The 55,576-nt window shown below is 41.0% G+C and overlaps 4 protein-coding genes across 11 annotated transcripts; 3 read left to right on the top strand and 1 right to left on the bottom strand.

Annotated features, from left to right (window-relative positions):
• The first annotated feature begins 317 nt into the window (after nucleotides 1-317).
• LOC114003020 (nucleoside diphosphate kinase-like) lies at nucleotides 318-4,156 on the top strand. Its single transcript, XM_027749514.2, has 5 exons — nucleotides 318-418; nucleotides 861-993; nucleotides 1,525-1,626; nucleotides 2,326-2,438; nucleotides 2,781-4,156. The coding sequence occupies exons 2-5, from the start codon at nucleotides 865-867 to the stop codon at nucleotides 2,896-2,898; spliced, it is 462 nt and encodes a 153-aa protein (XP_027605315.1). The 5' UTR covers nucleotides 318-418; nucleotides 861-864; the 3' UTR covers nucleotides 2,899-4,156.
• A 1,186-nt stretch (nucleotides 4,157-5,342) lies between these two features.
• Nucleotides 5,343-7,994, top strand: LOC114003019 (nucleoside diphosphate kinase). Its single transcript, XM_027749513.2, has 5 exons — nucleotides 5,343-5,442; nucleotides 5,680-5,812; nucleotides 6,373-6,474; nucleotides 7,207-7,319; nucleotides 7,758-7,994. The coding sequence occupies exons 2-5, from the start codon at nucleotides 5,684-5,686 to the stop codon at nucleotides 7,873-7,875; spliced, it is 462 nt and encodes a 153-aa protein (XP_027605314.1). The 5' UTR covers nucleotides 5,343-5,442; nucleotides 5,680-5,683; the 3' UTR covers nucleotides 7,876-7,994.
• A 618-nt stretch (nucleotides 7,995-8,612) lies between these two features.
• On the bottom strand, nucleotides 8,613-43,852 carry MBTD1 (mbt domain containing 1). 7 transcript variants are annotated; one of them, XM_027749521.2, is made up of 18 exons: nucleotides 43,705-43,852; nucleotides 42,323-42,371; nucleotides 41,790-41,978; nucleotides 36,105-36,306; nucleotides 34,809-34,948; nucleotides 33,627-33,741; nucleotides 33,453-33,538; nucleotides 27,889-28,006; nucleotides 27,111-27,245; nucleotides 26,563-26,651; nucleotides 25,026-25,260; nucleotides 24,616-24,671; nucleotides 24,232-24,336; nucleotides 23,268-23,415; nucleotides 20,672-20,754; nucleotides 20,121-20,355; nucleotides 19,385-19,462; nucleotides 8,613-12,511 (listed from the first exon to the last, which is right to left on the bottom strand). In XM_027749521.2, exons 4-18 carry the CDS (start codon nucleotides 36,256-36,258, stop codon nucleotides 12,393-12,395), a joined length of 1,896 nt encoding a protein of 631 aa, XP_027605322.1. In that variant the 5' UTR covers nucleotides 36,259-36,306; nucleotides 41,790-41,978; nucleotides 42,323-42,371; nucleotides 43,705-43,852; the 3' UTR covers nucleotides 8,613-12,392. The 7 variants fall into 7 exon arrangements, 6 of the variants coding, with proteins under 6 accessions (XP_027605322.1, XP_027605321.1, XP_027605323.1 ...); XR_005566869.1 differs by lacking the exon at nucleotides 43,705-43,852 and having other exon boundaries at nucleotides 8,613-10,047; nucleotides 11,451-12,511; nucleotides 41,790-43,518; XM_027749520.2 differs by lacking the exon at nucleotides 42,323-42,371.
• Nucleotides 43,853-44,443: 591 nt separating this feature from the next.
• Nucleotides 44,444-55,277, top strand: UTP18 (UTP18 small subunit processome component). Of its 2 annotated transcripts, none has more exons than XR_005566857.1 (14): nucleotides 44,444-44,755; nucleotides 44,856-44,983; nucleotides 45,100-45,195; nucleotides 45,857-45,936; nucleotides 46,168-46,253; nucleotides 46,891-47,016; nucleotides 47,866-48,040; nucleotides 48,379-48,479; nucleotides 49,244-49,334; nucleotides 49,652-49,775; nucleotides 50,669-50,843; nucleotides 51,638-51,780; nucleotides 52,378-53,182; nucleotides 53,719-55,277. XR_005566857.1 is itself a non-coding variant. In XM_027749846.2 (14 exons), exons 1-13 carry the CDS (start codon nucleotides 44,444-44,446, stop codon nucleotides 52,400-52,402), a joined length of 1,662 nt encoding a protein of 553 aa, XP_027605647.2. In that variant the 3' UTR covers nucleotides 52,403-52,437; nucleotides 53,057-55,277. The 2 variants fall into 2 exon arrangements, 1 of the variants encoding a protein (XP_027605647.2); XM_027749846.2 differs by having other exon boundaries at nucleotides 52,378-52,437; nucleotides 53,057-55,277.
• The last annotated feature ends 299 nt before the right edge of the window (nucleotides 55,278-55,576 follow it).

Genomic DNA, 55,576 nt, shown 5'->3' with positions numbered 1-55,576 from the left:
CAGAAACTTAGAGCAGAACAGTATGATGAGATTTTTATTAAGGTAATATTATATGCCTTTCGTTATATAAAAAACGGGATCCAAAGGATGGGATGAAAAGCTGGAAGGGCTCAGCCTGACCTCCCCGGCTTAAGGAAAAGAGACACCCGGCGGGTGTCGGTGTGACCCGGCCGGGGCGGGCAGGGAACAGGAGACCCCAAAAGCCCTCGGTGGGTGCGGGGGGGGCCCGACGCGGGTGGGGGGCTATGGGGGGGGGGGGAGCAGCGTCCTCTGCAGGCGGGAGGCCGCGCTGTCCCCATGGCAACCGCGGGGGCGGGGGGGCTCAGCGCTAAGCCGGGCCGGTCCCCGCGCAGACAGAGCGGTGGCAAAGCCACCAGCGGGTGACACGGGCTGCCGGAGCCGCCGGGACCGCCAGCGGGTGAGACGGGGAGGGGGGCAGCGGGAGGGTGTCCCCGGCCCCCGGGCAGAGCCCCCGGCCCCCCATCCCCGCAGAGCTTCCCCGCAGCCCCCGCGCGGGTCCCGCGCTCCTCACCTGCCCAGGTGTGCGGGGCGCGGAGCCCTCCGGCCGCGCTGGGGTCTCCAGACGAAAACTCTGCGCGTGTGGATTTATTTATTGCACGGCGCTGGGAGGTGGATCCGTGACGGGCTTTGCCTTCCATTCCGTTCAGAGCTTTACTGATTTTAGTGTTCGCGAATTGTTTCTGTACTCGGAAAACTGCTTTAAACTCGCTCCCGCAGCGCTTGTGAAAACCCGTGTGCAGTGACCACCGACCCTCAGATGCAGCCGATGTTACAGGAGATACAGGGCTGGGATTGCCCATCCTGGGATAACGACTTTCCTTCCCTCTCTCCCTCCTCAGGACGATGGCTTCCATCGAGGAGCGCACCTTCATCGCCATCAAGCCCGACGGCGTCCAGAGGGGGCTGGTCGGGGAGATCATCAAGCGCTTCGAGCAGAAAGGATTCAAACTGGTGGCCATGAAATTAATACATGTAAGCTCTCCTTAACTGGTATGTCTCCCCTTTCTTTCATACCACCTGTAGCCTTGAAATAGAGCAGCGTGCTGGACCAGCAAATGTAGTCTGCAGAATATTTAAACCTGAAATTTTGAGAAGTCTTATTTTGGGTGTTTTTGGAAAAGTTCCAGTTCCCAGCTCTGGCTAAATGCTTTAGGCATGCTAAGCATGCTAATTTTAGTAACCTGATGTCCTTAGTCCGAAGAGAATATTTCAGGTGCATCCCATGCCTAATAAATATCTCTGAACATCTTCCACAAATCCCAGGTCACATAAACCATCTGTACTGGTTACAGACACTTTTCTAAGCTCAGTTGTGGTTAAAGCAAACAGTTCAAATTCATATGGACCAGAAGTGCTCCTAGGAAGATGCTAGAAATTCTGAATTTTGAAGTGCGTGCAAGTTTCCGGATTACCAGTGCTCTGAGCTTAATCTCTGTGATTTCACTATGCTCTTAAGTTCTTACAGTGAGCTTTTTTTGTTTGTCTGGCTGGTTTTGAACACAGGCCTCTGAAGACCTTCTGAGAGAACACTACATTGACCTCAAGGACCGGCCCTTCTACGATGGGCTGGTGCAGTACATGCACTCGGGACCTGTTGTGGCCATGGTGAGTTCCTGACAGTGAAGCTCAGCTCAGAAAAACACTGCTTGTCTTACCTGCAATGAGATTGTGTTACCTATTGAATTCTAGTTTACTTTTAAAAGGACCTAAAAACCCAGATTCAAATACTATAATTAAGATGTGCTGTTAACACTTTTTTTTTTTTAATCTTTTCTCATAATCTTTCTCTCATTCCAGTAAATATATTGAGGAAGAGGGATAAAAGGGGAACCAAAGATGGACCTTGAAAAACAGTAAACCTGCACAAAAGCCCCCTCAATACAAAATGCCATGTATTAGGCAAGCTGAAAAAGGATGGTGAAATGTTTTTATTATATTCCTAAGTTAGAGTAACTTTGAAATTTTTTTTCGATCTAATTTCATTGGAAGGGACTTCCTCCTTTTCTTCTTGATAGTGTATTTGAAAAATAGGTGAGGTTTGGCTCTTCCATGAGTAAAGATGTTTAAAGTATTGAGATTTAAAATGGTTCTCTCCCCATTCTGGGTAAGAAGGGGGATTGTGCAGAAGAAGAGAACATCAGCAGATGTTCATGAATCTGACAGAAAAATTAGGGATAAAATAAGTCTCACTAAAACAAATATTCAGATGGTGACTTGTGCCATGATGGGCAGCCCTGTGTCCTTGTGGAAATTGTCTGTTGCTAAGATTTAATAATCTCAATGGATTTTTTTTTTCCTTCTAAGGTGTGGGAAGGTCTTAACGTGATTAAGACTGGAAGGGTGATGCTGGGAGAAACTAATCCATTTGATTCCAAGCCTGGCACTATCCGTGGTGACTTCTGTGTTCAAGTGGGAAGGTATGTTCTAAAACTCTTGATATCATCCAAAGACACTAAATATCAAGTGTTATATCATGATATATGGAGGAACTGTGCTCCATCCTTCTCTATCTTACTCATGGAGCTGCCATTCCCTGGGCTCAAGTAATTTTGTGCTCTAAGGATGGAAATTGAGTTGTGGTTGTCCCCATTTTGACAAAAATGAGGAGCAAAGCTGGGACTGCCTGTGCTGTGCCTGCTCCTGCTTTACAGATGCTTAAAGCTCCTCTCCATAATGGAAACCACTTCAAAACAAGAGCCTTGCTTTGTTTCGAGTTTGAGGATTCTCTTACTCTTCTATCCACCTTTTTGTTTTCCTAGGAACATCATTCATGGAAGTGATTCTGTGGAAAGTGCTGAGACAGAGATCAATTTATGGTTCACTCCCGAAGAACTGGTTGATTACCGAAGCTGTGCTCATGAGTGGATCTATGACTAACACTGAGCCTGCATCTTCTGATATCCCTACTGCCCGGGAGCAGCTGCCAGCCTCTAGCTATTCCAAAGCCCTGGTAGAAACCTCAGGAATCTGTGAGATTGCTCTGTTGTGAACGTTAAATAGAGCCAGTGTTTGCTGCTGCTTTGATTTAAAGGCTGTCCAGTCATAGATGGAATTGTACTTTTAAAAAGCTGCTTCTGGGGTTGAGAGATATGAGATCAAGACACAGAGCATATTTTCCTGGAACACTTTATAGTCATAGAGAGTATTTTGGTAAATAGAAAAAAAAATTTTGGTCAAAAAATATCCAATAATTCCGTGTGCAAATGGCTTGGTGTTAGAAGTTAACTTTGTTCCAACGTTAAAGGACAACTGGTGGTTTGTGAGTATGTTGCTAAGATGTCCAAATGCTGAGGACTGAATTTGATATCAAGTGTGCCCCATGCCCAAAACAGCTACAGAAAAAAAGCCCATTTCCCCCCCCAAAATGCTCTGTGCCCGTACACAGAGCTCAACTCTGATTAACATGACAACTGTCCTCCACGCTAACACTGTTTTAACTTGCTTTTTTCCCCCCACATGGGATTTATTTAGCATTTTAAGGAAAGATTAACCGGTCAGGCTTTATGAAATGCCCTTTTATGTGAAAAGAAGATTAATGTGAGGATGGATGAGGGAGATCTACCTTCAGCCACTTCACAGCAGCAGCCCTCTGGCATTGCACAGAGCAATAAGTGATGTTTGCTTTGCTGGCTGAACAGCTGATAATTTAGGGTTTGATAATTCAGGTTTGTTCTCATTTGTGTCCTTTCCATAGTAGTTGGAACTACAAAGCAAACTGTCCTTGGATGAAGTGTTTTAGAAGTGTTTTGTATTAATTTAATGATGTAAAGAAGTACAGTCATAATAATGCTGAAGGTATTTCAGTAGAGCCCTCTGCTTCTATCAGAGAGAAACATCAGCCTCTTGCAGAACTTCTAGCAGCAAAAGTTGTACTGGATGAGGAACAAGTTGGGATTGATATTATGTATTTATTTACCTGCAACATTATATTCACTAAGAGCAAGTGTTTCATGGAATTAGTTGTTTGATTCCCATGATTTTTTTCCCTGTAGTGAGACTCAAATAATGAACTGTGCAATGTATGTTGAACTGAATGCTTATGATACTTTATAGAGATATTGAACTCCTAAAAAAGAGATGGTACAAAATGAAACATTTGCTATTTCTTAAGTGAAATAAAAGGATATTTTAATTATATTGTCTTATATCAATGAGTATGTGGAGATGGAACAAATTTCCTAAGCATGTAGGTGAGGCTGTGAGTTCCTCTTCTGAAATTATTCACTGTTACAGAAGGTAAATACTGAAGTTAAATGTTGGAGGAAAGGGAGTACGTGACAAACCTGGGCATGAGATGAGTAATCTCCAGTTCCATTTTTGCTTGAAAGGTTACTTGAGATTTCTTTTTCTTGATTTGATTACTACAAAATGGAGAAACGTGGGTTATCTGGGGATGTGGGGGTTGTCAGAAAGCTGCTGATTAGTATTTTTAATGTGATGAGACTGGGAGGAGGTGGAGGACAGCAACATTCCTGCATGGCTGAGGTGCCCGAGCAGGTCCAGTGTCAGTGTCCCATCAATAAGAGACTGCACAAGGACTGCAAAGGGCTTTTCATTAATATCCCCTCTGCAGTGACTGTGTATGATTATATCTCGCTCAGGAAGAGAAAAGGTGTTTTGTAAACTAGTAAAGGGCAACTTATCATAATGTTTAATAACAAAAAGTAACAACCCTTCCTGCTTCTTGCTAGGACACAGTACTGGGACCGTGTCGTTTTATACCTGTGTTTTTCAGCTTCATCTTCCTGGATCCCAGCAAAATCACCGATAACTTCCCTGGGTTACAGATCCCACACCACTTTCCTGTGAGAAATATGCTTTCAAGGCGTGCTGGGCTGGCTGCACCATCCGCCGCCAGACCGCGGGAACACCTGAAAACGGCAGCGCCAGCACCAATAAGTAAAAAAAAGATTTAGTTAAACATCCGCAATCGCTTCAGTGTGCCAGAGCCTTAAAGCCCCCGCTGCTGCAGCTGTAAACTAATAACCCTCGGGCGGCTTTCGAGGAGGCGAAGGCGACAGGTGCGGTGGGGACAGCCCGGCCAAGGGACAGCCCGGCCAAGGGACAGCCCGGCCAAGGGACAGCCCGGCCAAGAGCCCCCCCGGCTCGGCGGCGGCCGAGGGAGCGCAGCGTTGGGGCACAGCACCAGCGGCACCGGGAGCCACCGTCCTGTCCCATCCCGTCCCATCCCGTCCCGTCCCGGTCCGCGCTGGCGGCCGCGGGCGAGCGCGCTCCCGGACGCGCTCCCGGGCGCGCTCCCAAGCGCTCCCCGCGCCCCGCCGGGCCCGCCCCGAAGCGCCGCCGCTCTCCCGGCGGCTCCTCCTCTGCGCGGGGCGGGGGATCCGCCGCCCTCCCTCCTTCTCCTCCTCCTCCTTCTCCTCCTCTTCCTTGGGCGGCAGCGGCTGCGGGAGCTGCGGAGAGGTGAGGCCGGGCCGGGCCGGGCCCCGCGCTCGGGGAGCCCGCGGGGGGCGGGCGGAGGGGCCGCCCGGGTGCGGGCGCGGCGGAGGGCGGCGGTGCGGTGGGTCGATGCCGGGGCCGGGGGGACACAGCGGGGCCGGGGGGGCTCATCCATCGCGGTGCCACGTGGGCGCGGCGGGCGGGGCGGCGCGGCCATGGCGGGCGACCTTGAGGCCGATGGTCGCCCCGCTCCGCCCGCAGGGCCATGGCTGGGAACGCCGAGCGCACCTTCATCGCCATCAAGCCCGACGGCGTCCAGCGGGGGCTGGTCGGGGAGATCATCAAGCGCTTCGAGCAGAAAGGGTTCCGGCTCGTGGCCATGAAGTTCGTGCACGTGAGTCCCCGCATTCCCCCCAAACGCCTTCCCTTGCCTGCCAGAGAGGGGCTTGGGCACGCACAGGTCATCTTGGGCACACACAGATAACCTTCCTTTGCGGCTTTTTCCGCGTCAGAATGGGAATCTGATAGCGGACGTGCATCAGGCTCCTTTTCCTGCCCAGCACCGGGTCTTCCCCCTGTCCAAAGGAAGCACGTTTTGCCCAAATGGTTCGGTGCAGCCCGACTGGGAGCTGAACCGACCTTGACTGAAAGGTTGTGTTGGGTAACAGCACCCAGGCAGCCCGTGCTCTGCTTATCGCTGAGGGTCACTGCAATGCAAAGAAATAATATTGACAGCTCGCAACACTGACACTGCCACAGAGGACAAATGGGCCGTGCACTCCTTTAATTTTACATTAGGAGCTTGCATTGATACCCACAACAGCACTGCAGGGCTGTTGATAACATTAATGACTGGTGAGTCCAGTCACTAGTGCCATAGCCTTGCAGCAGCAACACCTCTTGTGATATGACATTCAAAAGCTGATATTTGATGTTACATCTGCCCTTTTAAAGGCCTCTGAAGACCTTCTCAAACAACATTACATTGACCTGAAAGACCGCCCCTTCTTCCCTGGTTTGGTTAAATACATGAACTCTGGACCTATTGTGGCCATGGTAAGTGGCTTGATTTTAGTTAAAGATGACTTGCTTGAATAAATTTGTCTTGGTTTGTAAATTATTTAAAATAGTCAGAGATACTGTTACAGAAACAGTTTTTCAAACTACCCAGTTCAGATAGCGGCAAAAGAAAACAAAAAAATTAAAATTAAGACAGTCAAGAAATTACTATATATTACTAAGAAGGAAAGTGCATGTATAAAACATGTATTAAAATGCTTAACACGTATTAAGCAAAATTCCTGAGAGCAAATCTTCTGCACCAAAAATCTTCTGTATTAGGCAAAAAAGGGTGAGGCTCTCTGACACAGAAACCCATTTTCTGTGTCATTCTTTCTTGCACTCCCCTCAAAACAATGTACTTGGTCCAGTAGCATCTCCTGACTCTGTACCTAACTAGGAGTGCCTGCAGCTCATCAGGGTGTCCTTATCCTACCCAAACAGAAAGGTTTTGGAGTTGGCCTTATGCATTATTTAAGTCTGAGGCTTGGAAAAGTATCTCCTTCACCGGAGTAACAATGTTGATGGTCCTTTTTACAAACACTTCCAATTCATATGTTTTTTCCCTAGTCACTCCTACAGGCCTAAGAGAGAGGATCTAGGCAAGGTTAATTTTTTTTAGTGGTAGAGGCCCTGTTTCTTTGGAAAGTATGTTATTAGCAAAGATTAATCTTTGGTATTTTGTATGAGCATGGATTAACAGAAGTGGTTTTGTCTTTTTGCCTTAAGGTATGGGAAGGACTCAATGTGGTTAAAACTGGGAGAGTAATGCTGGGGGAAACCAACCCTGCAGACTCGAAGCCTGGTACCATCCGTGGTGACTTCTGCATTCAAGTGGGAAGGTTTGTACTCAGTTCATTAATTGAGATCAAAACCAACTACTACTCCATGTTTAACAGCCAACATAAAATCTGATGGTAGTCTTTTATATCTGGAAAGCCAGAATTAGTGGTGGATACCCTCATCTGATGGTATTTCATTTGCAGGTCACAATCCATAACTGCTACTTAAGAAAATGGTACAAAAGTGACTCTGTCTGAAATCCAGCTCCTCCTCAGAGCAGCACGTAAGCTCAGGCAGGGGCTGGTGTAGAACAGTAGCTCTCATGACCCTGCTAGGCCTAATTAGGTCTCAGAGTGAAGCTGGTGTAACACTGGCCTGGAAATAAAAGTAATAGTCTCGCAGCTCTAGATGCTTCATCCAAGTTTCTGCATGTGGAGAATGATGAGGTCGCTGAAAGTGTATTTTTTATAGAGAACAATGTTTGTCTCCTTCCACAGGAACATCATCCACGGCAGCGACTCCGTGGAGAGCGCGCAGAAGGAGATCAACCTGTGGTTCAAACCCGCAGAGCTCATCGACTTCAAGCCTTGTGCACACGACTGGATCTATGAGTGATGAGTTTCCACAAGGATTTGTGCCTTCTAATGCACCATCTCATTCCAGCTGCTGACCTGGGAGCAACCACGGTTATCTTAGTGCTCAAAGTGACTGTCAAATAAATGGGTGTGAACTAACTCCTTGTGGTGCTTTCACTTCCAACAGACCCCGTGTTCAAACAGCCATGCAAGTAACTTTAGACATGCAGTATTTCCCTCCTGTAGAAGGAACAGTTAACAAGAAATGCCGTGCACTGGCACATCAGAATAAAAATGCAGGGAGTTGTGTCCCTTGCACAGTTGCTTTGAAAGCTCCTGAAATCATGGCAGTGGCAAAGCCAGTTTGCAGAGAGCTGACAGGAGGCTGGAGCTGCTTCCAGCACAGCCGAACTGAGCTAGGGGAAAAAAACGGGATACTACACAATTTCCTTCCTTACACAACTGTTAATACCAAATGAAATGAGACCAAGTGCAAAGCTTGCTCTCTATTAAATGCTTATGTAATGCCACCATCTCATATTAAAACCCTTAGCTTGTGCTCAGCATCTTACATGGTTCAATTGTGGTCAGACCAACATACCCAGTTACTTAAAATATCTTTTACAAATCATATTTTTTTAATCTGCATTCTCGAGAGAAGCTGGAGTGCATTTATGTATATGCCAAATAGTGCCTTTTAAACAAAACAATCACTATTCAGAAAAGGACTTTTTTATCATTTTTATTTTGTGTAAAAAAGGCAAATTTAGTGAATTATTTTCATCTTGTACACAAAGTTATAATTTTAATGCTTTTCACATCCATGCTGAAAATCTGCAGTCTCGTAAAAATGAAAGTAACATTAATTTCTCCAAAAGCATTTTCTTCACTGAGTTATGTACATTGCATGAGAAAGCTTTAAATACTCTCTCATTGACCACACAAATTACCAAGAAAATAAAAAGATTAAATTTGTACAGATATTGATCTATATATCAAATACATACAGAAATGATGTAAAAACCCCATTTGTTTAATCTTGATTCCCGCCCCAACATTTTCCCAGGGGCCAAAGCTGATGCCTTTTTTGTATAAATGGCTGTGGCTTTTCGTTTTAAATATGAAAAAAATCAAAAGGAAGAAAAAATTCAGCTGAAATCACAGTTTTTTAAAATCCCTTCCCAATAAAGGATTGTTACCAAATATATTAGCACCATCGTACAAATATTGACGGGAGGGTATTCACATCACATAAAACAACAATAAAAAAACCAAACAAACACTGAAACCCGTGTTAGTATCCGTAGAACAAGGAATCAATAACTGCTGTAGCTTTCCTCAGACGCAGCAAGGAACAGGTTAGAGAGTTGTGTGTAAAATAACATAAAAATCAAAGACCAGCAGAGAGATTTTGAGCAATTAAAAAGGGGCAGCGGCCAAGTAAAGGGACAGGACTTGTGCCACCTCATGGTCATAAAAACCTGCTGTGCCAAATGCCAAAACCAGTCCGACCCCACTGAAGGTTTCAGGTGTCCAACACTTGCTGCTCTCTTAGCCAAGCACCACAGCTTAAAGCCAAGACAACAGTGCCCAGAGCCACGGGAATGCTTTGCAAACCCAGGGAGCTGCCACACGGACACCCCTGGCACGCTGGCACTGCCGAGACCCCTCCAGCCCTGGCAGAACTCCACTCGGGTCTTCCTTGAGCCTCCCCTGAACAAGGGACTTCAGCAGCTCCTTGTGTGGTTTGCTTAGGACAGATGTCACTGTACTCGATAATTACACAATTCAGGCATATTTTGAGTTCAGAAACACAAAAGACATTTCACCAACTCCTGAAGTCACACAGGTACCCAAGAACACACGTCGCCTCACAGACTTTAGTGTTTGATGAATAAAAGAATATTATAAAGACTGACAGACTTCAAAACAGATTCTTAACATTTCTTCAACACAGGAAGTGTTAAGGACTAATTTTCCCTCTTGACATTTGACGACTGTAACTCCGAAATCAGGGATGAGCCTGGGCAATACTCAGGAACCCAAGGTTTAGTGACCTGGCAATACACCTCACTCACTCCAGCCTGACCTTCCACATTATGAAACAAATTAATGCAATAGTTTTTCTACTGAAGTCAGAAGCTGCTGGTGAGAGAAGAAAGCAAGACTTGTGAGAACCTTGTTCCAGCTGACTGGGACAATCTGCAAGTTGCTGCATTAAAAAAAAAAAAAATGAATAAATCAATAGTGCTTTACTTACCAAACCAAATCAATGCTTGCAGAGCTGGATTAATTTGAGAACATGGAGGGGGGGTGGGGTGGGGAACCAAACCATAACCAAGGCTCAAAGTGTCATTACAATGGTCTCTAATCCTACTTCTCCAATCCAGGCTATTCAAAGGAAACATCACAGGCAGGTCAGAATCTGAAATAAGGTATTTGAAGTCTACCAGGCCCAACAAAGTCCTTTTTATGGCTATTTTAGAGAGCTATAATGTCTTTACCACCTGAAGTTATAGACACTTCTAATCTGATTACCAGATCCTGTCAGTAGAAGAAGCTGTTGTTAAAAAGGGGTCGCTATTTAAGAAATTTTACCAGTAAGGGAGAAAAGAATTCCAGACATTCCTACACTATACAGGACATGTTTTACTTCCAGTAGTAAATACAAAACTTTACATAATTAACCCCTCTTGCATAGAATGAGGTAAACCTGTGCATATCACCAATACTATGTACCCAAAGTTAGAGCAATATTTTAGAAAATAATCAAATTGCTGGTTTTCAACTTTCTATGCACTTTTTTTTTTTTTTAAGCTCAAACAACAATATACAAAAATGGTCTCCTGGGGCTCTGTGGGTTGATATCCTTAAAGCATTTCTTAGGCTGTAGGAACACAGATGTTAATAACTTTGATGGATTTTTTTTTTTTAAGCCCTAATTTATGGTCTAGAGTCAGATATCATTGTACTGCTCTGAAGGGGACCTGCGAAGACCCAGAAGCACTTATAGAACATATGCAGTTAATTCCTGAGAGTTTAGTTAATGAACCTTACTGGTAAAAGCTAAAGCTCTTGATGCACATTTTCCTAGTCACAGCTCTGCAGGGCTGTTTAACCACTTCACTCATCAACTCCACGAATGAGGTCATTTACAAAAATGTTGAAAGGTTAAAAATATGGAAAGAAAATCCAAATTATTAAGAGCTCCTGCAAAAACACCTTGTGTTTTACTGGTCATCGTTTTCACCCCTTTATGTGACTTTTACCTCGTAAAAGTCAGGACAGTGAACACGTGGGGCTTGTGGAATACTTGATGTGAGACAAGAATTCCAGGCAATAAGCAAATCCAGTTTATGAATTATATACTGAAAAAGATACGATTTTATACTGTTCTCAAGTCTCAACTTCCACATTACACTACTGCAGCAAGACATGAATATTGCAGGCTATGCAGGGCTGAAGTAATTTTTTAATCCACAATACATGGCTCTTTTCAGCTCACCTGAAACCACGTGGAACATCAGCTCTGAATGTCCACAGATAAATATTCAAGATGGTAAGGATACATCTAGGGCTTTCTGAATGGAAAAAGATAGTCAGAAGAATACTCACAAGCTCCTTACCACCACCAAGGGAGTCCTTAGTTACTGTCCATTTAAGCTGCTTCTTCAGTCGAAATTCAGAGCTAAAACTAATCTTCCAAATGAGGGAATTTTCTAAAGTTCCAGTTTGGCATAGGGCTCTGTAAACATGTGCTGATGCATTCCAAGACTACAGACATTCATGTACAGACAAGAGTTTTGCAGACCCAATCCAGTGCCCACTGCAGTCGACGACAAGGCTACTGATATTAATGGGCACTGAATCAGACCCTAAGGAACATTAAAAAACAAAACCTTATATAAAAAAAAGGTATTTTAAACTAAACAAAAACATCTTGAAAAGTTAAAATCCTCCTCAGGTGATGGCTCCGTTGCACTTGGGGCTACTCACTGAGTAGAGCTTTACAGGACTATCTTCCACATACAATTTATGCCTCTAAATTAGGCCTTAAACGCCTTATTTTCACAATGAAAAACAGAGGCGTGACCAGTGCAGTTCACAAGAGTCTTAAAAGTCTCCCAACTTGTACCAAAAAGGTTCATTTGTTATGACAGTTCATTTGTATTTGCAACTATATCTTCCTCCAACCACTTCCCACAACCATGCTAATTAAACTTTAATCTTACCAAAAAATTAGAATTTCAGTTCTTGTTAACAATGCACAATAAATCTGAACTTGAAAATATTACAAAATTCTTTCAAAAGCTTCAAATACAACACAAAAGTGTCCATTTTTTTTGTTTTTAATAAATTGAAAAATCTTTTTCACTAAAATAGTTTCCCCACCCTTCCAAAAAATTCTGAACTGAGTCTAACTCATCTACAGTCAGCAAAGTGCCCCAGGCACAGTCACCCCAACTGCACCATCCAAGTGGGAACAACATCAGTCAGTCTTGGAGAAAGGCTCTTTTCCTATCACCAATCCTCTGCCTCTCACTCTTCTGAGCTGCCTCATGGTTCCTGTTTGATGTAGTAGCTGGCAGATCCGTTGCTTTCCTGGTCGGACGCTCCCTGAAGGAAGCTGTACTCTTCTCCATCCAGCAACTCCTCCTTCAGCTGCAATGAAGTCACTACAAATAAGAAATTAACATTAAAGATCTGTAAAATGTAAAATGCAACTCTTCCCTAAATGCCCTTAATATTACTGAAATTCGGGACAGACCCTGGATTTCTCATTTTCTTATATTCTGCATTTTAGCAATTCTTTAACACTCAGGATCCCACAGGAAGCAGATCCTTTCTGACCATAAACTGAATTTTAAGTTGTGCCTTAATTTCAATTTACAATACTAGATTATCTACAGGGTTTTCTCAAGAATTTATTATTTTAAACCCCTGGTCTAAGAAGGTAACAACAGGTTAATAGCGATAATGATTGTTGCTCAGAACAACACTTACTTCAATCTTGACTTCCTATTTAGTCTTTATGCAAGTAAAAATGAGATTAACTGTTGGCCATTTCCAACCTACAATTCACATTAAATAGCCCAGTTACTGTAAACAGTCTATGTAAGACAAGAAAAAATATCAGCAAAGATTTCTCAATCCATCATTAAAATTTTAATATCCCAGAAGGTGTTTCATTCAAGCAAAACAATTTTGAGTTTTCATCTTCTCTCTTCTTTCTTTTGTCAAAAGAAAATAGAAATGAGATCTAAGACATAAAAAAAAAGATGTTATGAATAGCAATAATGTTACAATTACTCTTCCAGTTTCATTAATGAATAGTGACAATTACCAAAATATGAGCACAATGAAAAGAACACTGAAAACAAAACATGTAAACTTTCATTAAAGGTGCAGTACCCATGTTAAAGGGTTGATTATACAAAAATAAATGATTCTCTATGACCAAATGAATGAGAAGAGTATTAAAGCTTATAACTACTGAATATAAAGCTTGTACACATTATTAATGTATCTTGAAATGCAGAAATATGCAAAGAAAGTAAAAAACCCAACTCATAAACCTGCTGCTACTGGTAGGCCTGCAATAACTTACAAGCCATTTGATTATTCTTTTATAAATGTTCTATGTCATCTTCTATGTTGAAACAAGCTCTTGTGCTAAATAAAAATAAAATTTGAAAATTAAGGTAGTAAAAGATGCCAAAAGTTGCAGCATAATACAAGATCTCCTCATCTCTTCCTTTAATAGATGCCTCCTCCCACCTACACAGCCCACAATCCCTTCCTTACATTTTTTTCTCCTCAAATACTTTTCCCTGTATTATGCCCAGCTCTGATCAAGATTTCTGATCTGTGGAGGACAACAAAGTGCTGCCTAAATGATAAAATACACAATTGGTTACTTGGATATGCTGCTGACACCTTAAGCAAAAGCTACACAGAACTAAAACTCACCAGGCACATCCTTCTCCTTCTCCCCCCAGCAGGAAGCTTCTGCAGGAACAGGACTTACACATGATTTGGATTGCCTCTGGCTAACTTGAACCTAAGCCCTGACATTCAGATATTTAATGATCCTTTGCTTCATTTGTCCCTGTTACACAGCTTTTAACTACCATCTTCCAGAAGAAAAGCTACACATCAAGTTACTTAAAACAGGAATAAAGAAAGCTAATGGAAGTCACCTGACTGAAGGAGAAGGGATGCAGATGGGCAAGGTACTCCCTTTTTAAATAGTCTCAGTGATTTGCCTGGAGACAACAACAGGCCATGACATGACATTCAAACCCCCCAGATATCAAGGCAGAATGAAGTGACATGGTCCAGAGATCAGGTGAGTCTCTGGCAACAGTCTCCTCCTCTGCCAGGCTGGCTTTAGGCTCTTTTTAAAAGTGAAGCTGTCCAACAGTTGAACTTCAGTGCTTAAAAGATCATTTGAAATGACTGAAAAATGCCAAGCACTGGTGGACGCTCAAGCAGCACCATGACTTGGCTAGAGAGCAAAACCACTTCACACAAACAACATGAAGTGCTGAAACCTTCTGTCTCCTGTGCTTATGACAGTACAAAAGGAGAAAGAACTGGTTTTGAGCCTCACTGAGATCTCCCAAGGACAAGGAGTTTCAGAGCAGATGCCTGTTTTGTTACTGATCTTATATGCTTCCATGCCAAGCCATATAAACACCCCCTGCACTGTGCCTACATCAGTCCTACAGCTACTGGAACATGAGGCAGTGGATGTTGCTGAGGAATATGCATGTCATTAATCAGTTCTGGCCAATCTCAAACATGTTATGAACTTACTAGCTGGTATCAGGGTTATGTTCTCCTCCTCCCTAGACTGAAAAGGTGTGGTCTTGCTGGTTTCAATTTAAGAACAAACACCTTTGGGCAATGACAAGGCTACATCACAACAAAACCGACTTTGTCCAACCTCACCAAAACTCAGAATGTTGAAAAGTTCCCCCCAGATGATCATAGAAAGCACTGAGTGTCAGAAACCAAAGAACACAGGAGCTCCATGGGAACTCTGAGATCTACTGACACAGAAATTCAGACTGGGCATGTCTTTGCACTATACCAATGCAATTCAGGTGTAGATTTGCAATAAGAGAAGAACAATTGTGCAAAAACAAACACTCCAGAACACTCCCAAGCAAGGCTCCTCCTTTGCATCAAAGACTGCTAAAAGAGGCATGTACACACCAGCAGAAAGCTGAAGGGAAACTAAAGGAGTCCTTGAGAAGTGCTGAAAGGTTTGCAGAAGGGAGTAAAGATTTGTCCTGAGGGTCTAAAGGTGGCAGGTGGGTTCCCGTGTCCCAGTCTGTTAATGGATAACACGTGGGCAAGAGAAACCTTTCTGGATGTACTCCACTGGCAATGAAAAGTGCTGACATGGCAGCCTACAGAGACTAAGGCAAGTTTAAGGGAGTAATCAAGCAAATCTGAAGCTAAATCTATCAACCTGGCAACTGTGGGGCAGGGAGAGCATCATCCAGTTTGTCTGACAGATTTTATTGCTGTAACATATTTGGTAGCGACAATTTGTTTACCTGCTACATTATGTTGCCATAGATATTAAGAAAAGGGAAGAGAAAAAACTACTAAATCCTTGCAGTGAACTTCTATAATGGAAGATTGTTTACATTAAACTATCCTTAAAAGAGATCAAAACTTCAAGCTATTTCCCCATTATTACTGAGAAATGAATTTTAGAGTTTTTCCCTGCTCCCTCACACAGATGCACAATTACACAGTTCAAAATATATTTTCCATCTTGGTAACCCACAAAATTTCAAGTAACACTTACATTCTGAAGATATTTTCACAGGTACCTGTCTTTTTCTGATACAAAGGCAAAAATCCTTATTTACTGTCTATAGTCACTTAGTTACTGTGTACTTTCTCTGCAAAAGATAATCCATGTTGATGTCTTGCTTGCATCAAATCTTCCCAAATCCACATTACCATTCAGTTTTACAGAGCGCATTTTTTGCATTTTAAAACTCTGCAGAGCTCCTCTGGGATTCTGTGATTCTCAGCATCCTACAATAATGCAGCCTCCTTCCTATGAAGGAGGAGCTCTGTTCTAAGCCCTTTCCTATGATTAATTCCGTGACATGGTGCATCAGTGAGAATGAGAAGCTCTCTAACAGAGAAAAAAAAAACAAAACAAAACCAACTAAAATTTAAAGGAAAAAAAAATTAGGCAAAAAGAAAGATTTGATGAGTCAGCACACGACAGGCTGCATGGTTTCCCTGTGCAGTAACACATTGCTGTGACCAGTTACCTGTTTGGAGGCTGGGACTGAACTCTTGGCTAGTCCTGGGAGGCTGGAAGGCCTCCGGGGCTGTCTGTGCTGGAAAGGCTCGATATGGAGGAGGAGTCAACTCGTCATCCCCAGAGAAGCTCCTCCGCACCTCACCTGCCATGGGTGGGCTGGACAAACTGACAGGTTTCTTCCCAACTCGTATCTTCCTCTCTAAACATCAAGTCAAACTAAAATAAACGCTTGGGTTAAAGTGCATCAAGTAACTCTGACTGTTCAACTGAGAAATGGCTCTGATTCACGTTCACCCACTCTGGAAAACAAGGGCCTGTACGTGGCACCGTTCAGTCATTATTGGGAATATTGCTCTCAACAGCCACATTTTAGTCCCTGATTCCTAGAGGACTGGTAGGACTTCAAGGGCATTGTTTAACAGCATGACCCACTTATTTCAAACTCTATCAATGACATATAAATGCTGTAAACTGCTTCTGCTGCAGCTACACTGCATGGTCACACCCAATGCTCTGGCTGGGCACTCAAAGACATCTTGGCTCAGTTTGAAACTGCAGCTGTTTCAGTGTCTGTGACTAAAAGACAGAAGGATGGCTCTGGGGAAATAATCCTCTCCAAGTAAAATTTATCACCTCCAAAATCCTAGTGTAAAAATACATACTTCTTAATCCCCTTAAAATGGTGTTCCCCATTTTTACAGTGCCCTACAAACATAAACGAGCATTTAAATGTGTAGCAAAAGTAACTTCTAAAATGCCTTTGAATAATTAAACACTGCATTCGTGAAAAAATGTTGCAAAAGCACTTCCCATACAAATTATTATCACGTTCCTCCTTTATCACTAAGATATTGCCATTCTGTGCCTGAGGCAATTCCTCTATGATATGAGGGATGCAAGCTCTGTAACACAACATCACTGCTTTCAGCTATATCAAAACTATGGCTGCTTATGCTTCAGTCTTGTCAGACAACAAGAAACAAAAGCCTAGCCCTGAAAAGGTAAGTGGATTATATATATGCTAAAGATACCATCATGCTTAAATATTCTTCTTATGAGACAACTTCAGGACGAGCCTTTTAGAGAGCTTGATTAGGCAGAAAGGTGTCTACAGAACCCCAGCTTTTAAAATACCAAGGTCAAATTATCATTTCAGTAACCTTATTCTGATATATGCACTTATGAGAAAGCTGACAATCTGAGGAGATATTGCACCCCTCGTTATTAATTAATTGGCTAAGCAAACACAAGTTACCCTTCAAGAATTCACCTGCATAGCCTTCTGAGCAGCAGGCACAGGGTACAAAACCCTACCCACCAAAATAAACACTACTGGAAACAGAACTGGGAGTGATTCCCAAGTATTCCCAAAAGCATCCACAAAACATTCACAATGCAATCAGTTCCCCTTCCCACTGAACACGTGCTCCTCTCTCTCCATGCTCTCAGTAAGGAGGGGACACTCTGCTGTAAAAATCTGCATCATTATACATACACAGCAGAATGACTCAGTGACATCCTGGACTATTTTGTGAGTACATGAGAAGTGTGTGGAAATAACCCCTCTTTGCTAAAAATAATCTAATTTAGGACATGCACAGTTTCTCGTTAATCATCTGCGGTTACCTGACATGTTACCACGAAAGCACCACTGCTGGGTTATACAGTTTTATGACTGAAATTCTTTACAAAATAACATTCTATTTTTTTTATTTACAAGTGCTGAACAAGAAAAAGCTACAGTAGACAATTTTTTAGTATTATTTCCTGTGACTCAGCACTTTCATTGCCATAACCTACTTAGAAAAACCCCACGCAGGAGGCAGCCAACTCGAACTGCTCATGACCTTGTTCTCTCATCTTCTGATGATTAAGAGGATTTCTTAGTATTGAATAAACAAACTACCAGAAGCTCTCCCTTGCTTCCATAGCCAATATTTTCTTCAGGTTAGTGAGAAATGAAGAACAAATTCCACTAGAATAAATCTCCTTCCTATGGCACTAGAGGAGTTCACTTTCCAGTGCTTGTGTCACACTTACTCTAGGAGATGGGAGGAAACTCTCAGAGGTATTAGGTGGAAGGAGAGGGATGGGGTAAAGAGCAGGATGGTCTAGTAGTATACCTTACTGAACAAAATCTGCTCAGACAGTCCAGAATTATTCAAAAACACATCCTACACAAAGCTAATTAATGACAGAGCCTACCTTAAGGTAACGGCACTCACAGCTTTCCCTGGATATTCTCAAACCAGGAGTTTTTTCAGTACCTGAATTCTATTTAAAAAATACTGCTGCAAGATTCTCAGAAGGATCTGCATTTAACTGTTATTTCTTCCAACAGCGGAAAGGAGAAACAGTGCAATGACTGAGGCACCCACCAAGAGGTTGAAGAACTTCCCAGACACCTGCTTTATCTGTGGCACTCACTGCTCAATGTCCTTTCATGTCCTGAGATCAACAAAGCAAAGGCTGTTTTCCCAATGACTAGTGAAGAAGGTTCCAATTGGCCTTAACAGATCCATTCACAAATTTACCAGGAAGACGAGGCTTTAATTCCTCACATTAGCTCTACATAACAAAAAACCACTCTGGAAACAAGTCTAAATAGATCAAGATAATTTGATTCCAAGGGAATCAGTCTCTGTGGAAAGAACTTGAATACTTCAAATTCTTAAAAATGTCCTTATTATGTTTTACTGTGACAAGAACAGTCACATCCAGCAATGCTGTTCATTGTTTCTGAAAGTAATAATATAAAAGCTTTATTTATATAGATGCTTCATATAAAAACCCTGGTGAATAAGTCACTCTTGTTTCAAAAAGGAACCAGCTGGACAATAATTTAAATTTTTTCTCATTCCCTTAACTTGGTTCTTATGCCTCCACATATGTTACAAAGAGCAGAGGTCAAACTGTGTTGATATCCGAGTACTTTGTACTAGGCAGTACAACTACACAGTCTATTATTTAACCAAAACATTTAAATATTGTAACAGTTGTCCACCTACAAATTATTATTATTATTATTATTATTATTATTATTATTGTTATCATCATCATCATCAACATCTACCCTATCACAAGTTATAAAAATGGTTATTCTCAATGAAAAAGTTCCTTTTATGGCATACTGCACCTTTAAGCATAACACCTATTTAGACACAAACATTTCCAAATAGAACAGGGACTTAGGGAGAGACCACAAACTTTAAAACAACAGGAAAAGTGCAAACACTACTTTGTCACCCACTTTTCTTATGTCCTTTGTACTGTTGCGATTTAGCTTTTTTCTTCTGTTTGGATGAACTTGACTGGCTATCTCTTGATGCTGCAAAAAATTAAGAATTCAAAATTGAGGTTCAGTATTTTGGAAAAAACACTTCAGAATGTGTCAAAGGTGCTACACAGTTACAGAATTTTTTCTTAGTGACTGAACAAAGGCAGAACACCTTTATCGTGGAAACCCATTTGCATAAAACTACTAACACTATTATTACCCTCTCATTAAACAACTAAACCAACTAACAGTTCTTAGAATACAGTTATCAATTATTATCACCTGACCTGAGAGGACAAGTCTTGATGCAGCAAATAAAATACAGCCTTCCCATATAAATGCTTCTGCACATGAACAGAGTACATGGAACTCATGCTGAGTTCCACCAAATTCAGTAGGTAAAGCAGATATATTGGCAGTCTTAAAGCAATATAAATTCTCACTGGTATCATCCAGAACTGACAAGTAACAGGGTTTTTCCCCTGCATCAAACAAACATCTGGCATTGAAAAATGGTAAGTAGCCACAGAAACACTCAGAAGTACTTTGGAAGTCAAGGTGGGACTGATCAGAACTGTGAATTCGAACTTTCAAGCATTAGCAAGAATTTATTCTATTTTTTGTTACGCATGAAGACCTAAACTGCAAAGGACGAGGGTAGAAAAATCAGCATCCATGAAATTCCATTATCCACAAAGCTGGAACTCACACTGTGGTGCTGGAGGCTGGAGCTGGTACCCAGTGAGCTGACACCATCCCACGGGATACAGGTCTGGGGACTCACAATCCACCCACTGGTCATACTCATCTTCCCAGCCATCGAAGTGTATCCTCAGGAGCCGGTGGATAATGCGGGTGACGGTGGCCACACACACCAGGCGAGGCTCCATCAGATCAACAGCCTCCAGTTTCATTCCAACATGAAACCCATGGTTTGGAACTTCCTGGAAAAGCAAACATCAGTGAATAAACACGTTAATTAATAGTTTAAGCACAGGGTCGAAACAAATATTTCAGTCAACTTACTACAGAAAACTCCCAAATATCATTGATGATATTTCAAGTACCGTGCACTAACTTAACATTTTGGAGATATTCAAGCTTCATATACTCAAATGGTTCTTATTTCCAAGAGTCTCTGTGTCTTCTTCAAAATTGTATTTAATGAAATAGGTCCACCCCATGCACAATGCAGAAATTTAAAGAAAATACTTGTTACTAATTACTAATTATACATGGAAATATGTGTAATTTTATTACCTTATTGAAGAGCTTTACGGGTGCTGCTATTGAATCAGTTTCCCTGAGGTAGTCAAACCATTTAAAAGGGAGTTTTGCATAACCTGTGAATTTTAAACAACATCTTCATACATCAACTGCAAACTTCGTGCATAAGAATAACAACAAAAATAGCACATTGGCACTGTGTTATGGCTAAAAAGACAACAAAGAAGTAAAACATTAACATCAGAAACTTCCATTCTCTGAGCTTTGGTCTAAGGGACAAACAGGCACCTGGATGTTGCCCATTTGCAACAAACAAGATGAATGAACTTCTGGGTAATACAGAAGGTATCATTTAATGTTAAGATTAATGATTCATACTGGAAGTTTTTGTTCATGTAGATTCTTGATCTGTACAAATGCCCCATATAAATGCCCCAGAACAGATCACTGAATTAAGCACATCCAGTGTCTTTCCTGTGGGGAAAGAGCTCCACTATTGAATCACTTGAATTATTAGGAACATAATGGTAAGAACAAACATGGATATTTTAAAAGTTAAGTAAGGGTAAAAACAGAATACAGAAAATCAGAGGATTTTTTTTAAAGCTATTATAAAGGGAAGAAAACAATATCTCAAATCTATGTAGCTTCTACTGAACGTGCATAAAACACTCAGGACTATTTTTTACTTTGGGCAACTTCTACAACTGCTTTAGCTCAACAGTTCTCAATTCTAGCTGGAGCAATAGCAGCTTGGAAGGTTTCTCTTAGTAATATGTAGTGATGGACATCCTGAAAAGATGGCAGTGCAGTGGGAATAGTGTGGGAGACGGGGGATCTGTATCTCACCTATGTATGGGCAGAGAGCTCCCACTGAATCCCAGCTCAGCACTGCAGGGCCAGACTCAGCATTCACAGCCCAAAATTCAATCCCCCTCTTGAAAGTGTCTAAGCATCTTAATCTTCCACTGATTTCAGTAAGAGATGAAGATGTTTGGAAGGAATGAGCTTATGAAGTCCAAAGATTTCACAGCAACTTAGTTATCCACAATGCTAAATGCAAATTGGATCAGAGTGTTCACATTGGGTATGGAATATCTGCATGAACAGATGCAGCTGGAGAGCTAACAATTAATAATGGTAATAATGTATCAGTTATGCATGTTAATACTCTTCTTCTCAATGCAACATTCCCCTGCTAGACCAATATATTTGTATTTAAATCCTTTAATTGTTCACCACACGAGACGTGTACACGTGGGCTTTGTCAGAACAGTCAGAATTAAGAAACTGTCCATTTTCCATCCCATAATTTGGACAGCAAAATACCCCTCTCATAAGAGCTAAGGAGCTTTGATCACTTTGATCCTATTTAAATGTTAATGCGTATTATGGTCTGTATTTTACTGCTGTTAATTCCTCTTTCAAATGACTTTTAGATTATTGCACGTGTGATTTATAATCTCCTCTCACTGATGGCATAGGGCTGTTATGAAACACTGCAGAGACAGGGAAAACATACATGTAGATATAGGATAAGGCTGCAGGATACAAGAAACACATAAGTATCATAAATGTGCTAACAACAAAATCCACATACTATTGCTAAGTAATGTCTGAAGAGTGAAGAGGTCAAGTCTCATCACAGAAGGGAAGTTTTTTTGCTGTTCTGTCTCTTCAGTTCCATGTATTTATTTCTAAATTGATTGATATGTGTTGATATAGAAGCATTTGCTTCCCACAAATACTTCTACTGCAAAAGTCCTCTTGCACCACATTTTTTTGGAGGGGTGCTGGTGCCCATGAATTTCTAGGCAATAGATTAAAGTAAATCTGTCCAAATCTGTGCACTTCCCACTTACTCAAAGGTGACAGAGTCATTACTGTACAACAATGAAAGTGATATGAAATTACTTCCTTCATGTTGCATTACATCATCTCTGTAGTTATCACCCAGAAAAATAATTCAATAAATACAAGTAGAAGTCTGCAAGAACGAGAATGATGGGGAGGGGGGAATCCATAGAAAGCAACTGTCATCTGCTGTTACACAGCTGGTTACAATCCTCTTTGTCAATTGTCAGACAAGACAATAAAATGGGAAAAGGAAGGCAAAGTCCTTCCTCCGCAGGCACATGTGCCAGTGGACACACAGCCTTTCCTCACAGAAGGGAGTGCACAGCCCTAATGGCAACTTCCTCAAAGCTCAAGTTTGTGTTTAGTCTTCACAAAAATTAACTGGCATTGTTGTTAATCAGCCTGAGATTCTTTACAGTGTTCATTAATCCTTTCGGAGGCCAGGGCTTCCCAAGCAATGACACGTTTTAAACAGCCCTTTTAATGACTCCCATACTTCCTATTCTTAAAGAACCCTCAATTTCTTGCAGCTAAAGCAAATTATTTCAGCCAGAGAATCAATCAGACGTTCAGTTAGACCTTTTCTAAATGAAAAGTTAGTTATCTCTGTTTTAGACTACTTTGAAGTAACGCTGCTGCATTTGTTTCAGACTTGAGAAAGCCCTAAAAAGCGACACAGATTCTGTAGACTGAGTTAAGTAACAAAGCATATGGCACATACAATATCACTGAGAAATATTCAAAATAAATGTGGTCAGAAGGCTTTCTGTACCTCTGGGTGGAGTTAGTTCAATCATGTTAATTTCACAGAAACCAACAGGGAAAATAGAAGGGGAAGTGGCATGGTAACAAAACCAATCAGACCCATCTGCTGCTTCTGAGCCATCAATCCCAATCATAAGATAGCCATCTGCTAACACCTTTGTAAAGAAAAACAAAATTTGACATTAAATACCTTGAACGGCGTGAGCAGGCTAGAAAGCAAGCATGCCATGTTTCAAAAGAGTGAAAGGAACTCAGTAATAATGGAAGAACACTTAGAAGGACATTCAGTTTTAACAAAAAAACCCCCAAATCATACCTGTCTCGAGGACTGTGTACGACTGTCACACGTACCTTTGATAACTGCAAAGTTATGAGATGAACATTTCCTTTTTCTGATCTCTAGTTTTTCTTGGGAACACCAGCTCTACTTCTAAAGCTTTATAACTCAGTCTACACTCCTGAGCTTGCAAGGATATTCAGAACACCATTAATAAGATAAAAGACTGAAAATCATAACCACACTCCTCACTGGTAAGGTTGTACAATTCTGCTAAGCTACTTTTTATATTTTCTTTCTTTTTTTAAAACAGATCTCACATGGACTGCCTCCCTTTCAGTCAAGGACATCCTTAGAATGTCTTTGTAGACTTCTGCAAGTCAGCAAGATGAGGTTTGGTTTTGAACAGTTGCAAAACACTTGGTATCATTAGCAGAAGACTGTCCTGCAAATTAATCTCACAAGCATATTCTAATTAAAGGTAAAATTGAATTCCCAGAGATTAATGTCAAACAAATTTACATGAGTACATTTTTCACAGCAGTTGTATATAATTTATGGACATATCCCATAAACATTCCCTGTGTGAACAAACTGCATTGATTTTGGTTTTGAGCTTTTTGTTTCAAGCCTGAATAAAGGTGAGTGAAAAAGATTCCTATCTGCCTACCAAAAAACACACTTGTTTTCTTACCTTTCTAATAGTTGCCACACATATTGCTGAAAGGTTTAAGGGGTCTATAGCTTCCAATTTCATTCCTTCTTTAAACCATTCTCCAGCTGCATCAACCTCTTTTACCTAAAGAATCACAGAACAGCACCAGAAGCAAAGAATTCAATGAGTATGGAACAAAACATAATCCCACACTGCCAAAGCAACAGACTGAAATACCTGTTCTATCATCTCTGCTTGTGTCAAGGAGGTCAAATTGGGTAATAAAAGCAGAAATACTTTTGCTGGGCACATTTCCAGGGCATAGCAGAACTTCAGGTCTTTTTTTTTTTTTTTTTACACACAACAGGAACTAAAGGTCCTCAATCAACTCTGAGCAAACAGTGTTCTTGCTACCAAACTCACCTTCATAAATAAGTGTGAGGGTGCATCAAAATGTCCATCCTGTTTCTTTGTAATATCTAAAAGAAATATCAGTATTATAATATTATTCAGAAGTCTTGGTAACAGAGTAAACAGTATGTATGCTAACAGTTTGTCAACCACTATTTATCATTGAATCTTCTAGATATTGATGTATTACAAATCAACTAAAAGTTACTTTGACTTTTCCAGTGTTGTATAATACACTAATTATAATTTTAACTTAAGCTCCTGAATATAATATAAGTGGTTAAACCCCTGGGCCGCATTATACATATTTTTAAATGTTATTATTCAAGCTAGTTTCATTAGTTGTATGAAGTGACAGAACTGCTCGAGTCAGACTTTTTGCAGCCAACACCGCTAAACATCTCAAAACACAACAAGCTCACCAGATCTTTTGAATCTGTGTCCTATGCTTCGAGACCAGCCAATGTGATGGATGAGTGGACTGTACATATGGCACCAGAAGTCATCAGTTTTGTCTTCACTTTCTTCATACACCAACCTCAGCCGACCCCCAATGACACTCTCAACCACTGCCACCCTTGTTCGGCAAAGGTGTGTTTTGTCAACAACTTCTACTCTCATGGAAGTTTTGAAGGGGTACTGCATACTCTCAGACACCTTAAAGTGACAGAAAAAAACCCATTCTGTAAGAATATACCCTGGTTTTCCATATTCATCTGCCTACTAAAGCACAGTATTGATGCACTTGTCATTTAATTCAAATACCTGTTAATCAACCTGCAGAAATGACACAGATTATTTCTCTTCTATTTCATTGTACGTGGGGAGCAATGAAATGTTTCAGAAAACAGATCCTACTATGTTTTATTTGTATCAAGTTCATCCCCTAATATAATTCTCACATAGGTTACATGAATTTTCCATTGACATAATGGAAGTTTGTTCAGTTGATAAGAATGGATCAAGTTACCTCGAGACACAATTTTAACAATAAACACCTCAAGATTTTTTTTTTCTTGCTTGGTCATCCACTCAAAATAAAGCATTTTAAAATACTGCATTATAAAAGGCATGGAAAACAAATCTTCAATGTAATTAAAACTGGCTGCTCAGATATTTCTTCATAACATAGCAAAAAGAAATGAAGAGAATGGAAATAGATGTTAACTCGCTTTGTGACAATAGATTGTGTTAAAAATCAGTATCAGTCACTTGCCATTTTCATTATGAACTCCCCAAAGTATTGAGATCATGCCAAATTAATCTGGCTTCTAACTGAGCCAATTTTTAAACAAATATTAACAACTGCAGCAAGGTTTTCTGTGTGCTTATTTTTTAAGCATTAGATGCAGTGTAAAACAACAAATTAAGTCTCATTCCTACTAAGAACTATATGCATCATCATCTCACAAGATTAGTAAGTAAATATACAGCACACTATACAGCAGCTGCAACAGTTGAAGATGACTGAAAACCAGGAAAAAACCAGTCCAGAGCAGGTGAAAAAGATCAACATTTAAAAGTATGTACTTCATTGCATCTAGATCCATGCTATATTAACACATTTTGTTTAGTTTCTTGAAATAGTGCATGATAAAAATCATTCCTGAATAAGAAAAAAGCTTTCATTTTTCTTACATATCACAGGGTAGCTCTTGAGCACTTCTGGGTTTTCTGTGTTTTTTTTTTTTTAGAATGTGGTATTTTAAAATTAAAGTAGACTAACTAGTTTTTAAAGAAAACTACTTTTTTCTAGAGAACACAGTTTTCCAAACACATACTGACAAGTGTGGATGTAACTGGAGAAGAGATTCCAAGGAAAACTGTATCTAAGGGAAGAAACTACTGTATCACCTTTATTATAGGAAGAGCTAATGTGCCATTGTAAAATATTTCAGTTCTTCACAACTGTGCTGCAATTTCTTTTATAGAACATCATTGATATTGCATCAGCCTTACCTTCTGAGAAAAGTCAGGAGGAAGTGTTTTGGCACCAGTAAGTCGTTTCACTAGAAAAGTTTTCCAGTTTGTGTATTTGTGTTGGATGGCTGTTGCAAATGAAGGGGAAAAAATAAGCCACTGATTTTTAATTGTGTCCATTAGAGACAGTATTAAGAGTCTGGAATATGTAAAGAAGAAATCCCAGATGACTGTTAAAAGGCCTGGATGACAATAATGAGAAAAAACTTCTTTAGAGAATGAATGCTACCCAAGATTAATTTTATTGGTCAGGGAAAAGAATTTATTAACAAAATACCAATAAAATCAGTGCATGTTCCCATCACTGATTAGTGAACTGCTTCCACCCTGATCCTAAAACCTAAGTTGCATCAGATGGGCTACTCCAAGAAACACTTTCAACATCAGTCAAGTCCAAAACTTAAAATTATTTATTCATAACTGTCGAAGGAGTTATGTTAAAAGAATACTTTGATATCTGGACCATGAGCAAATTTAGTTTAATAAAGAGACTTTTGTATCAATCAATAAGGCTACTATTTACATACTTCGAGGAGGAACTAGGGGCTTCCCACTGGTTGCACACCAACCAACTGGGTGGATGTCAGACCCACAAATGTTGCACCAAAAGTCAAGACTTGAATCATTTTCAAAGCCTTCATATCTCAGCAGGGCATTGTAGCCTGAAAAGAAAGCAATTCCACTTAAAAAAATACCAAAATTAAACAAGACAATATGCATTAATATTTCTTTACAAATCATGATGAATATTACATCAGTTTTCTAGACTATAACTTCTCATAGGATGCTTTTCTATGGCACATTTCTGCATGTGATTAAAGCACAACTGGATTACTTTGATAAACGTGCATGTGCTATCATGTAAGTCAATTTTAATTAAAATTCTTGAACTGTAAACCTTTAGAAGTTACATGTAGGAGGACAAAATTAATTACCCACAATATCTGCTTTTTCATATCTTAGATCTGTGACCTTGAATTTTAAACTTTTTACCAAGACAAGTGATTTGTATAACGAGGTTACTTGCCAGCTGTTATACGATCTCCTATCTTCTCTGCACTGATCTTACTGTGCTCTGAGGCAATATTAAAAAAAAAAAACAACAAACCCAAACCAAGAATAGAAATTCTCAAGCATCACTGCAGCCACTGTAACAGTGACAGCACTACAATATACAACCTATTGACACAGCTCTGACAACCTGACCAGTGCCAACATTACACTAACCAGGAGATCACCAAGTTATTAGCTCCCTTCACACAGTTCTTTTGATTATTTTAATAATGTCAACTAAAATGTATTTACCTGCTAATTTCACAATTCCAGCTATCCAGAAGACTTTGGTAGGTAGGCTGCAGTCAGTGTTTGGAACCTCCACTCGCACTCCTTCTGCAATATCACCCCAGCACGTCCCCATAGGTGCCTGTCATTTAAGGTTGGGGTTAAAAAGTCACCAGTTCACCACATGAAAATAATTATTTTTTGTTATATCAGTGTTTTATGAGTGACTTAAAAAGACAAAACAATCAATATACAAATGACAAACATATGTTTAGAAAACACTCTTTCTATGAGAACCTACTTTGGTTTTGACTTGAAGCTAATGTGTAATATTGTATTTGTATCCAATTATTACTGTGTGTGTACTGAAAAACCCTATACAATTTCAAGTTTAAGTATCTGTTAAGCACAAGCACAAATTGTACATATAAGTCAGCCTTATTCTACTATTTTTCAACGAGGTACAAACTACCAATTTCACTGAGAATGGTAAAATTCCTCTGCAGTTCTACTTGCAACAAAATGACGGTACTTTAAATTCATACCTATAGCACAGACACAAAAATCTTTAAATTCTGTAAATCAGAAATGTGGCTGAAAAAAATGCCTAGGAGTTATTTCTTGGGTCTATTCTCATGATTTATCATGGTGGGGTTTATCACCCACTGGCTCACATCCTCTCAGAGGAACAGGCTTTCACATCATCACCTACAAGTGATCACTCCATCAAGCAAGCAAAAAGAACAGAAGGCTCTGAGTGGCACCTTTTTAATGAACACCAGAAGGAAACACACAGCAAGACCCCTCACAGTCCTGCGTGAGGAATGTGTTAGTAACAAAGACAGACAAGCTTGATCAGCTGCTAAGGATTTGTAGAAACCGGTGACAGAAATTACATTTAGTTTGCTATCTCAAGAAGAACATTTTGTGGAACAGGGCATCGTGAAAAGACAATTGAAAATGGTATTGCAGAGATATCAGAAATGCACAGTGCTGAAGAATCTAAAACCTTAACAGTTACTCAACTGAAGTTTTATTGGTAACAAGATAGAAAATGACTCTGCATTAAACTTGGGACCACTAATAGAAAGATTCACATCTGGGGTATTTTAGAACAACAGTCATATATAGAAATTCTAAGGTGTTCTCAGAAAAATAAATTGTTATCAGTTCAAAGATTATCCAATTATTACAGGGACAACTGAAGGCATGCTCTGGCTCTGCAGACAGTGAGTAGAGTGTTCTACACTGTGTCTCATTTACAAAGCTCTTTGCAAACCCAGAGAACTTGACCACTCCGTGGGAATAGCCTCCAACTGCACAGAATTTTTGCTGAGAGCCACAAGTGAAGAAATCTGGCTTAATCCTGAATGACCGGAAATCACAGTATTGGAATTTTGCTGGCACTCAGAAATACCAACTAGCAGCACTAAAAGCTAAAGTTATAAGGGAAACCCATCACTAGTACTGAGGCTAGGCATGCAAAACTTAAACTAATTTTAACTATTAAAGGTAATGTAAGTTGTTGCAAGTATGCCAGTTTTTAGTCTTGAAGCCTGGTCTCTTCATGTTCTGCTATGTCCCATCTACACCAGTCTGGACCACAGAGCTCTTCTGCCAACTGGCAGAAAGAGAGAAATATCCAACTCAAAAGATGATGGCTTATTTTCACACACAAAATATGCAGATACAACTTCTTAATCAATATGAATCCCATATTCACTATCATCTCTAAGTTGACACATGTAGGTTTTTGAATTCAATTGGGGAAATAAACTTCTCAAACTCCATGTTTTAGCAAATTTTGTTGCCTTGTATAGAGATACAGATGAGGCCAAACAATCAAAAATAGCAGTGCTGAATAATTTCATAATCCAGCTGCAGTCAATTGAAATATATTTTACTGCCTGCTCATCTATTCAGTTGATTCAGAGAGAGAAGTATATCAGAACACTTCTCCTGACATCAACCCATTATGGGAATGTGACAAATTTTTATTTCTAGAATGTGGATTGGTATAGAGGGAAATAGCAGAAAGTTAAATTTGTCCTTGTCTGTGAAAATATTGGTTCTGCTAGTTCTCCTACACCAATCCATATGGCTCAGCCTTGTGAAGAAGGAAGCCATCCTGTGCAGCATCACTACTGAAATGCCAGACAACATTACTGTCCTGAGGGATGGTTTACACACTGCACCATCTTGGCTTTTTTCACTCATTATGAATGTTCTTAAGGCAGGAAGACTGGATAAACCAGGAGTGTGACAGCCATCTGCCTTCATCTCTCCTCTGCCTCATTAATCAATCAAGGTTTGCACAGTGCTTTTCCAAACTCAAAAAGCACTACAGAAGTGTTAACTCTTATTTTTCTGCTGGCTGGAAGGTGACTCTGCAGTCTGGATTGGCATAGTGTGAACTAGCAGAACCATCATTTACAGGTAAGAACAAATTTACCTTTCAGACTCACGATGAAGAGATCCACTTCATGTCACTCCCAGACAAGGAAGATGTGGTTCATGGCTTCCTGCTCCAGGAGATGACCTGGGAGGGCCTCTCTGTGAGCAGCAGATGCCTTCTCTGCAAGGTAAGGTGCAGTCAGGGAGGGCCTATTGGACAGGAGCACCTTAAGGCCAAGTATCCCCACATGCCCAGCTGAGCAAAGATCTCCTGGGTTAAATAAATGGCTTCTAAAGGTTATGGATAACATTGCCATGATTTCAGATTTTGCCATTTAAATCCTGATTTAATTTAAAGTGATGCTACCAGTTCCTGAAGTGCAAGGAATGCTGAAACCTCGTGTGTGAGCAGTACCCCAACAACAGGTAATGCCAGAGGAGACAATGTGCAAAAGGGCTTAAAACACAAAGTTCAAAGCAAAGCACTGCCACCCAGTGCAACATCCTGGAAATGCTCCCTTAAACTGGATTTATTTTAATAACACGAGAAACCAAGAGAATGAAAATCTTTTGGCTCAGAATAAAATTCACCTGGAAGAAAGAACTCCAGGAAATGTGCACCTCACTAGCAACAGAGTGGAAAAAATAATTACTCTTAATTGTGCATTAGGTTGTACATTAAGTAGTACTGAGAAAGAACTCAAAGCACTGTACTTGCTTTCAGTTCTAGGAATGGTTTGGGCTAATAAAAGCAAATACAGAAAAAGGTAAAATATGTTTAGAGGAGAAAGAAGCTGGAATGCAGGTCAGCAATGAGCTTGTAACATGTGACTAACACAATGTTAAAAATATTAAGAGGTTTTTCTCCTTGCATCAGCTACTGCTGAGTGACTGATTAAGGCAATTTGACTAAAAAAAGCAGCTGCAAGGTGCACAAATGGCAATTGTGGCTTTGTCACAGGTTTCCTGCATGACAAACCAAAGCAGTTCTCTACTTCAGTTTACTGAACTACGAGGTTGGCATGGTCATACCATTGCTACTGAATTTCATTAATGTTACTCAACAGTGATGTCTGGAATAAAGGCAACAGGGAAGCACAAAACCCACATCAAAATACTTGAGAAAGAGCTAGAAGGAACTTCAAAGATATAGACATTTGAATTCTAAATTATAACTGTTCTAAATTGAAGAGGAAACAATCCCCCAGGAAAAAAAAACAACAAACCAAAACACCAATGGGAAATCTAAATCTGAGCTGAGATACTGAAGTGTGCCAGGTTATGAAAAAAATAATCAATAAGCCAAATCTCACAGCTCATAATTCCCCTAAATTGTCTTTAATATTGTTCCCTGTCATATATTCGTACAGATACACCAGTATAACCAGTAAATTCAATATATTTTATTGAATAACAAATTTAAGGATAGATGTCATGATTGAACTGTCAACTAAAATCTTTGGTTTTGAACAGAATAAGCTTTTATATTCCATCACACAACATGTGCATGGAGTCCATAATATGGATGGTAAACAAACAAACAGTACAAACTTTTACAAATCAGAGCAACAGTACACAGAAAACAGCAATAATCTTTCCAGAGAGATGAAAAGAGTATTGTTTAACTATCAGTGTAAAGTGGGACAGAGAGAAGGATCTACCAAGAGAACACTAACAGATTCTGGCTGTTATTTCTCAAAGAAATAATTACAGTAAAGTTAAATGCAAATCACACCCTTGTAACACTAACTCACGTCCACCAAAGAAGTGGAAATCTCCAAAGCAAATTGTAAGATTTGCATTTTACTTGTCTAAAAAAGGAAAATGGGGACAGAAAAAGAACCAGCAGGTTTAGTGGCACCGGTGCCACGAAGTTTGTGAAAACTTTCAAGGCAAAATGTGAACGTTAGTGTGGTATTGGTTTATGTTACTGGTTCATCATTCAGTTTCATGAAGGAAGCAGTAAGAAATGGAGATAAAACTCCTTTTAATATAGAATGTTGCAGCATAATTTACAAGTGACCTGCCTATGGTAGCTACTGAAGGTGCCAAAAGCAGAGGCCATGTTATCGATGGACACGGAGTTATGAAATTACTTCAACACGTACATAACTGTGGAAGCAAAATGCAAACATGCTGACTTGAGCACTTGGAATTTGATACAAATTCCCAAAGTTATACTAAGGCAAGGCTCTGTTCTGGGCAATAGTTAAGGCCTCTGAGCATAAAGGGTGCTATTCACAAAGTGCCAACTGCCAGGAGCCCTCAACTCCTACTGATTTATGAGCTGACAGGGCTCAGCATGAATTCCAGAGCTGGACAGAAAATATGTCTCTCTCCTCTCTCATGGACAACTTCTATGAAACAAAATGTTTGTTTTGATTGCAGCTTTCATCATATAATTTTGAGCAAAACAAAAATTTTGTAAGCTGGAACACTTCAACTTCCCAAATAAAAAAAAAAATATGCTGAGAAAACATTTTCTGTCAGAAAGTTTTTACTTAAAAGACAGAAAGTACTGACAATATTTTAAACAAGGGCTAATTACTGGAATTCAACAAACACATTAAAGACAGATGGTGCTAAATATTTTCCTCATCCCCTAAGTTCCTCAGTCATTACAGAATGTATTTTTGTTTGGAATTGTTAGAACTCTAATATAAAGAAAAACAACCTTTTTAATTTCAGATTTCTAAAAAGCCTTCATTTTCTTGTATTTTTACACTATCTGGAAGCAAAAGTGACAGGGAGAATCTGACTAAAAACTAAGAATGTAACCAAAAGATCAGTCCACACAATGGAGCAGGCCTGACTTAATCTAAAAAGCCTTTTGTAACTTTTTCTAGTATAGCATGACTTGGTTGGTTTGTTACTCTGCAGTACACTGGATGACTTCGTGCCCTGAATGTGAGAAAAATAACTCCACAGGTGTTTAAGAGCCCTCCTTTTACTTTTTGTTTATGAGAGTATATATGATGAAAGCAACTAACAGGGTTCAGAACGGTTTTAAAGGGCAGATAAAAATATATCTATCTAGAAAACAGTCACACTAACACAGTTTGTAATATAGGTTTCTAAGATCACAAAACATATTTGGATGGGAACATTTTGCAAAAATGAATCCAAGGATTCCCATGGACTCACTCTCTCATGCCACACACACACAAGGAAAGCACATATTGAGGAATACTTACGTGTTTAAAGCAGGTAACAGGAGCTGCTGTAAAGCTATTGCTATTGATGTAGTTACCCCAGCTGAAACCTTCCACGGGGACAGCTGCTAAGAGAAAGTTATTTTATTTAGGAAGCTGCTAATGAGTCACAAATCTTTTATTATTTTTGCCTCAGCTCTGTTTATTTGCTGTTACCTGCTTTCGTCTTTGCCTGGTTTTGTAGAGTTGCCTGGTACTGAGCATATGCTGCTAATTTAGCCACCAAGGGCTGTTTTTGTAGAACTTTAGCCTTCTTTGTTGGAGGTTTACCCTAAAACAACAAAAAAAAGCTAAGTAAATATCGTCTTTCTAAACTCCCATCAGGAAATTTCCACAGGTCTGTAGCACATCTCTGGTGCATTTAACTAAAAATCAGAACACCACAGAATAGAAGTTGACTAAGTAACACAAAACTACACATAATATAAAATAGATTTAAAAACCAGCAGCAAAGAATGTCCAAAAGATGACTTTTGTACTAGTACTCCAACTTGAACAGCTTTATAGATTCATTGTTGTTTACCTGAAAAAAAGATATCTTTTAAAAGCAGGTCAAAAGGAAGAACTTTTAATCTAATTTATACCAATGTAATTTCTTGGCATTTGTTGCAATGAATTTGAGATAGGATACAATGATACTTCTTGACATTTCTGTATCTTTTCTTGAATGTTACAAATGTGCCTTGATGATTATTTGATTAATATTTTAAGTGAACAGACAATAGATTTTGCAGATCTATATAGTTAAGAAATCCCTTAAAACTGAAACACAAGGCTAAAAAAAAATCCCTTTATGCTCTCTAAAGCAAGAAAGTATTTTCACAGAATCACAGAATATGCTGAGTTAGAAGGGACCCCTAAGGATCATGGAGTCCAACTCCTGGCCCTGCACAGGACCATCCCCAAGGGTCACACCATGTGCTCCAGACTATTGTCTAAACACCTCTTAAACTCTGTCAGGCTTGGTGCTGTGATGACTTCTCAGGGGAGCCTGTTCCATTTTGGGTATGAGATGCATGGAATTTTAAGTCACTACATACACAGACTGAAGTTTTCTTCTGAACTTTCTCTTGCAGAAGAGCTACTCCAGGAGAAATTAATTAAAGAGTGACTATTCTTTTTATTTTTTTTAATTAATTTTGATAATGACAATTTTCACCAAACAACACTGCTGAGCAAAGTGATTTGCTCATTACCCACGCAGTTAAAGCTTAAAACTGTGGCTTTAAATTTTAATAATTTAGGAAACTTATCTTCAAACATGCAGCAAGCTCTACAAACACACACATTTCACAAGCACAGACTACAGTAAGGATGTAAAGAAAACGGGGTCTGTACCGCTACCTGAAGCCTGGCCAGAATGCTGGCCTTCTTGGAGTTGGAGGAGTAGCTTCTGGAGCAGGACACGCTGCAGAAGCGCTTTGTTTTAGAGTAAAAAGCGTCACGGACACCAACCATCCCACACATCTCACATGTGGCTGATCAGGAGAGAAAGACACCCGTGTTAAGAGTGTAACTAAAACCTCAGTAAAAATTCAGAGCAAAGGCAACAGAATGAAGGTCCGGGTGGTGACACAACTCAACTGTTTCTGAGGGTTTGGTCCCGAAGGGAATTGCACAGAAAAAGAATTTAAAACTTAAACCACCACCACTCGTGTCAGTGAAACAACAAGAACCTCAGGTTCACTGGTGAAATGGTGCCTCCCTTCTGCTCCCTATTAATTTTACCCCTGGTAGAAGTGACTGGCTCAGCTAAATCAGCTAATGCAGCTTTCTGTGTTTTCGTGGTTCTCAAGGAAACATCTGTTTTGAATTTGGGCCTGTCAAGCCTCATTTCCTCTAAATATTTATAATGTCCAACATGAAATAAAACCAGATCTCTTTTCTGATTCACAAATTAGTATATTCAAAGTACCCCAGCCCACCAATGTTCCCTTCTGGCTGGAATCACATGCTTCAGAGGTGGACAGCTGTGGCCCACCAAGTTGTTCCATGATGACTAAGACTGAAACCAACTCACGCCAGTGAGACAACACCAAAATTCTACTAATCTAGAGAGCTCTACTAATCAGTGATGATTTTGGATAAAATATTTTTCCCCAGTAATAAAAGAAACCTCTCCTTTTAAATTTATTTTCCCAGTATACTCTAGCTCACAGCTAGTGGAGAGGGTACAGGTATACACTGACAGGCTTTATACAGTAGCAGTAATGAAGTTTCCCTGCTATAGGAAGAAATATATTTAATATATTGTGTATACAACATAAAGGGCAGAGAGAAGGCATGCCCTGGCATAGAGAGAACACACTGACTTTCCTCAAAGCTCAAAGAATATAAACACTACACGAGAACATACACATGCATGTGCAGATATACACAACATACATTTGATGGGAGGTCAGATGTTCCCATACTATTTCTTTCCAGTCAACAGGATTCAAAACCTATCTTATTTCAATCTAGCAAACCCAAAACGATTCCTCCCCTCCCAAAACTAACAAACCCCAGCCCTTTCAGCTGTTTTAGACTCTTTTCAGTTGGGACCAATATTTGGGACCGGACCCTCACAACTCACAGCAGAGCCTAAAAAAACATCACTATGTAACTCTTTGTACTCACGCACCACTTACTTACCCATGCCAGATTTGCCATCTGGATAAGTATAAACTTGCCCATTGTTCTTGATAATTGGGAGACTGGATGGCAAAGGAGCAACCTCCTCCTCACTCTCATCTGAACTGGAGCTGCTGCTGGTGTCCTCACTACAACTATCATAACCGTCAAACATCCCGAACGAGTCTCGGCGTTTCCTCTCCACTCGTGAAGTATGTTCTGTCTAGAGATTAAAAACAACCAAACAACAAAACCACCACAGAATAGCAGGACGTTCTGAATGCAAACGTTTCAAAGTCAAGCTTAAAGTGTTTCAAAGGTCAGTCTTTAGATGTTCAAGGAACTGCTCTATCAGCACAGACGTGAGCCATGCACTGCCAATTAAATGAGCACTGTTATAATCTAAACTGGCCAATTTCTGGTATTGTGATATACGGGAAGAAAAATCTATCTCCCAGTCCACTCAGAATACACAGTAGCCATCCATACATTTCTCTTCCTTAGTATCTTCAGAGTTCATTAAACCTGATGTGCTGAATACTGACAGCCACACGGATCTTATATGCAAATGAGCACATTCCAGATGGCTACAGCCAATCCCACTAAAACTCGTTCATTTGACAAGGCTGGGCAGAGAAAAGGCAGTTCAACCAAGAGGGCACTTATACCACAGGAACAGCAATGAGGGGCTCTCTGCTCTCATTGGCTTGGGGGGTTATCCATAAATCACTGTGTCTCCCGTGTGGAGCAGGAACACCTCTGCACCTCACAGGGATGTTCTGGGGATTAATACATTAACCATTATGAAGAGCTCAGTTACTATGGCAATGGGGTCTGTACAAATGCTGAAAGATAGAAAGGTGACTAATTTGCCACTGTCATATACAAAAAACTTGTTACATAATAGTTTTTTCTATAACCAAAAAACCTTAAGTCAGACAAAAACATAAGTTCTTGATGAATGCATGACAGTTAAGCAATTTCCAAAGACACTAAAGAAGAAATAGATTAATTGGTATATTTTTTCTGAGGCACATCCAACACATGCATTTTGATAGTGACGATTTTCACTTCATTAATATCTTAACACAGTTCTGCTGAAACAAGGCTACTGCTACATGAGCTCCCCTTATGAAGCTGAGAAAAATATTTTTAAATTTTCAAAGTATTTCCATAATCCTTAATAGTACCTACTAAGTTTGAAAGGTAGTAACAGATAAAGAGAAAACAAAGAAAAATTCTACAATAGAAGCACAAGTTAGGAGAATGAAGCACAGCCAAGAAAACAAGAAGAATTGAGAAAGCCTTTGCCTCTTTCTCTTCTAAGAGTTAATTTTATTTAAAAGTCAATGTAGACAGAAAAATAATATGTGATTGGCTTTTCTTTCTTAAATTGCATTTGGGTTCATAGCTTTAAGATTTCATCACAGTAATTCCCCAAATCCCTTTCCTAGAGAGTATATGCTGAACATCTTTATTGTTGGATCTCATCCGAGCCTTTTTCTGCCATGCTATCCCTTTATTATAATACTCTCTATTCTCCTTTGCAATCTGAATAAATCCTATTATGGAAGGATTTCCTAATAGTTAAAAGGGAGAACTGATTTCCACACTGACCCAATCTTAGCATTCCATTATGAAAAAAAAATTTCCCCCCAAAACCCAGTTATGCAATAAGGCAAACACATTTAACACACTTAAATAGCTCTGAAACAAAACAACAAAAAAAGTCAGTGTGATGTTAGTTATGCACATATTCCTCAATTTGATATTAAAACCAATCAAAACCTTGGGTAGGGCATAACCTGACAACTCCCTGGAAGCACTGGCCATGGTACCCCTGGGCATTATTAGAGGAAACACTGAGCCATGGCAGGCAAAGCCCAGCCCTGACCTGCACTGGCAGCAGTGCCACCTGTGCCATCTCCCCTGTGCCACCAGCCACCAACAAGCACCACCAGTGACTTGTTTGTGAGTGCACGTGTGTGCAGCTCAAGGCAGGAGTTGAGCACAACGTTGCCATGGATACAGGATCCTGTGAATGCTGCCAGGAATTTTCAGATCAGAAGATGAAAACTAGTCCTCTTCCTCAAGGTTTCATGAAGTCCTGAATCTCTCTCAATATTTAAGTTCCCCTGACCACAGCCTCTGCTAACAAAATGTAATTCCATATGAACCATTCACAACAGCACTACCAGAACACCAGGATGCCTGGGAGGTTTTATGGATCGATGCTAGTGGTGTTTCAGAGCACAGTGAAGGATCTGCTCCTTCATTCCCTCATCCTCCCCAAGTCAGCTGATCTGATTTCACCAGGAGATTAGGGCCTCATCCCACAGCAAGGTAATTCTATGGCTTCAGCCCTTTATTGGAGGCTGCAGTAGAAGGCAGTCTCAGGGACATCCCCTTCCCATTCCAGACTGGAGAACGCTGCACCCACAGGGCAGTGGCTTTGCCAGCAGAGCTCTGAAATGCTCTCTCAGCTCAGAGGGAATTAAAGTGCAGCCCATGCCCAGTCCCTCCAACTCCCAGTGCTACAGCAGAGACTCTCTACAGCCAGCTCTGCTCCCTCTGCAAGGGAAGGGGGAAGAAGGGAAGCTGGAGGTGAGGTGAAGGACCAGAAACAGGCTGAAGGCAGGGCCAAGATGACATCACAGACACCACAACTGCACTTGGCTCTTTTTGTTCTTCTTTTGCATCACATCCATTTAGAATCTCGATGTTACTGCTAAGCCCTCTTTGCCAAAAAAATCCACAGATGAGAAGGAAAACGTTTTCTCTGTCTAAATGGAAAGTTGGGCCCTGTACTAAGAAAATCATTCTTCAGCATTATACAAGTTCCTAAGTAGCAATCATCAAGATTCAGTTTAACTACACTGCCAAAACAAGTCTCACATCACCTTTCCATTTTCTTAATATTTGGCCAAATTGTTCCAATTCAAAATTTTTGTAACTCAGATTTGCAATCCAAAAAAGCAGCTTTGCTTACTGTTTAAAAATAATACCGTACTTTATTATAAAACATTTCTATCTAAGTTTTTGCCAGAAAATGACCATGTGTGCCAGATAATTTATGTAGGACATTCTTAATGTTAATTTCTAGTTATTGTCTGGATTGCGATTCTGGAGAAAGCACTCAAAATATGTTTCATGAGACTTAGAAGAGGTAGAGTTTGCAGGAAAAAAAAACAATTACTTTGTGCAAAAAAGTAGGTGGAAGTTAGGGAAGATGATATGCAAATACCTATGCTGGAATTTTCCTGGAGAAGATCAAAACATTTCTATTTTGATAATAAACACCACTAAGGTTCTTTTTAACCCATGTTAAAACACAACATTTGTAGAAATAAATGAAAAACATGTGGAAGCTTCTATAACCCTTCCTGCAGAACTTGGATGGACCCTGCAGAAGGATAGGAACTCTGACACCTGAAACTGAAAAGACTTGGGGTATCAACTGAATTCAAAGGTCAAAACCACATCCTTAAAAGAAAGGACAATTTATGACTCAAACAGAATTATAACCAAGATAAAGCAGCTGCTCTGGTACAGTGTTAGCCTGCAATTCCTCCTGAGTTCTTGTTGACTGGTTCCATCTTTCTCTTTTGAACATTAAGTATAAAATTTGCCCATTCCTGATTTTGTAGGGCCTCAATCTCTACCACGACAGCTCCTGAAGTGCTGGTGGTCTCTAAACACACTGTGGTGAACTTCATGACACCAGGAACTTGGAACCATCTATCTTATGTACACATTCTCTGCTCCTTTCTGTTATCCCACCTATCTTCAAAAAGGGCAAAAGGAGGACGCAGGAAATGACAGACCAAGGGGCCTCATCTCAGTCCCTGGGAAGGTGAAGGAACAAGCAATGCTGGAAGTCATTTCTAGGCACACGAAAGACAAGGAATTCGGAGTTCTTGTGTGTCTGAAGCAGCACCTCACCGTGGCAGCTGCAAAACACAGGTCAGCAAACAAAAACCACCCAAAATCAACAACAAACCAGTTTCTTACTCTTCACAACTGGACTTAGGACTAAAAATCAGGCTGAGGAGGTTTCTTTTCCTCAAAACAGAATCGAATCAGTGTTGTTCGCCTTCGAACAAATGTGGGAACACATTCCTGCCTATCCACAGGAACTGCTTGGAGCAGGAGCCTGGCTTGCTATAAAACAGAACCTTGTGGTGGGTTAATGCCAAAAGAGGAGTAGCTGGAGAGACTCCACCACTAATAGAGTCGAGCTGTACATTAAGCAGAAGCAACGCACAAAGAAAAGAACAAGCCAAACTTTGAAGCGCCCCAGCTAAGGCTGATTTTCCTAATAAGATTACTGGTTCCTCAACAGGGAAGGGTTTCAGTCAGAGCAACATCAAACCTGGGCTGAGCAGGACTATTTGCTCGGGGGGTTTCTTGCATTCTTTTCTTTATTGAAGGGAGGGGTGGAGAAAGGAGCTTTTAAGAACTGCTTTCTTATTCTGCCCAACTTCCCATTTTCCTGTTCTTCCTCTCCTCCCTGTGAATACTTGGCAACAGAGTATTTTTAAGAAATACTCTTAATTAACCATTACATAAGGCAAATGGTATGATAAAAGAATATAGTTAAGGAAACCGGTTTCCCTGAAAGCAGGAAGGCAACTCTAAACAAAAATGAAAATAACTAGTTTCTCACTCTCTTAACACATACTCTTTAAATATATATATATACACACACATTAAATTTCATCAGCACATTATAGCATATGTTCTTTGAGTACAAGAATTACTCTTACAGCATAAAAACTTGTCACAAAGGGTAAACAATGCATGGCCAAAACACAAAATAAAACTATTTAACGTTAATTAGACATCAAACACTTACTCAGGAAATGGCTTTAGTGACTTGATGAAGACTATTTGCTCAACTATTGGCAACATTTATGAGAAAGCATTTTGAGGGTGAAAACTTACAACAAAAATATCCAGTTCTTATGTAACCAAACCTCTTGCCCCCAGGTAAGTGTACCTGGCCACGGGAGGATGATCCCCAACAGTCACAGAAAGGTTTCAAACCACTCCAAATGGTTGTTGTTACTACTGAATCAAGCTGGGGCACGAATTCAGAATGGCAGCAATTTGGAGCTTTGAGTACAAGAGCTGTAGCTTAAGGAAGGCCCACCAGCACCTAAACAGAGGGATCACTTCCTACATTCAGCTCCAACCCCCCCAAACCTGACAGAAGTATGGACAGATGGTATCTGAGGCCAAGGTCAACACTGAGGTCACCACAACCTTCAAGCCAAGGGGTGTGATAAGACAGATTCACTTTAATCACATATCCTTAACAGATCCAAGTGTTTTTACAAGCTAGTCTTAAAATTGATGCACGGCTTTTGTTTTCAAAAGTCTATTGATGTTTTATGCTACAAGCTCAGTTTTGAATGTTGGCATTAAAGAAACAAGACGATGGAACTAATTTATTACAACTCTTCTGAATGTAAGCTGGCCAAAATAATTAACAGTAGAATCCCAGCTTGTCCCTGTGGAACTGAAGCCTAATTGTGCCTCAGAATGTGACAAAAAATAGAAAATTCAAACATGGTACCAATTTAAAGAAAACACACTTTCAGCTTTCATTTAAAACAAACAAACAAAAACCCCCAAAGCTAAACATCTTGGGATTCCTGAAAATCAGAACCAACCAAACTTACTTTTTTTATATAAGCAACTCACCTCTATCTGGAAATGTGCCTTCCACTCTTATTATAAGTAAAATCTCTGCTGGAAAATTACAGAAATGTTTTTTCCTGTCTCTTCATTTGCTATGTATGACAGCATTTTGTCTGAAGCCAGTTTCTGCTGTTTGCCAATGGTTTTGTCCATAGCCTCTTCCCCAGGGGGTTTCACACAAGAGGGGAGACTCTTTCATAAAAAAATATATCAAATTAGCAGAGAATTTTGGAGGGGGGTGTGATGATTAATATGTGAAATATCTGAGTTTTGAGAAAACTGAAAATCTGTTACAAACTCCATTATGTTTCTACAAAGCCCATACAGGAATATCTGGAAGAGGCAAATACTTAACTTTAAACACTGTGTTACCATTAAAAAACAGAACAACAAACAAAACAACAAATTTAAATGTAAACCCTCCCAAAAAAACACCACCAACCCCAAACCCAAAGTCTTCAACATCTGAACTCATTTCATGTGCTCAGAGCCAGACTGAGCAAACGATCCCCCATGCCCAGAGTGTACCCACTTACCTGGGAAATGCAGGAATGCAGGAGTGGTTTTGCAGAAGGTACCAAAAGCCTTGCAAAATTAAATCAAATTTTAGAAGGTAAGAGAAATAAAATCCAATGAGAGGGAGCTTCTGTGCACGTTTTCATTGCTACCAGAGGCACCTCGCTCTTTGGGGAACAATGAAGATAATTCTGACTTCCAGCCTAAAATCCTTCTGCACGTTGCACAAGCCCACACATCTTCTCAAGAACAACTCCTAAACTACTCCTGTGGCATAAACAGCAACTTCCACATAGGAGAGAATATACCTCTGCATGGTTCCCTACAGCCTGCATTACACACTTCCTCAAAACTATCCCTAAACAGAAGCAATGAGTAAAGGCAATTAATCTATCAAGTTCTATTGCCTTTCTAAAGGCAATAAAAGGAATATATTGTTTTAGTTCCCACTTAATGTTCCAGATTAGACTCTCTCACAGCCTTCTTATTCCATTCCTTACAAGTCAAAATCAAACTGTTAAATATAATAAATAAGTAAATGCATTTTCTCAGACTTGTAAAATAATTTTAATTTAAAATACAGGAGCTTGCCCTGCAGCTTTTAGTTTTAACTGGGGTTAGATGTGAAAAATCACAACGGTTGCCACCCACATTTTAATAGGTATTTTAAAATAAATTACTTTTGCACGCACAGGAGTTTTTACCACAATCAGCATACGCTTTGTGGCAGGACTTTTAAATTTTAAAGCCACACTGGGGCAGAAATTGAGAAATTGCTAAATTTTAAACATTTCAAACATTTCCAGCAACAGCCTGAAAGCGAAATTGGTTTCAGGGGTTTACTGCTGCTCACAAAGAGAACAAAGTCACAATATCAGCGGTCATAAAAATCGCAGGGAGTGGGGAAGTGGCTACAAAGAATCCAAAACTTCTGAAGCGCTGATATTAAAGAAAAGTGCACAGCATTTAAAACGAGCCTGGAAAACTAAACTCTGAATTAAGCTGGGAGTACCCGAGGAAGTTGCGGAGCAGGAGAGGGATCGAGGGCTGGAACTTTTCTCCGCGGCAGGAGGAGGGAGAGGGGAGGAAAGGACAAAACCCGGCCACAACAAAGGGGTCCCGCCGAGCCGCCCCCACGTGCCCCGGCCGGACCCCGCCGCTGCCCCCCGGGACCCTCCGCCGGGGGCTCCCGGCCCCGAGCAGCGCCCCGGGGAGCTCCGGGGCGGGCACACACCCCCGGCCCCGGGGGCCGCCCCCGAACAGCCCGGAGGAGCCCCCGGCTCCCTCCCACGCCCCGCGGGGCCGCCCTCTCAGCACGAACAGCGGAGGTCTTCCCCCCCCTCAGGCCGCTCCCCCCCTCGGGCGCGGGGGGTCCCGCGGGGGCCGCTCCTCCCGCACTCACCAGCAGCTCCTTTGTGCTTTCCATCAGGCCCTCATGGGCAGGAGCCGCCCGCTGGCTGTGCCCGCTGCCCCCGCGGGGGCTGTGCCGCTGGGGCGGCCCGCGGCGGGGGCCGTGCCCGGCGGGGCAGGGCGGAGCGGGGGCGGCCCGGGCGGTTCGGCCGCTCCGAGCGCCGCGGACCGACCGGGACCGACGGCGGCCGCCGGGACATCAACAACACGAGCGCGCGGTTGCGCAGGCGCGGACACGCCCCCCACGGGCTCGGGCAGCGCGGGGCGGACCCAGGGCCGTGCCCCCCCCGCCTCCCTGCGGGCTGAACCATTCGCAACATGGGGGGTGGGCTACGCGCCACGGCTGCGGTGAGGCGGTAAGAGCGGCCGCCCCCGCTGGTGGGTAGCAAAGCGAGCGAGACGATGGCTTGGCGAGGTCAGTGAGGACTCGCTGAGGAGCGTGTGCTGGGGGGCGCTGGGCGTTGGGAACTCCTCTTCCCCCGCGGGGGCGCAATGGAGCGGCTCGGCCGCGGCCGCGTCACGTGGAGCGCGGGGTGGGCGGGGGGGGTGGGAGAGAATAGAAGGCAAAGAAAGGAGGTCACGTGACCGCGGATCGCGAGGGAAGGGGCGGTGCTTGGATTACGTGAGGAGGGGCGGGGCGGCGGGCCAGCCTATCGCGGGCGAGGGGTGGGGCCATGCGGGGGACACACGTGACAGGGGCGCACGTGTTCCGGTTCCGGGTCCGGGGAGCGATGAGGGGCCCGGCGGCGGGGACGGAGCGGAGAGCCACGAAAATGAAGAAAGCGTCCAAAATAAAGGCGGTGAAAAAAGCGAGGGAAGCGTCTCAAGCGGGCAAAGCGCCGAAAATGGCGAAAACGAAGACTCCGAAGCGGGCGGCAGCCGTGGAGGATCGGGCGGCGGCGGAGGCGGCGTGGCGCGCCCGGCACCTGAGGGATGTGAGCCAGGCGTCGGGCGCCGAGCGGGAGCTGGAGGAGCTGGTGTTCGGTGACAGCCTCAAAGTGGAGGAGGACGAGCTGCTGCGGCGCCTGGGCGAGGCCCCGAGGGTACGGTCCGGCCCTGCCCCAACCCGGCGGGAATCGGTGCCCTCTCCCTCTCCTCCTGTCCCCCGCCCCTGCTCACTTGGCCCCGTTTGGTTGTTTTCAGGTTGCTGCCACAGAGAGGAAAAGTCTGCAAGCAGAGTCCAGCGATTCCGAAGTAGAAAATGAAGCGAAAGGCGACTTGTTGCCCAGAAAACCGGCCTGGGTGGATGAAGATGATGAAGCCGAGGAAAAGTGAGTCCGGGTTTGCAGGTGGGAGCTATGTATCAAACTTGTAAACTTAACTTGACTGTAAGTGGCTGTGGTTTGAATGATCTTTGTGTTCGCTGTGTGTTTCCTCCCCCCTCTAGTGTTGACATGACCCATAAATACAGGAAGGATTTCATGAAAAGTGATGCTGAGAAGACACTTACTAAGAAAAAACTAAAAAGAAGACTTGAGGAACAGTGAGTTTCGTTACTGTTTTTGTGGCTGACTTTATTGAGGTGAGATCATTGATCTCATGAATGCAGATAAATATCTCCAAGGTGGGTGTCAGAGGATGGTGCCAGACTCTTGTCAGTGGTGCTCAGTGACAGGGCAAGGAGCAATGGCCATAAACCAAAACACAAGAAGTTCCACCTCAGCATGAGGAAGAACTTGTTTCCATGGAAGGTGGCAGAGCACTGGAACAGCTGCCCAGGGAGAGTGTGGAGTCTCCTACTCTGGAGACACTCCAAACCCACCCAAACATGTTCCTGTGTCACCTGCTCCAGGTGACCTTGCCCTGGCAGGGGGTTGGACTCAGTGATCTCCAGAGGTCCCTTCCAACCTGAACTATTCTGGGATTCTATGAGATAAAATACATTTATGTAAATGTGCATTAGCATTGCCTCGACTAATTTGTTTAACACTTGTTTTATTGGAACTGCACAAATTAATTTGTGTTCTAGGGAGTTACACTAGAAACTGTGAAATTTTAAAAAATCTAAAAAACTTGCATGGTGTTCTAAGCATGACTATTCCTGTAAATTTGTGATGGTGTATCTTCTAAGTGCTTAACTCATAGAGAGAAATTACTTTCTCACGAAAGTTTTTTTTTTTCTCTCTTCCCCCTTCTCTTTCAAGGTTTCAGCAAGCCATGGGAGGAGTTCCTGCCTGGGCTAATTTAGAAAACAGGAAGAAATCCAAAAGGACTTCAAGTGATAGTAAATAATTCTATTCCTATTCTAATAAGTGCTTCTGTGATTCTTTGTTCAGCTTCTTAGAAAATAATTATTTCTGATGTTTTCTCTGTGTAGTGTGATAATATGGTGGATAAGTCACCTTTATTCCTTCCTTCAGTGTGCTTTGATTTAATTTGTTTTTGTAAGGAATTTATAGGTTTTGATGTGGATATTTGTGCAATTGACTGTTTCCATGTGCTTTGGTTTCATGAGGTGAGAGTGATGAAGATGATGATCTTCTACGCAGGACTGGCAATTTCATAACGAGCTCAGAGTCCCTGCCAAGAGGAATTTTGAAGGTAAAGATAAGCCTTATCTTTCCACTTCAGTTTGACCCACACTTTGATTGTTGTTGCTGTGTAAAATCAGCGATTATGTGAACTTCTTGTTTCTGTAACTAGAAGCTCTAAAGGGTAAGCGTTGGACAAATTGAGTATTTCACGTGAAAGCATGAAGCGATAAATTGAGGTGTATTTTTTGAAATAAGGATTTTTACGTGCTCTGAAGTAGCACCTTGTAGTAGCATTTTAATTTAGAATGTAAATTTTAATTTAGGATTTTAATTTAATAGGGAGATTGGAATTCTCCCACAGCTTTAAGGTACTGGCGTGATCTTTGAGAAGTGACAGCCTTAAGCGAGTGTTTCTTCTACTGTCTCTTCTACAGCTGTTTCAGATGGGTCAGAATGCAGCTGGATTTACACAGAGGGATAATTTCAAAGGCAGTAGAAAGGCTGGTGGGTTCAGCCTGTGTTTGCATCACTGCATTGGAGCAACTCCCTGAACCGGCTCTTTGTGCTCCGCTTGTGTCAGGCTTCCTAAAAGTTCACCATAGGGATTGAGGTCTTGCTCTTGTAGCATAAAGTGTAATTAAATTGGCTTTTCATCAGCATTAAGTGTTTGGATTTTTTTTTAGCCTGTTTGATCTGTGTTTTAGATGAGCACCTGCCTGCCTGCAAACCAGGAACGCTTTGCCGATGGAAAGCTGGTGACGGTGCAGTTCCATCCTTCAGCCCAAGTGGTCATGACTGCGGGACACGATCGCTCTGTGTCGCTCTTCCAGGTGAAGAATTCCAGCCTGTTCTGTGCAAATGGGCACTAATACAGAACCCTTTTTTTTTTTTTTTTTATAGCCTGGACTGACAGACTTTGTTTTCCCTCCTCCTGTGCACACAGGGTTGTAATGTCTGTGGTTAAGATGGAAATTCTTTGGTTAAAGGCACCTTAGAAGACATTTCCATCTGTGACTGCATATCAAGCATGTACAGTGTACAGGCAAACTTAGTTGTCTTAGAGTTTTTGGTTGAAGATTTGTTTTTAAAAACATTTGGGTTTAAGGTTTGCAGTGATCTGGACTAATGAGGTTTTCTGTTTATAATCCTATAATGTGGGGAGCAGTCCACTTTCATTTAAAACTCTAATATTGCTGTGAAATCATGTTGGGAATGGAGAGGCTGGACTGCAGCAGGAAGAGGCTCATCCTGTTCCTGTTCCTCTGAAAACTAAGATCATAACTCTCTTTAGGAAGTTTCAGCATGGCCCAGGATCAGTGGAATGGTCAGGCACAAGTGGAATTTGATAGTCCCAGAAGGCTGCAGGAAAAAGAAAAAAAGAACAATTCAAAGCAAATGTTTCCATTTAGAAAAAGCACCATAGTAGTGATGATTTGAACAAAGCATGGGCAAGACAGGGAAGGGCAAGTGGTGTGAAGTGTATCCAGGAAGGCTGGGAATGCCTGTTATAAAGGGTGAGGAGCCAAGAGCCAGGTTATTTGTGGAAGAGAGGAAGAGTTTAATGCTTCAGGGTGGTTTATCTCTTGCTTGTGCTGGGTACTTGATATGTTTTTTCTATTTAAAAGTAGTTGGTATGTTCCTCAATATGATAACCTGGTTTGTTATTTTCTTTTTTGAAGGTGGATGGTATAAGGAATCCAAAAATACAGAGCATCTATTTAGAGAGTTTTCCAATTTATAAGGCTCGTTTCAGTGTTGATGGAGAACAAGTTATAGCCACTGGTACTCACCACAGCATGTTCTTTGTGTATGACATGATGGCTGGAAATATTATTCCTATACCCAAAGTCCGAGGTAGGTTTTTCAGTGCTGTAAGTGCCTGGGTGTAGTTGAAACTGTCCCAAATAGAGATGGCACATGAATTTGCTTTAAAAGGAAATGCAGTGAATTGTTGGAGGTTATATTTTTAACTTGTCTTCAGGGAACAAGTCCCTTTAGTTTTAGTTTTTTCTGGGGTACTAAACATTAATTGTCACACATAAGCAAGGTTGAGTTTAGCTTTGCTGTGACAGTGAATTACAGCAGTGAAAAGCTGAAGTGGAGTCAGGTCTTACTCATGTTCATCACACCTCTGAATGTTGAGGCAAAAGAATAAATTATGCCTATTTCAAGTTTTGAATCTCTTTTTAAAGGTGTGGAGGAAAGATTTCTCAGAAACTTCGAGCTCTCTCCAGATGGATCATTTATGCTGCTAATTGGAACCTCAGGTTACCTTCACTTGCTGTCCATGAAGGTAATTTCTCCTCGTGGTTCGTGTAGCTTCACTTTCTTGGTACCTTTTCCCTTTTGAATCTGCTTATAATCCATCTGCAAAGCAATCTAGCTTTCAGTTGAAACAAAGGCATGACACATACTGTGACAGCCTTCAAAAATGTGCTGCTGACTCAACTCACTGCAGCTTTAGAGAATTATTTTGGGGTGTCTGAGAATTCATTCTGCTCTGCAGCTCTCTGGGGCTGCTGGGCGTCAGGGCAGAGTTGGGAAGAAGTCGTGTGTCAGTGTTGAACTTCAGCTTTGTGCTGGCAAAAGGAATGGCCTCAGCATGGAAACAGGCATGCATGGAAACAGGCATCACCCTCTCTGGGGGTGGGAGAAATATAGGACTGCTTTTTTGAGAGTCGTGCTAGTGCATGCTGCTGTACTGTGCTCGTGAATCATGCCAGATACTGTGATTCATAATGCACAGTGAGTTTTTGCAGTTGAATTTTAAAATGCCATATGATGGCAGCTGGTTTTGTTTTAAACTCTTACAAGGGTAGAGTTTAAAGAAGAAAGTTCAGTTCTGTTGTATAACTCACACCCTGCAGCGAGGGAGCAAATGAGTGTTTGTTGGACCAGCTGTTGTTGGACTCAGGAGCTTGTGCTCTGGTCTGCAGGCACTGGAAATGTTGATGCTGTTCTTTGAATGTCAGGGTAGCTAAATAAAGATTTTTATGGGACAGGAAACAACTTTCCTACAAATTTCTGGTAGAATCACTATTGTTCTTCATCCTACAGACAAAGGAACTGATCAGCACTATGAAGGTAAATGGAAGATGCACTGCATCTGCTTTCACTCCAGACAGCAGTAAAATATACAACTATTCAAGTGAGTATTCCAACAGCACTAATCGTAATTCCCTTTAAATTGCATAAGTCTTTAGAAGTCACTTAGCATTTTACAAAGATAGTTAAAAAACTTTGTCAATATCTGTCCTAAAAACACAACCAAAAGATAAATAATGAAAGAATGGGGTTAACTGTTTTAGTATGCCTTTAGTTGTTTTGTTTTTTAAAAAATTGATAGTGGTGATACATCTGATATTTTAAATGAGCTCTTAGTTGTCATCTAATGAAATGTATTTTAACAAAATAGACGGTGTTGTGTATACATGGTTTCTGTAATCTACTTGTTTCTGCAACCAGAGGAAGGTGAAGTTTTCATTTGGGATGTGAGAAGCAGGAAGTGTCTACACAAATTTGAAGATGAAGGTTCTTTGGAAGGACAGTGCATTGCTGTTTCAAAGAACAACCAGTATGTGGCGTGTGGGTAAGTGACTGACTGGGGTTTGACAGGTTCTTCTGATCTCATTTTGAAGCTCTTCAGTGAACTTATTGGTGGCTGGTGAGTGTAGGAACGTGGTTCTGATAAGCTTAGAGTAGATGTGAGTAGATGAATATTGCCTGTTTTATGATGATAATTTAATTTTTCCTGTATAAATATAAAATACCATAGTACACCTCACACCAGCATCACTGTTATTGTGTTACTGTTACCATATATGGGCTCAGCAGTTTATTTTGAAATCACAAATTCTGTAATATGGATGTTGATTCAGGGTCTTCCCCCTTTTCTAGTTCTCTTTCCTGTCCTCTGAATTTGGCTCCTGCAAGGATGGCACATTAGCCTTTGAAAAGCTGCCTCAGCTCAAAGCCACAAGCTGAAGGTGTTTCTCTAAGTATATTTAATGACATGCAACTTCAGCCAGTGTATTGATTCTTTTAAATGAAACTAGCAAATAAATACTGAAGAACAGTACCTATTTCCTTAGCCCACTGTGGAAAAAGATTTAAAAGTGAACTTATTCTACAGACATAAAAAACCCCACAATTGAAAGCTTGAAATTATTTCAGAATGTTTTGTTACCAAGCTCTCATTGCTGTAAATTCTGGTAAGAGATGAGCTCATCAAGTCTCTCCACAGTTAAGTGGGTCTCTTCATATATAAGTAGAAAAACCTCCTCAAACTAACAAAACTCTAAACCCCTCCACTAAATACTGTTATAAACTCCAAAGGAAAATCAAGCTCCAAACAAAATACTATTACAAACTCCAGGAGAGAATTGTAAATTACATTTTCAGGTGAATGGTGGCTAGAGATAACAAGGTAATATGTACTGAAATGTCGCTTTTTCATATAATCTTTGTTGTTTCTTTCTTCAGTTCATCTTCAGGGGTTGTAAACTTATATACCACTGATGTCTGTCTCAAGGAAAACCGTCCTAAGCCAGTTAAGGCCATAATGAACCTTGTTACTTCTGCCACCTGTGTGACCTTCAACCCCACCACGGAAATTTTGGCAGTGGCTTCCCGTGATGCTGATGAGGCTGTGAAATTGGTATGTTCAGTTTCTTTTATTGCAAGCTTTTTTTTATCTTGTTGAAAATACTCCTGGTGACATAATAAAACTGATAATAAGCAGATATGGATACTGCAAAATGTGCTGGATCAACCAGGTCAGGACATGTACAAGATACTGGAGATTTATAAGGATATAAATTTATTTTCTTTAGTGATGTTGTTCTGAAAATAACATCTTATGGTCTAGTTTACCTTTTCCATTTTTAAAATGCCCTTTAAAATGCCTGGAACTGTTCAAAGCCAGGCTGGATGGGGCCTCTGAGCAGTCTGGTCAAGTGGAAGGTGTCCCTGCCCAGTTGAAACCAGATGAACTCAAAGGTTCCTTCCAACCCAAACCATTCTGTGATTCTATTTCACTGCTGTAAATACAACTCAGCAACAAATGTGAATTTTCAGCAGCTGGTAACTGTAACCATCTCTCTGTGGGGCTTTTTTTCCCCTAACTCATTCAAAATTTTGCCAGCCATGTCAGAATTCTGGCCAACAGTGGAACTATTGAATTAATCTGAGGGTTTGGAGGCCTGTTTTTATTGCTTACATGTAATTGCTTAAAAAGAAAAGAATGGCAATGACTGGCTTCATGGTGTGTTCCCTGCTTCTTTTCTCCAGTAGAATTCTATATATAGAATCATGTAGGGTAGGAATAGAACTAAACATTTGAGCTTAACATTGACCTTCAATTTTAAATTTGTACTTTAGTTTTATTTTTGGTGGCTTTTTCCTAATTGGTGGCTTTTTCCTAATTGTAGCTTCTGACCTATTTCTCAATAGGTGCACATTCCTTCATACACTGTGTTCTCAAACTTCCCGGTGTTCAGAAGAAAACAGATTTATCTTGCTCAGTCTATGGACTTTTCTCCCAGAAGTGGCTATTTCTCTGTAGCAAATAACAAAGGCAAAGCCTTGTTATTTAGGTAGGTACTAAGTTAGGCTCATTAATCCCAGGTAACATGTTTATATTCTGTAATATGGGGCAGATGACAGGTGAGAGATAAGGTTTGACTTTGTGATCTGAATTCAACTGATGAGTTCATGGAGTGTGGAGCTTGTTTTCCCTTCTGGGGAATGAACCTTGTTTATTGTCTGATTATGAAATACACATTGTTGCAGATGGCCCTGTCAAAACTGTCATTGCCTTTTTTTCCCCCTGCTGGTGTGGTCAGGAGCAGTGATAACTCTAAGCAGGAATATTTCTTTTTTTAAACTCACAACTTCATGACGCTTGAAAAACTTTTTAGGATGAGATTTTGACAGGGAGAACTTACAGAAAGACTCCTAAATAAGTCTAAAAATGGAACTAAATCTTGTGATTTGTCCTTAACTTGAACTGCATATTATAAAGGCACTTCAAGTAACTCTAGCATGTGAATGGTTGCTACCTTTAACTACACCTGTGTTTCAGGCTGTCAAAGAATACTCAGTGACACTGCTGAAGAGTTGTTTCTTTGTCTTGCTCACTCAACAGATTACTGAGAAGTTTTAAATCTGTCTCAATGTTTTTTTTTCTTTAGGCTGAAACATTATTCATCTTTCTGAAAGAAGGTACAGCAGAAAATGGACCAGTAACTGAGGTGAACTGCTGACAGCATTGACTTGAGGAACTTTATTTTCATTTTGCTACCTCCACCTCTTTATAGATGGCAGGAAGAAATTCGTAACACTGTGTGATCTGAAACTGGTCTGGATCACTCATGTAGAAGAATGGGCTGGAGTAGGGCTTGCCTTGTCAGTCCTAGCTTTTCTAATAATACAGTAGAGCAAGTTGATAGTTCAACTAAAATCTGTCAGCAGGACTGAGGAGAAGTTAATTGATAGTGTAACTGATTCTATTTAAATCAATCTCAGCAGTGTTGTAAAACTGATCCTGTTAAGGAGTCCTGTAAGTGAGCCCATAGGAGTCTGCATCACTTCAAATTCAGATTCCAAACATCACTGAAGTTTGAAGCCCAAGTTTGTGTGCAGATACGATTTTATTGAACACTTAAACGTCTTCTTGGGAACTGGAAAGACCTGTAGCCTTGGCAGTAATACAGTAGTTCTGTTTGACAAGAAACGTGTTGATGAGGGGAAGCTGAACTTGTTCAGACTGGAAACAGGTCTGACTGCTGCTTGTTAAGCTTGCATAGAATTTTGTGATGGTTCAGTGTTTGGAAGATACTAACAAAATTCTCTGTGCTGGTCTTTCCCCAGGTGTTGTAACCTGCAGATACGAGTATGCTGACAAAATCAAACAAGTCTTATTTATATGGAAGTTACAAAATACTAGTAGAACATCTGTATTTTTGAATGTTGTTTTTTTTTTAATAAATATACCTGGTAAGTTTCCAGGCAACTTGTTTCAGCTTTTTCCAATGCTTTGTGTTATGCTCACAACTAAGATTTTATTGCTTGGCACCCAAGCTGGTGATTTGCAGGAATGCTTAAGTGTCTTTAGTTATTATGGGCATGTGAAATATTCCAATGCTGAAGGAGAAAGCAGTAGTTTTGTGTAAACTGGCCTTTGCTCTGTGCTTTTACCACGAGCTTTTCCATCAGCCTGGTTCATTTGAGGCTGGATTGGAAACAGCCTTTTGCTTCCTGGAAGAGCACATTCACCTCAGCCCTGTTGATGCAGGAGTTGAAGCTCAGCCCAACTTCCTGGGCCAGCCATAGCTTAAAGATGGCTTAAACCAAGAGGTGAAGAAAACCCACCCCACGTTGTGCTTCCTGCCTCCTGTGTCCCAAAAACAACTGCATGTAACATGGGTTTAATTCTTAAGGAGGACCCCAATCATTTTTTTTCTGTGAAAGCAAAGAATCCCGAGTATCACTTGATTTTTTTAAAATAATTTGTGAAATTCTGATGCCATCAGGGTCACCCAGCAGGGACTGTGCTGGAGCTGCTGCTGCTGGTTCTTCATCTGCTGCCAAATCCTGCACCTCTGATCACTCTCTTCTTGAAGTGGCTGCTTCTTTCTTCTTAAATACGTGAACAAAAAGTTGACTAGGAATCTGCTACAATGAACCCTCCTTTGAGAATAAATTGTGACCAATGTGTCTGTCCACTTCACAGCAGGGAGCTTTTTGGGCAGTAACAGCAAGAGCCAAGGTGCCTCAGTAACCAGCAGTGAAGTCATTAGGCCTTCAGTGAAAGTGGCATTGCAGAAAATGCACTCCAAGCGTGAGAAAAATTATATTCTAGAACCATGTCAAAATTTTTAAATACATGAACCTGTTGTTGAATTCTTGTCATGCTGTTTTAAAAAGCAAAATGGTATGTTTTCTGATGTAACAGATTTTTGAAGTCACTTTGCAAATGATTGTAAGATGAGAACTTGAATTCACAAATGTTGGGGAAAGCAGAATAGGCTGTGGAGGTGTTAAATTGAATACAGTGTTTAATCATATTGCAGTGCTAAACCTAAACTAAAACCCCTGGGATGGAAGAGTAAAATTAAATCAGAAGCACACTTTATTAAAGTTGCTTGCTATAGGATTCTTGTTACAAACAAATCTGTCTAAAATCTAGCTGGGTCTGAGACTGTTGAGTTTCAGAAATCCAGGTGCTGGAAGTGGTTTCTGACTTCACTAGAGGGCAGCCCAGCATTGCTGTTGGGAGATTTGGCTGTTGGATGTTACTGAACAGTTTGTCTCCCATGACAGCTCTGCTGATGGGAGAGGGTTTGGTTGTGGTAAGTAACATAATTCCCCTTTTCTCATCGTCTCTGTAATTTACCAGGTTTAAGTAGTGTGACTTCATCCACAAAATTACTAAATCATTTTAAATAAAAGATTTCTGAGAAGGTAAATTTTGGAATACGTAGCCTGTTACCAGATCTCACTGAAGTAGCTGTGATGGGTTTTAATGCCATTTCATCTACTTGTCCTGAGACTGTTCCACTCCTTGCACAGTATGTGCTTCTCTAATTTACCCATTAAAAAAAATAAAATCCCTAATCCAGTGACTCAAAGCCCTTTAGGAAGTCCTTGGCAGATCTGGGATTAGAATTTTGGAATTACTGGGTCCTGGACCTCTTTAGTTTACTTCAACACAATCAATTCTGCTGTTTTTCCCTGCCCATCCTGCTGACTCCTGGTTGTATGAGGTCCACATTGGATGGGACAAGTGAGTAAATGAAAAAGGTGTCATAAAACTGAGGTGCTGTGTGCTCTTTAAGCACTGCAAATTACTTCAAATAGTGGCAGGGAGGAAGAAGAGATTAAATATTTATTTTTTGCAATTTCTCTGATGTAAATTGCAAATTTTAAGCTCTGCTGAGTTGCTGCAGTACAGGAATGTTAAAGCTTTGTGTTAAGTACCTTAATTCTTGATGTTGCCTTTTTGTCTTCTGGAAAACAAAACTTATTGCCCCATCCAGTATAACGTGGGGAAGACTTTTGCTCTGAGAAGTAAAGGAAACCCCAAGGTGTTCGTTGTAGTCTATTAGTGGGTTTTGAGCAATGGCACTTCCATGAACTGAGCAGGTCTTAAAAGTTGGATGATATGCAAGAAGCTGAAACTGTTACTGGTGTGTCTGGGGATATTTCTTTGGAATGGGATGAATTACTGTTAAGTACACACATTGCTGTACTCTCATTCTGAAAGGCTCAGCTCTTTGTCACTTTACCATGTGTTAAGAGTACTTAAGCTTCTGACCTATTTAAAACCTCTGTGTTTAATTCCTCTTTTCCTAGCATGGCTTTTTTTTTTTTTCCCCCAGCATTGCTAAG

This window comes from Pipra filicauda, unplaced genomic scaffold, assembly GCF_003945595.2.
Source record: "Pipra filicauda isolate LSUMZ 115617 unplaced genomic scaffold, ASM394559v2 scaffold80_size11013439_pilon, whole genome shotgun sequence".
NCBI classification, from domain to species: Eukaryota; Metazoa; Chordata; class Aves; order Passeriformes; family Pipridae; genus Pipra; species Pipra filicauda.
The sequence above is the reverse complement of the archived record's forward strand: the minus strand, read 5'-3'. Positions and strand labels throughout refer to the sequence as shown.

Bases quoted from the DNA above. Each gene is read 5' to 3' on its own strand.
- LOC114003020 (XM_027749514.2), top strand. From the start codon at position 865: ATGGCTTCCATCGAGGAGCGCACCTTCATCGCCATCAAGCCCGACGGC. The intron at 1,627-2,325 runs GTGAGTTCCTGA...TTTCCTTCTAAG, and splicing joins CGGGACCTGTTGTGGCCATG to GTGTGGGAAGGTCTTAACGT. The intron at 2,439-2,780 runs GTATGTTCTAAA...TTGTTTTCCTAG, and splicing joins TTCTGTGTTCAAGTGGGAAG to GAACATCATTCATGGAAGTG.
- LOC114003019 (XM_027749513.2), top strand. From the start codon at position 5,684: ATGGCTGGGAACGCCGAGCGCACCTTCATCGCCATCAAGCCCGACGGC. The intron at 6,475-7,206 runs GTAAGTGGCTTG...TTTTGCCTTAAG, and splicing joins CTGGACCTATTGTGGCCATG to GTATGGGAAGGACTCAATGT. The intron at 7,320-7,757 runs GTTTGTACTCAG...CTCCTTCCACAG, and splicing joins TTCTGCATTCAAGTGGGAAG to GAACATCATCCACGGCAGCG.
- MBTD1 (XM_027749521.2), bottom strand. From the start codon at position 36,258: ATGTTTGACGGTTATGATAGTTGTAGTGAGGACACCAGCAGCAGCTCC. The intron at 33,742-34,808 runs GTACAGACCCCG...TTGTTGTTTTAG, and splicing joins TGGCCAGGCTTCAGGTAGCG to GGTAAACCTCCAACAAAGAA. The intron at 23,416-24,231 runs GTAAGAAAACAA...TTCTTTACAAAG, and splicing joins GTGTGGCAACTATTAGAAAG to GTGTTAGCAGATGGCTATCT.
- UTP18 (XM_027749846.2), top strand. From the start codon at position 44,444: ATGAGGGGCCCGGCGGCGGGGACGGAGCGGAGAGCCACGAAAATGAAG. The intron at 44,984-45,099 runs GTGAGTCCGGGT...TCCCCCCTCTAG, and splicing joins GATGATGAAGCCGAGGAAAA to TGTTGACATGACCCATAAAT. The intron at 49,335-49,651 runs GTGAGTATTCCA...TTCTGCAACCAG, and splicing joins TAAAATATACAACTATTCAA to AGGAAGGTGAAGTTTTCATT.